This window comes from Amaranthus tricolor, chromosome 2 (genome assembly GCF_026212465.1).
Source record: "Amaranthus tricolor cultivar Red isolate AtriRed21 chromosome 2, ASM2621246v1, whole genome shotgun sequence".
NCBI classification, from domain to species: domain Eukaryota; kingdom Viridiplantae; phylum Streptophyta; class Magnoliopsida; order Caryophyllales; family Amaranthaceae; genus Amaranthus; species Amaranthus tricolor.
In genome coordinates this window covers 31,335,236-31,407,324 of record NC_080048.1, presented here as the reverse complement: position 1 = coordinate 31,407,324, position 72,089 = coordinate 31,335,236, and the positions used below count along the sequence as shown (strand labels likewise).

Below are 72,089 nucleotides of genomic sequence, written 5' to 3'. Positions count from 1 at the left end.
CAACTAAAAAAAGTGTATTGGTCATTAGATACTCCTACACGTTGGGGCTTAACCAACGATTTATTAAGAAAAGCGATTGCTTATCGTCCAGTTATAACACAACTTTACAGTGAGTGTACAAATAGCTATATAACTGATGACACATGAGAACTAGCTATAAGTGTACATAAAATATTAGAAGCGTATGACCACGCAACTAAGATTTTTTCATATGTTTACGAACCAAACGTCCACTTAGTAATAAGTGAGTGTATTACTATTTTTTATCATCTTCTTAAACATTCGCATGATGATACTAACCCATATTTAAAGCCGATTCTTGCAGATATGATGGATAAGTGGAAGACATATTTTACCGATTTTCCTTTTATTTATGAAATTGCAACCATTTTAGACCCATGTTTTAAGACAGAAGTCCTTACTAAAGTAATTGGATTTTACTACCAATCATTAGATCGTCCGCCTAGTGATGTACATAATTATGTTGGAACTTGTAAAAAACTTTTAGCAGAACTTTATGATTATTATGCTAGTGTATATAACCCAAGACGTGATACGTCTAGGCGTGCTAGCGTTTCGGCACGTCCTCTTATTATAATTCCGTAATAGCTAACATAATAAGCCAAGATGATAGTTTTGTAGGATCATCTTCTTCTTCACCCTCCACTTCATATTTAGAATTAGATAGTTATCTTAAACATCACTTTGAAATTGACCAATGTAGCTATAATATTTTAGAGTGGTGGAAAGAAAAATCTATAAAATTTCCCATATTATCGAGAATTGAAAAGGATATCCTTGCAATTCCTGCTTCTACGATTGCGTCGGAGTCTGCTTTTAGTGCAGGTAGTAGAGTTTTAGACGAAAAGATATCTCGTCTTGCTCCACATAGTATTCAAATATGTGTTTGCAAGAAAGATTGGGATCAAGCGGAGATTCGAACACAAGGACTAAGGAATGATGTTGATCAAGGCGATGATGATGATCCATGGATGATGATGGATACATCTGCATCATCGTCAGGAGGAGAGTCAACGGAAGCATCTAACCAACCAGATGATGATGACGAAGACGAATAGGATCAATCGGACAACGATAAATCAACATTCAACAACTACAAATAAAAGGTATGACAAAGAACTACGTGGGCTTTGATTCCTTCGGGATACGTAGGCAGCTTAATATTTCTTTGGGTATTAGGTTCAAGTCCATTTTCTCCCTCTTTTTTTATTAATCATCTTTATCGACATTATCGTTGATTCGTTTCTTATTAATTTATTTTTTTCATTCTTTTTAGTAAATATTTTAATAACAATGACAACTTCACAAGCAATGAATTTCGCTAATAATCAAGTAATCATCAAAGGTACGTCCGCAATATTATAGTATTTTTATATTATATTTAAAGGAAAAATAAAAATGGAATCGATGGTCCGACCCGCCCATCCCGCGAGTTGGAACCGCTGGAACTGCCTCATGAACCGCCAAGGAACCGTTTGGAACCGCCCGGAACCGGAACGTTCGAATCAGGTTCCAAATGGAACCGGAACCGGGTGGAACCGGAACCGGATGGAACCGGCCCAACCCGGACCGTGGCCATCACTAATCATACCCTATATCCCACTCAAAGGCAGGTTCTGGGTGAGGTAAGGTGATAAAAAATCCATACTCGTACTCCCTTTAAAGGAGGACTAGAGGAAAGTGGTCTATTTTACCCCCAAAAGAAAAGAGCCTTGCATTAGATGAAATGAGTAACGACAGACAATGTTATCTAAAGAGAAATAAACTAAAGGTTACATAAAAACATAACTAAATAAAAAATAAATAAAAAGATAAAATTAAAAGATGAGGGGGGAATCAAAGAGCCTATTAGCGGTCTATAACATGCATCTGACGTCTCCAACTATTCCTATCCCTAGTTAGGTCTGTGGAGAGGCGCATCTCACTCAGGTCGTTCTTAATTTGCTCTACCCACATTTTCTTAGGTCTTCCTCGACTTCTCTTACCCTCCACTATGATGCTTTTTATCCTTTTTAATTGTGGAGTCGGCTGTCTTTCTTTGCACATGTCCAAACCATCTTAACCTATTTTCACGCATTTTAGCAGATAATGGGGCAACACCTAGTTTCTCTCTAAACTCCTGGTTCTTGATTCTATCCATTTTTGTGTTACCACACATCTATCTCAGCATACGCATCTCTGCTACTTCCATATTTGTTCATGAATATTCTTAACGGGCCAACACTCTGGTCCCATACAACAATGCTGGCCTAATGGCCACTCTGTAGAATTTACCTTTCAGTCTAACCGGGACTTTTTTTATCACATAACACTCTAGTGGCTGCTCGCCACTAAAGCCAACCCACTTGTATATGATGTGTAACATCTCTTTCAATCTCCCCATTACTCTGGATAATAGACCCTAGATACTTGAACTTATTTGTACTTGTAACCACATCTTCTCCAATGATCACCTCTGGATAATCATGTTGCTCATCACCACTAAAGTTGCATTTCAAATATGCTATTTTTGTACGGCTTATGCGTAACCCTTTACCTTCTAAAACTGCCCTCCATTCTTCTAATTTAGCATTAGCCTCTTCACTAGTTTCTGCGACCAACACTATATCATGCACAAATAACATGCACCATGGCACAGTTTCCTAGATAGACTTTGAGAGCTCATCTAAGATGATTGATGATTGCGAAAAGGATAGGGCTTAGTGTCGATCCTTGATGCAAGCCTACTCCAATTGGGAAAGATTTTGTAATCTCAACGGGTGTCTGTATGTTAGTTGATGATCCATTGTACATATCTCGTATTGCTTCAATATGACTCCGCGAGACTCCCTTAGCCTCTAAACTATCCCAGATGATATATCGTGGTATGCTATCATAAGCCTTCTCCAAATCTATAAACTCCATATATAGGTCCTTTTTCCTTTTCCTATATTTTTCCATCAGTCTTCTTAACACATGTATAACCTCAATGGTTGATCTCCCTAGCATGAAACCAAATTGGTGTTCCCTGATAACCACCTTTTCTCTGATTCTCTTCTCTATCATTCTTTCTCATAATTTCATTGTGTGGTTGAGAATTTTAATCCCTCTATAATTCCCACATACTTGTGCATCACCTTTGTTTTTGTATATTGGGATAAGTGTACTGCTCCTCCATTCTTCGGGCATTCTATGTGTCCTCTAGATAACATTGAAGAGGCTTGTTAGCCCTTGAATGCCTTCGTCTCCTAAAAATCTCCATACCTCAATCGGGATGTTGTCTGGACCGACTGCCTTGGCTTGCCCCATTTCTTTGAGAGCTTTACTAGCTTCATTTGTGGTTATGCCCCTGTTTGACCCATGTTTATGTTGGCTTTGGACGTTGGAAGCATGTCCTCTCACCTCCTTTGGTCCCCTAGTCTCATTTAGCAATTGAGAGAAGAACTTGTACCACTTTGTTTTGATGTCATCTTGTCTCAACAAAACTTTACCATCCTCATCCTCCTTTGGCAGCTTATCGAATGGTGTCAGCCATAGCTTTCCACATATGGTTTTCATCTTCACATTGCCTTAGGTAACCCAACACTTCGATCCTGTTTAAGAATGTGGATGTTGCCTCCCCTTTAAGTTTACCCCATCTAATCCTTCGTTTGCACTCTACCTTTAAATCGACAACTTTCTTCCTCATTTTAAAAACTAGAGCTAATAATCGATATTGGGTTGACATCTTCGTGCCCAAAACCATCTTACAATCCCAACACAAGGACCTATCTCCTGTACGAACTAAGGCATAGTCAATTTTGCTATCACCAAATATTGAGCTAGAGTGAATTGAAGTAGAAGTTCTCCACTCTCGTTTCTCACACCTAGCCTAAAGCCACCATGGACTGACTCATAGCTATCCGCTTCTTTGCCTTTGAAGTCTCCTCCTAGAAAAACTTTTTCATCTCTTGGGATAGTCCCCATAAGGTTACTTAAGCAGTCCCTGAAATCAAGTTTCTCCTGCTCATCTAATCTAACCTATGACCCATAAACACTAATGATAGACGTGACTTCTTCACCTAGTACTATTCTAACTAGCATAATTCTTTTATTGCACCTCTGCACCTCGACTATTTTTTTAAAAAGCTGGATTATTGTGATTATAACTTTTTTGAAATATTTGGAAAAACACAAATTATTGCGAGAGACGGTCTCTTCGAGAGACGAATTAAATATATGGCTAAATAGTCTAATTAATACAAATATATGGCTAAGTAGTCTAATTAATACGAATTATTGGACAATTTTAGCTTGTTTTAGGTGCATATAGATGGTTTAACCTCAAACCATCTAATGGAAGTATTTGTTCAACATAAGACAGTCAAATCAATTCATAAATTTAGCTCGTCAAATCAATCACTTTAATTAGCTGTCAAGTATCAAACTGTAGGCCAAACAGCTCCCAATGTCTTAATATATAACGGTGAGAAGTGAACCAAATATATCATTCAGATGAACTTTTTCGTACTATGATATGCATATTGCCGTTATGATTTTGTTATCCCGTGTTTTGTAGGTGTCATGTGAACCAATCCCTTCCTTTCAGGAATCAGTTCAAGTTTTTGGGAGCATATATCGGGCGCGATTCTATTGATAATCAAACAAACTAAGGTTTAGATTTTTTTCGCCATTAGTAACAACAGACAAACAATCTTTAACAAAGAAAAGTCAAAAAGTTTGCATTACTTTGTTTGCTATCAGTAACAGTGAAAATATGAGACCTGATCAAACGAGGTCAAATCTATATTCACTTAATCCATTTTCTTGTGTTGATGATCCATTTCTCTTCCCTACGGTCAATTTAACATTCTGAAAGCATAATTGTAGATGAAGAATCATACAATTATCCTATAAACTCTGATAAAAGAAAAGCTGAACTTCACAATTGAATAAGAACAGCTGAAAATCTGCAGATAAAAAAGAGCTAGCTAACTAATCATAATCTTAACCCTTATTATTTTGCTTATGAAAAAGTAGCCTTAATTTTAGTTGCTAAGATGATGAAAATGGTTATGGAAAGGTCCAATATGAAGGTTGTGAAGCTGGTGCTGCACCACATAATGCTGGCTATTCTGCTGTCGACTATGCTCGATTCCACTGCTATTTTCTGTCGATGCTTTCGCCATTTCCGACCAAAATCCCGCTTGACTTCGCGTTGCCTCCAACAATGAGTCTCTCAGATACTCCGCTTCTACATTTTCATTTTCCCTCTTCTATCACAAATTTCCAAAGATTGTCAGTTTTCAAACTAAAAACTCAGCCTAAAGCTTAAGCCGATGGTTATAGCCTCGGAATTTATTATAAAAGATACAATATTGGAAAATTTTGGTTTATTGCTTACCTTAACTATGAAAACATAGGAGACTAGACTAATGCAACTAGTCATATTCACATTGATAATCTCCAATCCAAGATAGCTTAAAGCCTCCATTAGTCTTACAAAGCCGCCTCGCTTTTGTTCACCAAATACCTTCACAAAGAAATCATTTCCCTCTAGTTGAGCTACTTCTACTTGCACCTGCATTTTCGGGTCAAGTCATTTTCGGGTTTTGTACATGCCTCTCTAGGATGACAAAGAGATAGTATAATCTTCTGAAGTAGTTACCTCCATTTGTTGTGCTTTATCACTAGTTACCTCCGTTTGATGATCAAATTCTGGCTCGAATCTAGACCCGTGTGGATTTGAGACTTCTTGTAAGAAATTTGGCTGAGGAAGCTGGTGAAGATGATGCTGTCCATAATCAATATTTGTGTCATTGTTGTGATCTTCATCATCCGAATTCCTTGCAAGCTCATTTTGAAGATCCTTTTCTTCCTTTTGTAATTCTTGCACATATTTGATTGCATCTCCTAGTATTGAAGCTCTATCCAACTACACTTTTACAAGGAAATAGTCAGGCATCCTACATCAAGTAATGGGCTGAGCTAGCCCACTTTTCAGCCCAATGAAAACGACCTAAGTCAAGGGGAATCTAGACCCAACCTATTAGTATTGACTGTTTAACATATAACACAGAAAAATGACAGCCGAGTTGATTTTGTATACATGTAAAGATACACTATATTAATATTATGAAGTCGCTTTGACCTAAATTAACCCGACTAACACATGCTTGTTCATACACAAAATTTTACCTTGGAAATTTTAGGGACTATAGAGCGAAGAAGGTAAAGCCTCTCGTTAAGCTTCTTCCTTCTTTTCCTTTCAGCCATGAGATTCTTCGATTGTGGGCCTTTTGTGGGCCTACGACGATGATACTTTGAATCTTCCTCATCATCAAGTGGATCACTATCTGATACAGAGTCAGCCCGGCCCATTTCATGCTTTGGTATTGGGCCTTTCTCATCAATTTGCTGTTCATTTATTGAATGATCCATAACATGATGCATATTATGCATACTATTAGCATTATTCATCAGTTCCTCAAATACATTTTCAGCCTGAAATGAGTCATTTCCTCCCTGGAGAAAATCATTCCTAGTAATTTTGTTGGTCTCAGAAACATAATTAAAATGTTGCATGAAATTCATAGAAGATTGAGATTCATTGCTGTTAATGTTGATAATTTGATCCGTAATTGTGTGATTAGCATTGTTTTGATCAGATAATGTGGGATTAGATTGGAGTTCATTGATCATGTTCATGGAGAAGGTGTGGATCCCATTGCTTGAACTGCTTATTGCTGCTTGCTCCATTAATGTAGTGCATTGAGTTATAACATAGTCTATCACATTTTGATCTTCATTCATCTTCAAAACCCATTATAAAACAAAATCTGATTAAAAATAATGCAGAAAATTCTTAAAATTTAAATTAAAAATATGGGAAATTCAACATGATAACGCTGTGTTTTCGACTTTTCCACTTTATAGACAAATATTTTTTTAATTCATATGGTGACCTCCACCTTTCAACTTTTTCATCTAGTAGACAAAACGTAAAGTTCTTTGTTAAATTAAATACTCATTTCAAACAAATTTTTGAAAAATGTGACATAAGGGGATCGCAACGTTTGTTTTTATGAAAAAAATCGGTCATGGTGGTAATAATAACATAAATTTTTAACAAACATCTTAACATTTTGCCTATCATAAGTGGAAAAGTTAAATATTTAAGATCACCATACAAATCAAAAAAATATTTATTTACCACGTAAAAAGTCAAAAACTTAAGATCACTACTACATAAATTTCTCTAAAAATATTGTTTTTAAGGGGGATAAAAAAGGAATATGAGGATATTATATAGTTGGTTATTATTACTTGTTTAGCAGCAAATAGTTCAGCCATTCCTCCAGCCACTGGGACAAGAACTTTGGTACCAATATTTACCTGTTAGGAGTGGACAAATTTACATTGAAACTTTAGTTTTCTTGTTTAAGTAATTACTAGTGCAATATTTTTACACAAAAATTATTATTAATGTGTGCCGTTTTGTAAGAGGCGTTTAGATCGAAGAAAAATATTATTTGCTAAGATTATTTGATGTTTTAAGAAAACTAATTTTTAAGGGAAATGGAAATGATGTTTAGTTTTATTAGTGAAAAAAACTTTAAATTTAGTAAAGTAAAAATAGAGATGTTGGTAATGGAGAACCGAGAAAATAAGTTTTGCTTTAATTTTTTAGGAAATTGTTTATAAAAAATAAAAAGGATAAAATGATTCTTTTCAACTCTAGTTTTTCATTTTAAATCTCTTGTCGAATAATCAATAAAAAAAGGACAGATAGGGTTGGGTGGGAAATAGTTTACGAAAATGCTTTTCAAATAATATTTTTCCTCAAACCAAACCTCACCTTAGACCGAGTCAGTTTCTTAGTATTGTTGACTCATGATTGCATGAAATAATTTGCATTCTATGATATTGTAATGGATTGTGCTTATTTAGTTATTTAGCCATGTAATTGAGGCATTACTTACTTGATCATTGACATTTAAATCAGAAACATTTGAGAAGTTCAGCCATTTAGGCTGATTTGTTATTAAGATCTCCATGTTAATCCTGTGTTATAACCCAAGTTATTTCATGATATATTAGTATTAATTAGAAGAAAAACACCAAAAAAAAAAAGTTATTGGAAAACAAATTAAAAAGAGAAAGAAAAAAAAATATATTTAAGTACCCATCTAAAGGATAAGAAGAGGGCAATTGAGAAAGTAATTCACAACTCCTTGTTCTTGGGTGTTGAAGCATCATATCCCTACATGGAAATAAGAGCTCTTCACTAATATTATTACCATTTTCTATGCTATTTTCACTTCCAGCACAACAACAGTCCATAAACTCTAGAAACCTGAAAAAAATATAAATTAAATTAAATTATAAGTACAAAAAATAAAATGAGATAGTTATTCTTAGATCAATTATAAGACCTTAACCATCAGGTTGAGTTTTTAATTGAATTGGTTTTTTAACATGGTGTTAGAAGCCAATGTGATGAATCAGCTTAACAAAAAGCTAAAACTAATAATTAAAGCTTCAGAATATAATATATACTTTAGGGTAACATATTTATGTTTGGCCAACTATTTACAAAATAAAATCAAAATAATTATATAATATGGTTGTAAAAATGATCAATTACCTTTGATCTTCACTTAATCTCCAAAGGATACAATAGTCCCATGTCTTGGAGTTTACTAATTGCCTTAGCCTATTCATAGGACTTGACATCATGCTCATGTTCACTTCATCATCAAGACAATGAGTATTAGCTTTCTCCCAACAAGTTTGCTCGATAGGCAGTAGAGAAACGATTAAAATTGTATGAATTGAAAAATGAGAAAAATGTTTGAAAGAAATAAAAAAAAATAAGTTAAATGAGTACATTGAATTAAATAAAAAGTACTATTTTTGTTTCTTTGTAAACTTTTCATTTGATTTTTAAACACTATTCATCATTCACAAACATAGTCAAATGAGATCTTCTTTGATTAGTCCCAAAATAAAATTTATTAATATCTAATTTTTATAATTTCTAATTATACACAATTCGAAATATTTAGTATAGTATTAGGGCATTAAAAAACGTGTCTAATGAGACATTTAAAAACAAACAGTTATTTGACAAGTTTATGACATGAAATAGGAGTTTAAGCCATTAAATATATAAATATTTTGTTCATGATGTCAGACTGTAGCAATCAAATGTCATGTAAAAAGTTTCCAATAGAAGTTCTTGAGCACAAAATTTTCAACCCGAAATCTAAATTATTAAAGGGGAGAAAATTTCGACCAAAAGAAGTTGTAATATATTTTTGAATTTGTATATTAATTAAACATGTAATCTATCAAAATTTCTATAGTTTGAATGTTATATTCGTACTCATTATTGGTTTTGACAGTGGTATTAAATAATCTGAATGGTATTTGAAATTAAGTGTAATTTAGGTAGAAAAATCTCTTTACAAGTTTAATGATTATGCTCATTTTACTTAATTATCTTATTTTCATTACAAAATTCGTTCTATGACATTACCTTTTGAAGATGGGTATTAGGTGGTATTGAAAATTGCAAATAAAAAAACGTTTTTATGATATAAGTTTCATTGTTATGGAATATAATAATACATTTTATGAAAATTTACAAAATAAATCATTCTTATTAACACCATTAAATAATAATTACCAATAACCAAACAGCTCGTAAATACTTCAAGAACTTATAGCTTTGATGACTAAATTCATCTTTGTACTATGCATGGAGGTTTCGAGAGGAGTTGCCACTTTTCTTACTACAAATAGATTAAGTGAACTATAAAGGCCTTGAGAAAAATTTTTTTAATAAGATTTTCTAAGTTATGCACCAGATATATTGGATTAATTTTTTTTATTTTACGATAAAGTTGATGATAAATAACAATAAAATTGGGCAATCTAATTGAGATATTTCCTTGCACTCATGTAAAGGGAAAACAATTATTTTTTTTTTGAAACATCAAGTATTACCCTAAAAATATAATTGATGCAAAAATAATTGTAGAAAAAAATAATTAAAATTAAAAATACTTTTAGAAATATATACCTCTCAAAAAAGGGTGTACCTTTTTGCTCCTTTGATGACTTCGTCCTTGGACAAAATCAAATATGACATATAAAATAAAAGCAAACCAAGAACAAAGTACAAAGCAAATTGTATGAAAGCAAAGATCCATGCAATAAGCTAATAATTAAACTTAAGATGATAGTATTAAAGATGTTTAAGATCAATTTCCTTACATTCGAAATTGATTTAATCTCATTAATCCATTTCTATAATTAATTATATTATTATGCTAAGAAATGGGAAACAAAGAAGAAAAAATGAAGAAATTCCTTCATAAAATTTAATTTAAGAAAGTATATATAGGTAGAAATTAGCAATGAAGGGCGTTTCTGTTAACTTGGTAGGTGAGGTGTAGTGTAGGCGTGAAATAAGGAAGTTCCATAATATAATATATTTGTATTAATTAATTTCAAGGTTGGAAGATTAAATAGATGTAAATGATTTGCAAGAAATAATATAAAGAAGAGAAAATTGATGTTATAATATGAGTGGGATGATTTGCATGAGCAAAGATGGCGCAACTGCCTATGTTTAATTTATTCATTTATTTTTTTTCTTATTTAATATTACTGTGAAATTATCTTATTTCCTTGAAATACTAGGATTATACCCATGTTATGTACGGTTTTCGTTCAAAACTTATATATATATATATATATATATATATATATATATATGTATAATATGTTAATTTTGAAGTTATATTAATATTATTGTGTTCTGGAAAAAATGGGAGGTGTGAAATTGCAAGTTTAATATTTATTTTCAATTTTTATATTATCATATACTAAAATCCAAACATTTTCATTTCTTGAATTACATACTAAGATGACCATGTGTATATTCCCTGCAAAATTACATTACAATTGATGTAAGAAACAAAACATTTAGTAAACCTTGATTAAATTGTAGTAAGTAATGAAGGCTTGAATTGTAGTTTTATGAGATTGGAAAAAAAAAAGATAAACATAGTATTATAGGAATAATTAGTGAGAGTAAAGCTTGTTAATTGGTTGATAAATTTCATAATTCATTTTGTTAAATAACAAAATAATTTACCTCATCATCCATCATGATTATGTGTAACACAGTTCCTTTATCTTGTCCTTTACCCATATCTTCCATTGATTTCCATGTATATATGACTTTAGCCTTAATTTAAAACAAATACTTTGATTCTTTAATAAATTTTGAGTTGTGATTTGAGCAATATTTTAAGTGGTATCTAATATTATCATGTAATGAATGTATAGTTGTTGTGGTATAATTACTCAATTTTGTACCTTATAATAATAATACTAAATGGTAGTATCAATAATACTAAATGTTGGTATGAATAAGAATTATATTGCTATAATAATAATCATCAATATAGTAATATTGCATTGTGAAGAGGAAAAGAATCAAAATTAACGGGAAGGAGTGGGAGGAGTACTTCAAAGGGTAGTTCTAATATTATTGATGTAAATACTAAATGTTGATATGATATACATAAAAAGTAGATGAAGGAGAAGAGTAGTTTAATAATTATAATAATAATAAAATTTAATAAGAAAATGCTAGAATACATAGGGTTGTCCGTTAAGTAGGTTATGGATTGTTATTGTTTGATTAAATGGAGGAGTTGAGTAATTTCAATTTAATTTGAAAATGCAAGAATACATGTAATAAGTAAATAAAAATACATAGAGTTGTACATTAAACATGTGAGAGTTTTTGCGAACTATTTTGCACCATTGACATACTACTGCTGGTTACTTGTCCGAGCCTTGATGGTCACATCCTCAATGTTGAGTGCTTCTTATGTTGATAATTTGGATAAGGAAAATTCCACATGGTAGCATCAAGTTTTCATGAAATACCAGTGGTAGCACTTTTGTAAGATTTTTCCACATGGTAGCATTTAGTTTATGCATTATTTAACTGTCGTAGTATTTTCCGTTAAATTCTTGTTAATTTCCGTTTAATTCATCATTTAAGATTTTTCCACATGGTAGCATCCAGTTTTTGCTCTCAAATGTTTAATTCACCATTTTAATTTTTAATTTACCGATTAATTTATCAACGCCCTTAAATATTGTAACAATTAAATAGATATGTATTAGTGCTTGGAATGCACCTTTTGCACTTATGAAATGCACCTTTTAAACTTATAAAATGCACCTTTTGAACTTTATAATGCTAATAATTTGAATGAAAATAAAATTGTTACAGCATTTAAGGGCGTTGATAAATTAATCGGTAAATTAAAAATTAAAAATTAAAATGGTGAATTAAACATTTGAGAGCAAAAATTGGATGCTCTCATGTGATAAAATCTTACAAAATTTAAGAAATTTAAAATTGAGCCAGTCCATATTACGTTGTCTCACTGTGAGACGGTCTTACTAAAGAATTAATGCTATTATTTAATGTTTTTGGGGATTTAAGGTTGCTTTTGTATTTGGGCTTGGAGTTGGGTTGGTAGGTTCATCATGGTACATATTTGTTTGTTCTATAAAGGTTATGTTTAACTGTTCGCTAGGTTATCAAAACCTTGTCGAGCTACGACTTGTGGAGGATTGTTTGAACGAAAAGATGTCTCGTATCCATAGCATGAACCATGCCTGCTGGGTTTGGGTTAGCTGCTTGAGAAATTTGAGTCTTTGTTGGTGATGCCATGTTTTTTTTGTAAAGATAAGATAAGGAATTTTAATAGTCCTTGTACATATGGCTGCGGATCGAAGACAAGAAAACTAGTTTAAAATACCGTAATCTAATCCTAAATGTCGTACACTGAGAAAATAAATAAAATGTGGTTAGTTGTATAACTAATAGTTAAGAAATGCATATAAAATGACGTAAAATATAATAATAAATTGGTCTAGAATATTTAGAATCACACAATTTTCATATGGATATCAAATATTTTTATTTATAAAAAGTTAGACTCATAGACTGATTATCATGAATCCTTTTAATCTCAAACTTCTGTTCTTTAAATTAATTATTAAGCTAGGACCTTAATTATTCAATCCTCAACGTCAGTTCTTTCGCTCGATTTATTAGGAGTTCAACCTGAATATATACTTTCAACCTAAATTAATAATAGTATCAAACTTCAGTTCTTTTACCAAGTTAATCGAATTATTTAATTTAAAGTTCATTTTGTTTAGTTTTTAATCAAGACTCCTCTATCTTTAGATAATTTACGGAATTTATCAATCTATACTTTGAATTGTGAGCAATCCCTCTATGCTAGATTATAAAACTACTCACTAATCATGGATATAGAAATGAAAATTAACTTTAAAAAGCCTTACGGTTCTAGACATCAATCAAAATAGAAAGACTGAAAAATTTAAAGCAACTAAAAATAACAAAGAAAAATTACTTAGAATAATCCAACCTTTACATAATTTCCAACAATAATCCCACATATTAAATAAGATTTGAGTTATTCTAGACAACCTAAAGTCCAAGATACAAGCTCCATAATCTGAATGGTCCCGAGTTCGTCTATTGTTGTCCAAGATCCAAGTGTAAGAAGAGTCTTGGAGCCTGAAACCATAAAAGAAGACTTGCACATGGGTGATCTCTAAAAAAGTCCTTTTGACTCTCAATCAGTTTTAAAGCCGAAAAGTCCTTTTGACTCTCAATCAGTTTTAAAGTCGGAATGATAAATAAAGAAAAATAAATATGATTAAACTTTTTGGCGTGAGGCCTTTATAGAAAAATAGAGAGAGAAGGTTGTTGAATGATTAAAAAATATTGTGTGAGTCAAATGTCACCTTAAGAAGAGTATTTATAGGGATTTCAAAAAGAAAAATGGAGATTGGTGATGATGACTTGGTAAATTCTGGTTGGTTGAGGGAGAATACGGGCTTTCAAGTGAAGGTGACTAAGTGTCAAATATGGAAATATAGTTAAGGATTATTTCTAAGGTTATGCGATTGACTTTTTGGCTGTTTAGGTTTATTAATTGATTTTTAGTATGAGATATTCTAGCATATAATTAAATTATTATGCGCACCTTTACTATTCGGCTAGTAATTCACAAGACACAACACAACATGCAATTAATGGTTATTCTCATACGAATAGTTTTGTTGAATTAAGGTATGCAATTCAATAAAATCTAAAGCCTTTAGCCACCTTTTCAGTGGTGGTTGTTTAAGACTGTCAATCAATTAGTGGTGGTTGTTTAAGACTGTCAATCGATCGCTAAGGGTGTTAAAAAATCCGACTCGCATCTTAAATGATGGGTTAATTTTAAAAAATATATTTTAAGATCCAGTACCTAACCCACCTTAATTGGGTCGTATATAGACCACAAGATAAATTAATTTGGGTACCCACCAATCCGTTATAATAGAGGAAGTTTTTTAAAAAAATATTTTATTGTACAAAGTTTAGATTTTTTTTTGGTGGGTGAAAAATGATTTATTACACCACCGTTTAACGATGTTTATTACAATAGAATAATGGGAATGTTTGGACAATAGTGCTTTTGAAGGGGTGAGTTACGCACTTTGATTGTAATGTTTATGGTGGTCAAATCAACTAAGACTTTTATTTGTTATTAATAATATGTTAGTTTCATTTTTCAACTTGTTAGCTATCATGTTCTTTATCTTTTAATGTGCTGAAAATGATTAATCTGTCATAATAAAAATAATTCTGCCATATATATAGTCATAAATATAAAAAAAATTACTACAAATAAAATCGGATACTAGTATCTCATTCGGATTTATTCGCATACTCAAATCGAGTCGGAACATGGACTCTTAAAATAGTTATCCGATTAAAACTCCACAAATTTATGCGAGAAAAGGTTTCTTTTAAAGACTATCTCTAATTGGACCGACCTAAAAAGGAAAATATAAAGCAAGTTTTTCGGTGGACATTAAGAATATTGTAAGTAGACATTTAGAGTATTGTAAGTACTTTAATACTTATTTGGTGGCCATTAAGTATGTTGAAATACACGAAGATGGTCGAATGCAACAAGAGGGGGGGTGAATTGTTGTGTATCTAACTTTACTTCGTTTTTCTTCTAATTTGCGGAATTTTAACCAACAAAATAAAGTTTAAACGTAAAAAGCAAAAGATAAAAAGGAGACAAAGATTTTACGTGGAAACCTTCTTGGCCTAATAAGAAGGAAAAACCACGACCCCCCGGGATTTCAAAATTCTCACTATGTTTTAGGCAATCAATTACAATTACATAAAACAAATATGCTTCACTTGAAGCTTCTCTACTCTAGACCTAATTCTCTTTCTCAATTCTCCCTTTCTCTTTCTCTATTCTCACGATTCTCTTTTTTATTCCCTTAGACTTCTCATGAGTCTAATTACAACAAAAACACTCAATTACCCTTACAAGGCCAATTCTTAAGAAGATTAAAATTAAGTAGTTGCTCAAGAAAAATATAATGAATTAATTGGCATTAAAATAACTTTGAATATTTTTCTTAACTGATCTCCCTTAATGGACACTCTTAATGACTACTTCTCTTGAGCGTATCTTCCCTCGTTTATAAAGGGAACAGCCATCAGTGCACTCAACCCACGATTTTCATGTAGTGCACTCACCCCATGACTTCCATTTACTTGCTCCCAAAGAAAATTGGAAAGTTATTGAAAGTAGAGGTGGAAAATGACTACGGTTCTCTTGTACGGTTAATAGTACATGAGTCACTAGGAAGATCCTAATTTATAGGAGACTTGTTCAAAGTAGAGAATAAATCTCTTGGGTGTCCGAATTTATAGGAGACTAATTCAAAGTGAGGAATAAGTCTTCTCCATATTTTTAGGCGTTTAAAAAAAAACTTTTTGCCAATTAATAAATTAATTAAATTAAGCAACTAATTAAACTTTTAACCTTTTACATTAACTAAAAACAGAAAACGTAATTTTCGTAACTTCCAGTCAATGTCTTCTTCAGACCTGTATCGTGGGGAACAGCGCACTGTCTCCATCTACAACTTTCGTCAGGACTTTAACTCTTGGAACAGTAAACTGACTTCTAAAGCAATTGTCCAACTTCTTGGATATTTGAGACATGTACAACTTCCACGAACCAAGTCATAGGCTTCATCAACGATTAACAAAATCGGATATTCATCTACAAAACAATCTCTAAAATATGTTTGTTTATTTAAAAGTGAAGTCATCATCAAAACCTTAAGAGCCAACAAATTCCCCCTTTTTGATGATGACAAACTTTATAAACAAACTTAAGTATACTAGAGTAAAGCAAATATTTGAAGAGCATGTTAGAGATTAAAACAACTCTTCTTAACTTAGTAAATATAATTTACCAAGCATATCATAAACCAACTTACTCTATAAAACATAATATCAAATATGTTTTAAAATTTTCAAAAATAATTAAACTAAGAAGAACTAATATAAAATAGACTAACAAAAAGTATTAAGTATTTTCAAGAGAAACAACTTTAAAACAGTTAAACCAAAACAAACAATTAACCAAAATATCCATAATGTTAAAAACAACACAGATGATAAATTTAGCATAAACATAATTAGCAGCATGATAATTAGCACACAACACATTATAGAATTGAATCAATATGAATCAATTGAGATATGTAACTGTAAATTCACACAGCTCCTCTTAAGTTTGTGCATTCTCTTCCCCCTTTTGTCATCAATCAAAAATAAGATAAGGAATATCAATCCTCAGCACAAAACATATAGAATTGTCAGTGATGAAAGCAAGAAACAATAATAAAAGTAAGTGCCATGAACAATAATCAAACCTGCATATAGTTAGTTGTCACAGACCATTAATAAAAGCAAAGAAAAGTAGCAAATGTTCAACGTAACAACAACAATGTACCCCAGATGGTACAAAGTAAAAAGTGAAATTGTTTGTGAAATGCAACAGTCATTCAAATCTTAAAAAAAATATAGGGAGAGGGTTCAAGGGGCAGTCTCTTCTTCATCCACATATTCGGTCTGCACTTCTACTGTATCCAACTTTGCACCAAGACGATTCTCCATCATGGTAAGTTGATCAACAATTGAAGCGAGTGAGACACGAACTTCATCTTGAAAAGCACTGAATTGAGACTGTAGGTCAATGAGCTTGGAGAGAACAGAATGTGAGGAAGCTGTAGAGATAGGATCAGCACAACCAATACCAGGAGATGATGGAAATGGTGGTGGTGTAAAGTGAATAGGTGATGGAGGTGGTGATGGAGAGTGATTTGGTGGTGGAGTGGTTGGCTTGGGAGAGAGAGGTTCATTTGAAGTAGGCTCAGGAATGGTTTCAGAAGTGATATCATCAACCAATGCAGCCTTTTGTTTTGAAGCAAGCCTCTTACTCTTCCTTTGAACTGCTTTACCCTTCCTTCTTAATGCAATCACAACCTCTTCATCACTGGAATCATGACAGAGATCATGAGGCACTTCTTCTCCTAAAGCTTCTTCCTCTCCTTGTTCCCCCTCTTTTCTTGCCCCCTCTTCCTGTTCCCCTTCTTTTCCTTCTTCAGTGGGAACAGGCCCTTGTTCTTCCTCCTCTACTTCCTCTTCCTTTTCTTTTTCATTTTCTTTTTCGTCTTCATTTTCTTTTTCTATTTTTTCTTCTTTTTCTTTTTCTTCTCCTTTTTCCTTCTTTATTTTTACTTCTTTTTCAATTTCTTCTTCTTCTTCATCTATTTCCTCCTCATCAGAACCTACATCAACTATTTCTTCTGATTCATTTACTAACACCCCTTCATCATTTAGTTTGAGATGCAAATTCTTCAGACATCTTGCACCAATTTTCATATTGAGTCCCATTGGGAACTCCAGCCCATCCAATGGTACCCCAAACTTGCGAAAAATCCATGTTAACAGCCCCCCATAGCCAACAACATTCTTTTTCTCAATGCAGTCAGATAAATGTGATATCATCAAAGATGGAAAATTTATTTTTATTTGATTATCCATGCAATAAATCAAGGTTGCATCATGTAGACTCACCTCACTCCTCTTGGAGTTTCGGGGCAAAATGAATCTTCGTGCAACATTGTAAAGTAATTTATGCATTGGAGACAAGATATTGTGACTGATTTTACCCTTCTTTTGTGCAACCCCTAAAAACTTAAAAATCGTTTTTTCATTTATTCCTGAAAAAACTATCTTTGCACCAACACAATATGTATCAAACTCAACATTTGGAACATTGAACCATTCCCCCAACAATGCGCTATTAAACTCTAATTTTATGTTCCTAACCATACTAGAACACATTCCACAATCATTGGAAAAGTTTGAAATAAACTCTCGCATAATGTTTGGGAAAATGGGATTACAACTAAACTCAGTCATCAAAACCTCCCATTCTTGAAATTTTAAAATAGTATGAAGTTGAGGAAAGTGTGTAGAGTCAAACCAGTACTTATCTACCCCAAATCCGACGGACATTTCCTTTGCAATCTCTTCAGCACTGTTAGGATCAACTTGCTTCAAACGCTTGACCGCTTTGGAGGATGATTCACCTTTTGGTAAGAATATTTTTCGTTTTGTTCCAACATTTTCATTAGTTTCTTGGGATGGTGATGGTGCAGCGTTCAGTAATGGGGGTGGATGAACAATTTTTAAGGGTTTTGGCTGGATGTTTTGGTGGGATGTAGAGGCTTTCTTTCCTGATTTAGAAGATTTCTTGCTTGATTTTGGTGTTTTCATGTTTGAATTTTGAAAGGTTGAGAGAAGAAGAAGAACAGTTTCTTGAGACTGTTTTGAGAAGGGAAGATGATAGTTTGAGTGATTTGATGTGGTAGGGCTTTTTAAAGATGGCTAACGGTTACCTCACGTCCCATCTTATCAATGCCATTCATCATGGCTTTTGATATGGAAGGATTGTGTGGAGTTGGGATTGAATTTTGGATTAAACTGTTTCCCTTAAAATTTTTATTTATTTAAGTTTAAAATGGCTAAACATTTTTCAAACAATATGATAATATAATTTATGATATCAAAATAAAATACGAAATTAAAATAAAGTAATTTAAAAAAATGAATTGTGATATTATGAAATATTATAAAGAAAATAACGAACATATTGCTTTGGTCTGATCAAATTAACAACATGCAAACAAGAGAATATTCATAGTACAAACTTTATTACGTGTTTACCTGATCCATGCAATAATTGATTCTCAATCAAAATATTGAGGTTGATTCCTGACCCTCTTTTTTTTCATGATGCTTCATTGGGAATTTTATGCAACCATCTTTAGTGGAGCTTGATCATACCAAGTTCCAATCTCATCTTTTCATATTGTTCCCTTGGAAGCGGTTTGGTCAGAATGTCTGCAACTTGTTCATTAGTATTGACATGCTTTAATACAATATTTTTATGTTCTACGTTATCCTTAAGGAAATGATGTCTAATATGTATATGTTTAGCTCGTGAATGATGCACTGGATCTTTAGATATACATATGGCACTGGTATTATCACAATAAATAGGAATACATTCAACTTTAATACCAAAATCTCTTAGTTGATGTTTTATCCAAAGCATTTGGGAACAGCAAGCTGCTGCTGCTACGTATTCAGCTTCGGCTGTGGATAATGCAACCGTGTTTTGTTTCTTAGAACTCCATGAAACTAAACATGAGCCAAGAAATTGTACCATACCTGACGTGCTTTTTCTATTAACTAGATCACCTGCATAATCTGCATCACTAAAGCCTTTTAAATCATAAACATCACTTTTAGGATAAAATAGGGACAAGTCGTCTGTTCACTTCAAATATCTTAAAATCCGTTTTACTGCTGTGAGATGTGATTCTTTGGGGTTGGACTGAAATCTAGCACATAAACCAACACTAAATGAAATATCGGGTCTACTTGCAGTTAGATATAATAAGGAACCTATCATGCCTCGATACATTGTTTGATCTATGTTAGTTCCTTTTAGGTCTTCATCTAATCTAACATTTGTAGCCATGGGTGTATGGTTGGTTTTAGCGTTGTTTAGCCCATACTTCTTAAGAAGTTCTTTTATGTATTTTTGTTAATGAATAAAAATACCATTTTCAGTTTGTTTAATTTGCAAACCAAGAAAGAAATTTAATTCTCCCATCATGCTCATTTCAAATTCTGTGCCCATAAGGTTGGCAAATTCTTTACATAACAAATCATTGGTTGCACCGAAAATAATATCATCTACATAAATTTGAACAACTAAAATATCATAACCTTTATTCTTAAAGAATAAGGTTTTATCAATTTTTCCTCTTACAAAGTTATTTTGAATCAAAAACTTTGATAGTCTTTCATACCATTGCCTAGGAGCTTGTTTCAAGCCATAAAGAGCTTTATCACGCTTGTAAACATGATCAGGATAAGAGGTGTTCTCAAAACCAGGGGGTTGTTCAACAAAAACTTCTTCATCGAGAAAACCATTTAAGAAAGCACATTTCACATCCATTTGATATAACTTAAAGTTCATAAAAGCAGCAAAAGAAATTAAAATTCTAATAGCCTCTAACCTTGCAACAGGAGCAAATGTCTCAGTGTAATCAATACCTTCTTGTTGATTGTACCCTTTGACCACGAGTCTTGCCTTGTTTCTTACAATTATTCCATGCTCATCTAGCTTATTCCGAAATACCCATTTCAAACCAATTACCTTCTTGCCTTTTGGTTTGGGTTCTAAGTGCCACACTTTATTTCTTTCAAATTCATTTAATTCGTCTTGCATGGCTACTATCCATTCGGAATCCTTTAGAGCTTCTTCATGATTTTTGGGTTTAAGTGATGATAGGAACGCAAAATGTGCACAAAAGTTTCTCAGTTAGGATCTGGTTTGTGTTCCCTTATTCATATCACTTATAATCAGATCAAGAGGATGATAACTTTGGTATTTCCAAGGTTTAGGCACAAATTCTCTGGAGGGAACAGTAGCATGTTCTGATTCAGCATCTTGATTTGCATTTTGTTCAGCTACTGGATCATCTTGGTCATCTGCGGGAACAGCTGGATTGGGAACAGTCCGCTGGTCCTGTTGTGCTGGCAGTTCCTGGATTTGGTCAGTTTCTCCTGCCTCTTCTTGTATTGGCTGTTCACCTGCTGTTCCTAGATCTTGCATTTTAACTCCTTCATCATCATCTTCTAAATTTGCAAGACCTACTTTAATATTATTTGTTTCCTGTTCACTTGTTGAAAAGTTAGTTTCATCAAAAATTATGTGAATAGATTCCTCTACGCACATTGTTCTCTTATTGTAAACTCTGTAAGCTTTGCTATGTGATGAATAACCAAGAAACACTGCTTCATCACTTCTTTCATCAAATTTACCTATATTTCGTTTTCCATTCACATGAACAAAACATTTGCATCCAAACACACGAAAATAGGAAATATTTGGTTTAACACCTTTAAGCAATTCATAGGGTGTTTTAGAAGTGATTGGTCTTATTAATACACGATTCAAAGTATAGCATGCAGTATTGACGGCCTCGGCCCAAAAATTTCTAGGTAGACCACTAGCAATCAACATAGTCCTAGCCATTTCTTCTAGGGTTCTATTTTTCCTTTCTACCACTCCATTTTGTTGTGGTGTTCTAGGAGCGGAAAAATTGTGATTTATACCATGTTCATTACAATAATTCATAAAGTTTGAATTTTCAAATTCTTTGCCATGATCTGATCTTATGTGAACAATTAGATTATTCGTAGATTTTTGTATTTTGTTAACAAAAGAAACAAACTCATCAAAAGCTTCATCTTTGCTTACTAAAAATTGGGTCCAAATAAATCTACTATAGTCATCAACTATGACAAACACATATCTTTTGCCACTACGGCTTTGTGTTCTCATAGGTCCACATAGATCCATATGAATTAATTCTAATGGTCTAGAGGTAGTCACCAGATACTTTGATTTAAAGGATGACCGCACTTGTTTTCCTTTAGCACAAGGATCACAAATTTCATTTTTGAGGAATTTTATTGCTGGTAATCCTCTTACTAGGTCTTTTGATCTTAAAGTGTTAATCAATGAATAGCTAGCATGACCTAGACGCTTGTGCCGAAGCAGTGGGTCTTCTTCTATAACGCTTAAACACATTAGACTGGTTTTGGGAACAGTGTCCAGGTCCACAACATAAGTGTTCCCTTTTCTGATTCCCTCAAGCACAGGGTCTCCTGTGTTGTTCCTAGAAATTATGCATCGTTCAGAAGTAAACTTAACAGAGTTACCTTTGTCACAAAATTGAGAAATACTTAAAAGATTGTGTTTTAAATTCTCGACTAAAAATACATTGTCAATGGCATGGGAACTTGACCTTCCAACCTTTCCTTTGGCGATTATCTCACCCTTCATATTATCACCGAAGGTTACAGTTCCCCCATCATAAGCTTCAAGTGAGAGAAATTTAGATTTGTCACCCATCATGTGCTTGGAACACCCACTGTCGAGATACCATGAGTTGTTCCCCCTCACTTGAACCTACACAACAAATTAAGAGTTAGGTTTAGGAACCCAGTTATCCTTGGGTTCCTTGTCGATTATACATGAATCATATTTCTTGATCCATAACTGTTCGACATGAATTTTATTTGCTATGATATGCTGTTCCCTTTTTACACATTGATTTTTCAGGTGTCCAGTTCTGCCACAAAAGGAACAGATTTTACTACTAGGGAGATCAACATAGACCTTTTTCTTTTTATCACATTTAACATAACCTAAACCTTCTTTATTTTTCGGTTTAGCATTTAGAATCCATTTGGGAACTTTATTGATTTTTTCTTTTCCTTTTAAATTAAGTTGATCTTTTAGATACTTATTTTCCCTTTGACATGATTCTAATTTTAATTTCATTTCTTGAAATTCCGTGCTAAACACATGAGTGGATTTATCATTTTCATACCATTTTAATTCTGGCAATTTGTTTTGATTCTTTTCAATGTTAAGAATGATGAATTCCTGCTTTATTTTCTCCAATTGCTCTTTTAAAATAACATTCTTATCCAACAATTCAAAAAATCTACTTTGCACATCGATCCTAAAAGTTTTTAAGTATGAGATGTGATCTTTACTTAACTTAAGGTCTTTCTCCATTTGGAGACACTTAGCTGTTTTTTCCTCCAACTTCTCTTGTGTTTCCAAAAATAACTTAATTAATTTATCCTTACTTAAACTGAATAGATGTTTAGGAGTAGAACTAGAAGACATTACCTCTCTTTCCTTAGTCTCTTCATGAGATGCAATGAGACACAGATTTGCAGTTTCTTCCTCTACTGAAACTTCAATTTCAGCTTCGCTTTCAGTGTCACCCCAAGCTGCGATCATTGCTTTACGAAAATCTGTTCTGAAGTTTCCCTTCTTTGGCATTCTTCCAGCTTCCCTTGTCTTCCCTTTGCCCTTCTCATTCTTCCATTGAGGGCAATCCTTGATGAAGTGATCAGTACTTCCACATTTGTGGCATTCAAAATTTGTCTTCAAGTAAGTAGTTCCTCTTTCCTTATTATTTCTTTGGTTTCTATATCTGCTGTTCCTGAAGAATTTTTTGAATTTACGTGCCAACATAGCAGCTTCCTCATCACCAGCTTTTGATTCTTCACTATCATCCGCTGCCAGAGCCAGTCCTTTATTTCGGGAACTATCAGCTGTTCCCAAATGCAGTTCGTGTGTCATGAGTGAACCAGCCAGCTCTTCCAAGTTGAACTTGGTGAAATCTTTGGACTCCTGGATGACTGTGACCTTAGCTCTCCAGCGCTCATCTTGTGGAAGACTTCTCAATATTTTCCTGACTTGTTCATCAACGGGAATGATATTACCAAGAGAGACTAATTCGTTCGTGATATTTGTGAACCTGGTGAACATCTCTTGAATGTTCTCCCTAGGTTCCATAACAAACCTTTCATATCTGGACATCAGTAGATCAATCTTGGAGCGCTTCACTTCACTGGTGCCTTCATAGGTAACTTCCAGCAGGTCCCAAATCTGCTTTGCCGTTTTACAACCCATGATACGATTATGTTCATTTGGCCCGAGACCACAGTGAAGTAGCTTGATCGCAAGAGCGTTCATCTCCATCTTTTGAAAGTCTTCTTTTTCATACTCCGTGATTGGTTTTGGAATTGATTCATTATTGGAGTTGATGGTCGTCACTTCGAAATCTCCTATTTCAATTACTCTCCATACCTGGTAATTTTCGGCCTTTATAAAAATTTCCATCCTATTTTTCCAGTAAATATAGAATTTCCCGTCGAACAAAGGTGGCCTTTGCGTAGAGTACCCTTCTTCCATGCGTTCGTTCATCTTCAACATCTTGCCAGGGAACATGATACTGCTCTCAGGGTTTTCTGATTAAATGAGGAACAGGGCTCTGATACCAATTGTTGAAATACACGAAGATGGTCGAATGCAACAAGAGGGGGGTGAATTGTTGTGTATCTAACTTTACTTCGTTTTTCTTCTAATTTGCGGAATTTTAACAAACAAAATAAAGTTTAAACGTAAAAAGCAAAAGATAAAAAGGAGACAAAGATTTTACGTGGAAACCTTCTTGGCCTAATAAGAAGGAAAAACCACGACCCCCCGGGATTTCAAAATTCTCACTATGTTTTAGGCAATCAATTACAATTACATAAAACAAATATGCTTCACTTGAAGCTTCTCTACTCTAGACCTAATTCTCTTTCTCAATTCTCCCTTTCTCTTTCTCTATTCTCACGATTCTCTTTTTTATTCCCTTAGACTTCTCATGAGTCTAATTACAACAAAAACACTCAATTACCCTTACAAGGCCAATTCTTAAGAAGATTAAAATTAAGTAGTTACTCAAGAAAAATATAATGAATTAATTGGCATTAAAATAACTTTGAATATTTTTCTTAATTGATCTTCCTTAATGGACACTCTTAATGCCTACTTCGCTTGAGCGTATCTTCCCTTGTTTATAAAGGGAACAGCCATCAGTGCACTCAACCCACGATTTCCATGTACTGCACTCACCCCATGACTTCCATTTACTTATTTGCTCCCAAAGAAAATTGAAAAGTTATTGAAAGTAGAGGTGGAAAATGACTACGGTTCTCTTGTACGGTTAATAGTACATGAGTCACTAGGAAGATCCTAATTTATAGAAGACTTGTTCAAAGTAGAGAATAAATCTCTTGGGTGTCCGAATTTATAGGAGACTAATTCAAAGTGAGGAATAAGTCTTCTCCATATTTTTAGGCGTTTAAAAAAAAACTTTTTGCCAATTAATAAATTAATTAAATTAAGCAACTAATTAAACTTTTAACCTTTTACATTAACTAAAAACAGAAAACGTAATTTTCGTAACTTCCAGTCAATGTCTTCTTCAGACATGTATCGTGGGGAACAGTACACTGTCTCCATCTACAACTTTCGTCAGGACTTTAACTCTAGGAACAGTAAACTGACTTCTAAAGCAATTGTCCAACTTCTTGGATATTTGAGACATGTACAACTTCCACGAACCAAGTCATAGGCTTCATTAACGATTAACAAAATCGGATATTCATCTACAAAACAATCTCTAAAATATGTTTGTTTATTTAAAAGTGAAGTCATCATCAAAACCTTAAGAGCCAACAAAGTATATTGTAAGTAGACATTAAAGATATTGTAAATGCACATTAAGGATATGGTAAGTAGACTAGTAGGTTAAGTTTCTTGATAGACATTAAAAATATTATAAGTAAGCTAAATAAACATTAAATATACTATAAATAGACATTAAAATTTAATAAACTGGGCCTAAAACAATCTCTCATTAAAAAAAAAGTATACGATGAAATCGGCCGTTAAAACTCGGTATCCCAAATACGGAGACCCTTATGAACACCCTCTCAAATCATCCTTATTCTAAGGTTCGTTTGGTTTATCCCCAATTCAATTAGGTTTGAAAACGTACTTTTTCAGTTTTCTGTTCCCAAAAGGTCCGAAAAATCTACAACTTCCTGAGTTTCAATAACAAAAAAAAAAAAAAAAGAATACTGGTAAATACTTTTCTCTACTTTCTTGAATTTCCTTTTCCGTGATCTATTTTTGGTGCGACACTCGATTATTTCTTTCTTGTTGTACTAATTAACTGCATATTAGTGATTACTTTTCACTATTTGAAGCTGTATGAACCCTAAATATGTTGAAATTTTGGATTTTTAGGTTTTACAGGAATTCAAAACAATGGGTGGAGAAAGAGGAGTTCATCCAGATTGTAGAAATGCATCAAACCCCTATCATGAGTGCGTTGATTTTTGCTTCAGGGTCATTGCCGAAGCAAAAGCTCGATCTGCCCAAAACAATAAAGGTGATTTTTTTTCTTTGGTTATCATTTTTTTCATGTCATAACCTATTCTAGGTGATGAACTTTAGTTATATTTGATGATAATGAGAAAATTGAATCTCGTTTTGTTCTTTATTATTTTGTTCTTTGTTTTGGTGGATATATGCATTGAGTTTATGCTTAACTCAGATATTAGAGTGTGTTTCTGTGTTTCTTAGAGAAGAGTGCTTGGAGGAGTGTGAGGAGTAGTTTGGATGTTGTTGTCTTAAGACTTCTGTTCTGACGAAGTTGCAGATACAAGCAATGTGCTCGAATGAGCAATTGGTCCATTGATGGGCATTAGCTCATCCTATGTTTTCCTGGGACGAGCATCGTTGTTGCTCAGGTGTGCATAAGTTTAGTTTGAGAGTAGAGAGCTGGTGTGGGCCTTCCTTCGGGCTGGCAAACTGAAGCATATGAGGGAATGACTATGTGCTTATGATTGTTTTGAGATTCTTGTTATGAAAGAGATTAGGGGGATTGAATTTTATGTCATATTGTTGATTAACAATCTAGAAAGTAAAATTGTGTTGTAACTTTGAACATTAAGAAAGTAATTGTGATGTTGGAAACTAGAGATATGTGATTCGTGTTATCATTGATTAGTTAAGTCATACTATCATTTTAATTGAGGCTAAGCAAGCTTAAGAATGTTTTACAAATCTTGGGTTGGTCAACTAAAAATAAAGTTCTTATCTTATGAAAAATGTGTGTGGTGGTACTCTTGAATGGAAACCCATATTGAGTGGATGAAGAAAAGAAGTGTCTTGAAGATTTTAGAAACACGTATTATCTTTATTTAAGATGCTCAATAATCATTATACATTAATAAAAATTTCTAGGTGTATGATTCCAAATTCTAATCTATAGTGGTAGATATGAAGCTTTATTTTTTTAATAGTATATGTGATAAGTAAATTAAGAGTGTGTTTAAATGAACATGAGGCTAATTGAATAAAGAGTTGCTTTGTGGACGTTCATGGGGGATACATTGAGAACGGGAAGTGTAATCCTTTGTTTCTTGTAGTTTCAAGTTTCACTTAGCGTGAACATTTTCTAGTTGTAGATTATAAATGGAAACAAATGATTTTTAATTATCTGAAGTTTATGAAAATTAACCAGGGGACTACTTTGGTAACTTAAACAAACTCTTTCCACTAATTTCTATCTTCACACCTTTCCATTGATCTTAGTTTGTTTTGAGCTTCTCACTTTTGTTGAACTACTCTAGTATTTTACGAGTATGAAAGAGATTTTGTGGATTGAATTTATACCAATTGCTCCAACAATGTAGAATAAAACTCATGAACCATACTATTAAGTTATGGGAAATAGTTTTAAAAATTTGTGTGAGATGTATCAGCATATCAAAGACACCAATTTGAATTTATGTTTGAGGGATCTACTATGACGATAATTCGTGTTACAAGACAGATGATGGAGTACTATAGAGTATAGAGATAGAAAAGAAGACAAGCGTATGTTTTTTATTGACTTGTAAAATATATAACATAAGGTACCTAGAGAACTACTTTGGTGGGCAATAACGAAGAGGGATATTCTCAAGAATTACATTAATATAGTGCATGATATGTATGGATAAGTGAGACAAATGTTAAGACATGTGGAGGGACAACAAAGGATTTTCCAATCACATGTGAAGAGACAAATGTTAGGACATACTAAGTTAGAACGTGGAGATAAGAGTTGAAGTCATGAGAGTTTAAATAAGTTAGAGGAAGACATAGTACATGAAGTGTAACTTGAGCACCAATGATGGAGTGGCCACTTAGGGATTTAAAAAAAAGGGTAAGAAACACAGAACATGACGTGGAGGACCAACATTGAAAAGAATCTGACTTATAGGTGGAGATGATAGAAAATCAAAATGAATGGAGAAGGAGAATCCATGTGGAATTGTGGATGACTACTAAAAATGATATATTGGTTTAGTAGTCTACTTTTAGCCCCAATTTTTTGGGATTAAGGCTTTAATATTATTTTTATTATTAATTAAACATCAAATAATTGTGATGTAAATTTGAACATTAATGAAATAATTTTGATTATCTCCTCTTCACAATCACTCTACTTACGAATATATAATTATTGCCCTTGAAAGATCAATCCCCGCAAGGTGGACTAACTTCTTTATTGATCACAATTGCAAGTTTGCTTTAAGACCATTCAAAACACCCTGTTCTGCACAAGCATTTCGGTGTTGATCATCTATAGAGGTCGTAGACTAATCCCACAAGCCTTTTTAAGTGCACCGTCCTCTTTTGTACATAACTTGAGAACTTTCCAGCCAATAGTATCTTTTCAAAAAAAAAAATGCACTTTAATGGAATACATAGTACTATAAACCATTTACGCTCTATTTGATTGTTGGTACTGAATGGTGGTATTAGGACGCAATCCACAGAGACACACTTACCTATGAAGTTTCTTTAGTTGTATGCATAGTTCATTTTCATGAAATGTACAATATCATTTCTATGGTGATGAAACTCTAATAATAATTTTTTTTTATTGTTCTCTATGTTTATTATTACCTAATGCCACATCTCCAGATGAAAATGAATTGGAAAGAATTTTTGAAGAAATGAGATTACTGAAGTTGAAAACATAACCATTAACTTATCAAGAGATTTTCTTAGCAAAAGTACACTAAATTTTTATTATTATTTCCAACATTTACTACCTACAATCAAATGGTTCATTCAATATTTTTTCTCTCAATATCATTCTTAGTTTTAAAAAAGAGCTTTAAGAAATATCACTTAGTCTGAGCTCAACAATATATACAAGGCGTAAACTACTTGTTTTTTAATGGAAGAATGTGTTTTTTAGTAATTTGTCATATGACACTTGGACAAAATAGTTGTCTTCACTGAAGAGAGAAGGAAATGAAGAAGGCATTACTCTTATTTATGAAGTGAGACAAATCAAGGGGTAAAACAATTATTTGTTTACAGTTTTACAACTTTGTAGAACTCTCTCCCTAGGCCTCCACACGACTGAGTACAACTTGTGTGTTTTTTATTTCTTTTTCGATCCAATTTCTTGTGGACTTTTCATTTTTTATTGTTGTTTTAGATTTTTCATCTTCTTTCTTGTTTTCTTATGATTTCTTTGATTTTCTATGTTCTAGTTTTTCTTCTTTTTTTTTTTCATTTTCGTTTCTTCAATAATTTTCCTTTTGACATTTGTTAGTTTTTTTATTTTCTTTAATTACCTTCTTGTCATATCTCTTATATAGTTTAGGTTTTTTTAACTTCTATTTCATTATTGTTTTTTTTTTTGTTTTCTCTATCTTCTATTTAGAACTATTTGATAAACTGCTATAAAATGTAGATTCAAGTACCTTTTGTGCTATTTTGCATTGTATTAGTCAATTAGCGCAATGATATTGGATGTCTTAGATCTTTAATGCAATTATAATATGAATATCATATTACGTTAAGTATCAATCATCAAATATGTTTAAGATTTGTTTTCTAAGCTTTTGAGCCAAAAGGTGCATTTTACCTACGAAAATCTCGTGCTTTCGCCTTGTGCCTAGGCTCTATGTGCCTTGTCCCCGTTAAAACTAAGATCTCATGTCAACTCAAAGTATCACGTCAACACTACTACATGAGATAGAGTGTTGAGCTTTTTGCAGAGATTACTGTAGAAGATAAGGGTAGCTGAGATACGTATGTTAAGACTGATTAATAGACATACCCAATAGAATATAACTTGAAATGAAGACATAAGAAAGGTCTTAGACTTGCAAATATTGAAAACAAAATGAGCAATATTGCTTATGTTGGTTTGGTTGTGTGAAGCCAAAAAATATATCTTTTAGAGAAATGGGAGGTTAGAACTTTAAGGACCTTAAATGAAGAAGAGGTAGGTTCATACTGACATGAGCAATAGTATAAGAAATTGTTAATAATTATGTAGAGTGATGACCTAGTTACTCTATCCAACGTGTCCATTTTTATATGCCAAGGTGCTGCCTTCAAGCATATCATTCTTGTGCCTTGAATCACTTATTTGTGTTGAAAGTGACTTCTTCATCACTTCCAATTTCGGCCAATTACCTTGATGTCTAAAGCACATTTGACATGCAAAAGATTCTTATCAGCATATAGAAGGCATAGTACAATAATACTGTTTCGGTAATGGTCGTGAAACAAATCTCGCGGTCATTGAACTGGTAATGTTTATTTTACTCATGAACTCACTAGGTTGTACTAACATTAAAGGCTGTAAGGCTGTCTAATTTTTAATTCATTTGCCTTTTTTTGCTAGTATAACTCTCTTAAGTTCACTAGTTTTTGTCCCCTTCCTTTCCCCTCTTTCAAAAAATGCCTTGAGTTGCATCTTGTTGATTGGATGTAGTTACTCTAGCATATTTAGGTTGAAGAAGCTGGGTGGTAAGGTATTGCATCTTTATTGCTCACATTTCTGATTTTGTTATTGGATGGTTATAGAGGTTAGTGGAGTGGATGGGAGTCAAACCAAGGTTGATGCAGCTTCTCCTGATAACATCAAAGATTCAGTCAAGGGTGAATCAGGAAATAGAAAAGATCATGAAGATGCTGATGATCATCCAACTGAAGTTACCTCAGAAGTCGACTTGTCTAATCTTACAGGGAGACAAAGGAAGCTGTTTGAATTAAGACTTAAGATGGTGAGCATGCAGGAATTCTGAAGTTTGAGAGCCTCTTGGCATATGTTGGCTGATACATATCTACTTTTTGATATTTCGGCCATTTGCTTTTATCGTTTCATGCAACTTTATTGCATTTTGTGCAGAATGCGGCCAAAAAAGCCAATCAAACAGCTATGGTGGCAGAGCAAAAAAGAATGGAACCTCCTACTGAATCGAGGGGTGTTTCTAAAGAAAAATGGCTGGAAGAAAGAAAGAAGAAGGTTGGCAGACTTCTTGATGCTAATGGTTTGGACATGACAAAGGCATACATGTTGGATACACAGGAGGCAGCTGAAGCAAAATATAAAAAGTGGGAGAAAGATCCAGCTCCTGCCGGCTGGGATGGTATGTTCTGGGTTACTAATTCATTTGCTTTGATCCCACATTCCCAATGCTGTAACTAAACTACTTCAAAAGTAGAATGGTTGGAAAAATCGGCTTCCTACTGAGTTTGTGTTGTTTTGTAATAATGAGGATTTGATCTTGGGATTAAGTTCAATTTTGGGAATTAAGTTGGTGTTAAATAGAGAAAATAACGACTTTCATTTGTTTTTCCTTTACAAAATCCATTCTTTTATCGCCTATGTAACTAATGGTTAGTAGGCTGTATAATGAGTGGAATCGCATTTACATGGAGACCAAAACATGCTTTCTGTACCAAAATTGTGTTGTGCTAAATTCCTTGCCATTAATATGTGATTTACTGCCAAATGACTGCTTTTGTTTCGCTGTTGTAAGGAACACTAAAGCATATGTATTCATGCAGATTATTAATAAATGGAGTTATTTGTACTGCAGTGTTTCTGTATGAAATATCAAGTTTGTTCACTGCATGAGTGAATTATATGTTTTGTCAATAGCTTACAGATAAACAGTGACCTTCTTAGTTAACTTTACAAATTTATTATATTGCTATTTGGTGTAGGTTAAAAGCCTTCAGCAAATGTTTATGTTGGATTCTTGCAAAGAATTATTCATGTTGGGGACTGGGGAGGTTGTTTCGTGATATTTGCTTATCCTTGACATTACTGTTTCAAGAAAATGCAGTAGTATTAGTTGTGTCTGTTTTTTATTTTATTGAATTTTGTATCATACTTTGTTGAGTTACGGGAACCGTGTCCTGACCATATTTGAGGTTGATTATATTGACTTCTTGGATCAATGCTTTTACAATGGGATTTGAATACTTGTGATGGGATTTTATTTGACTTGGTTTTCTAACTCATGACTTATTGATGCAGTTTTTAATCAAAAAACATTATACAACGCATACAAAAAGCGCACAAAAAATATAGATATTGACCTTGAAGAATACAACAAAATGAAAGAAGAGGACCCTGAGTTCTACCGAGAGGCTTCCAGCCTCCAATATGGGAAGGTATGTATTGTGTACTTTTGTTGGCACAATCATTGTGTTTCTTGATGATCAGAGATTAATGAAGCTGTTGCTTCGTATTCATGATATTTTGTTTCTCTTTTGTTATGCAGGCTCCAAATATTTCTGAAGACAAAATTGATAGAATGATTAAGGAGCTCAAAGATAGAGATGAGAAGCGTAGAGCTTTCAGTCGGAGGAGGAAATTCCGTGAAGAAAAGGATATTGACTCTATCAATGATCGTAACGAGCACTTCAACAAGAAAATTGAACGGGCATTTGGGAAATATACCCTGGAGATCAAGAACAATCTGGAAAGGGGAACTGCTTTGCCCGACTAAGGTAGCACGCAATTTATGTTCAAGAAATCAAATTTTGCGGCTGTTTACTTTTCTATTACTCCTATCATTTTTGGAATTAATATCCACTTGTAGAAAGTGATTTTTTGAGGGTAAATTTTATAGAACAATTGAATATTCAAAAAATTCCTGAACTTTTGTTTGGGAGGACGGACAGTAGAAAAATCAAGATTGATTGGCTGAGATGCACGTCTGTTAGGATCGAGTATACTACAGTTAGTCTTCATATTATTTGCTTGCTTTTTCCAAATAGTGATATCCTATCTGCTACTGGATGAAGTACACAGGACTCTGTGCTAGTGATGATGCACTAATTGGAAATGATCATGTAGACCAAATACCCTAGTTAATTGGCAGTTGTAATTCTAATTTGAAATTGTCATTTTCTATGCTCGAAGTGTTTCGTGGATATCTGATTGAGAAGCAATTTGGTTTAACTTTCTTTATGAATCCTGTTCCTTCAAAACCTTGTAACGAATTTGGATCTAAAACATACAAAAATCAACCGATATAATGTAGAATAAGTTCAGCTATGGGATCCATCATAAAAGTGAAGGAGTTCAATGGTACTAAGATGAGATACGTAAACACAATGCTTCTTTAGTCATTCTAGGAATACAGTTTTAAGAGGGTAACATGTTGAATAAGGTGCAGGACATGTATGTGTGGTGGCTGTCGTTTAGATTTTTTTTTATTGAACTTTCCTTTTAAGGGTTTTGGGTGGAGAAACCCAGTACTTTCCATTATGCAAAATTGATTTTATCCAAAACTTGTAGCCTCAATTATGGAGATGATTATCTCTTTTGTTTGATTCTTCTGATGATTCTCTTGATTGTCAGCAGGTTAATCACCCAATTGCCAGAATCTGGACTATTTGGTTATGGACAAGGGTGTAATGCCGTGTCAGCCTTCTTTTCGGAAGAGTCGCCTTGGTAAGAATCTTCATGAGGGACCAACTTTCTGGAATTGTGGCTGTTCTGTTGTACAGAATTTGTTGGCATGTAAGATTACAAATTCCAATTTGAGCTTCTCAAATCTGTTTGCTTTTGTACTTATTAAAGAGCCCTATTTCCTATTGCTGCGCCCTTAAGAGTTAAGGTTATATCAGCTGTACTATTGTAAGGCACTTCAGTTTTTTTACTAGAGTAAGCTGTTCGTCGAATTAAGGCCTTTTGTGCCTAATATACTTGTATGTTTGTTTATTATCGAAATAGTTAAACCGTTATGGAGAAAATGTTGATAATAAGCTAATCATTCTGTAGGATCAAGTTTGAGCTAGGTTGGGCTTTTTGGTTATAGTTAGTTAATTAGTTCTAATGTCCGTAATTGATTAAGCCTATGGGGATTTAGTTAGTGTCCGTAATTGAAGCAATATGGCAATTATGGCCTATGGGGATTTAGAGCGTTTTCGATGATTAAGCCTTTTATGGAGCAAACATTGTCCTATTTTCGTGGTTGCATACTTTGCTTGTTAAGATCCGTCTTTGCCGTTGATGCAGCTAGATTATGGATGATTGGATGTACTCTAGGGCCAGGCACATAACTCTCCTCTTATGTTTTAAGTGGCTATTTGATGTCTCCATTAGTATATTATGTTAAAGTGCTTTGAGGCCATTTATGGAAAACGGAGAAAGTAATCTGGAGTGAGATGGATGTTACAATGGAAAACCTATCTTATCTTTTGTATTTCTTCCTTTTTTTTTTCTTGATAAAAACATGTTTTTTTGTCTCTAAAAATCATAAGGTACCGGTTACATACTTATAAATTATAATCCCTTTGTCGCTTTAGTTATATGCATTATGTGTCAAATTTGAAAGGATAGAGGAGTCTTTTAAAAAACACAAATTCTTATGAGACGGTTTCTTTGAGAGATTATTTTTAATTGGGCCAGCTCATTATATGTTTTTAAAAATATTCTAAATATGCATTAAGAATGATATAAGCAGACAATTAAGATATTAAAAGTAGGCCTTAAGAATATGATAAGCAAGCATTAAATATAATATAAGTAGGCATCAAGAATACAATAAATAGATATTAATTTTTAATAGGCTGAGCTTGAAATACGTCTCTCAAAGAGACAGTCTTTCAAAAGACTAGCTGAAAAACAAATGGGGGTACAAACTTATGACTATCGCCGGATATCAATTATCTTTTCCCATGTTCATTGTTCTTAAAAACAGTCTTACCCTTGATCTTGCCTTCAAAGCTCTCGTGCCATATAAAAACCAAAGCGTTAGAAATGAATATTCCTCATGAGTCATGATTGTTAGTGTGTTGGTTGTATAGGGAACCGAAATAAAGCCAACCTTGAGGTGCTCACGACCACTTTAACTACTAAAACTATACTTCAAGTTGAAACTGTATGGAACATTCTATCGTATCAGGCTCGATTTGGTGTAATGTCAAGAATGAGAGGAACAAAATTGAATTTAACGTTTACTCTTTCCGTTCTATTAAAATTGCATTATTTTCTTTCAAAGGCTCTTATATAGATTTGCGTAATATTGCAATCTCATTGTGACAATATAGTAATTAACAACATGGATTTTTTTGAATAAGCCAATTCATTTAGTCTAACAAGTAAGTAAAATTATGGAACTTAATTAAGTATGTTGCTCAACATAATAAGTATACTCCAAATATGTTAAAATCATCACAAGTATTAGTCTAACAACTCTAACTTGGAAAAATTAAGTTCATGTTAGAAATCCAAAATTATTATTGATTTTTGGATGAATGCAATATGTTTAGTTGAAGAGTTGGAATTGAGACTTGAAGGGCAAGGACCCGAAGTTAGAACCGCTTCTAAGAACGCGTAGGAGCTTACGGAATAGTTATATAGGCTTGGAGTCGAGGTATGTCACATGGGGTGATTTTTAAAGGATTTAAGAACAAGTTGGGAAAGTTTGTGTATAAACTTTTTTTTTAAAAAAAAAATAAAATTCCCAAAGAGAAGTTCTTAAATCTTGAAAAATGATGTCAAAATGATAAATTTGAGTATGGAATAATTTATTACATGTATTATTATTGTGGGCATCATGCAGATTGATTTTATAAATTATTGTATGTTTAAAGGCATGTTTAACACTACTTTGTAAAAGTTATTGTGATGGAAATGATTATATGAATTTGAAAATATTTGAAATTCATTTTAAAAGAAATTTTCAGTAGCTATATGTTAAGAAAATTTCTTGGATACTTTTTGTTGAGATTATTCGTTAAATTGATATTTTAATGGATTTTAAAGTGTTAAATACTCTTATTATAAAACATGGTATTAGATGAACTCTTCATCATCAAAAACAATAAGATTTGGCCAGAATATATTTAGTTTGGAATTTTTTTTTCTATTATTTTTGAATAATCGTTAAATTGTTTAACGATAAATTGTAAAATGGTAAAATATAAAATAATTACCAAAAAAAGACATATGGACTTGAAATTTTTATCACATACTCATATGGACAGTAGGTAAAATTGGTAAAACTTTGGGAATGTTTCGTTGACATTTAAGGACCTTAATAATTTTTACTCGGTTATTAATAATCGGTAAGTTTGAAAACGGTAAAATATAAAATAAATACTAAATGACGTCTTTTGGACATGAAAATTTTATGAGACACTTATATAAACAGTAGATACATGTTCAAAAATTTATATGGATTTTCGTGACCATATATGGACTTAAATAAATTTTATTCGGTTTATTGGTAAAATAACGATATTAATTATTAAAAATAGCCCACATGATTTTTAAATGGTTATTTAAAATTTTGTACCCCTTAAAATAGCTTTTGAAATATTATATAATTTTTATAATATTTTATTCGGACTCAAATAATTTTAAACCTATTTTATTCTATTTATCGATAAAATATTTGTACAAAATAATAAAACATCATACATGAGTTTTATAAGTTCAAATAGCCTAATAAACATATTATATGACTTCTGGAACTTTGGTATAATTTTATATAATAAATTATTAATTATTTACTAATTTATCAAATTAATAGACAATGTTTATTTATTAAAAAGTGTAATATTGTTAATTAAATTTGGGTAAAAATAGACCTATATAAAAAAATTTATAATTATATTAATAACCTACTGCCGCATAGTATAAATTAAGTTTAAATTAGATGGTTTATAAATTTTACGGATTTAAGACACCATTTAAATAACGGTAAATACCCAAATTGTCGAAAGTAATTGTAAGATCGTTATAAATTCGTTTAACCAATTATAATCTGATGGGACAACCTTAAATTCATTTTAAATAAGGTATTATAATGACTTGATTAATTTGGGCCTTGTTGGAGAATTAATATTTACTTTGTAAATCAATTATCGATTTTATTACCGACAAAACTATCTCGTATTTAAGAAAATAGTGTTTTATGAAATCTTCTGTTGTAATGATTTTATAGACTTATGAATCATATTCTAGTTGTTTTGAATGAATTTCAAAACCCTTTAAAGTTATATTTACTTTAAGAAGGATTGAAACGAAACATTTTAGTGGTTTCCTTAAAAAAACATTGTATTGAACTTTAATTACTTTTTGTTACGATGCATTTCCATACATGCTAGTGATGCCCCAATATAATACAAAGGTTATGTTTAATGATATGATTATGCTAAGCATGTTTTACCCATGTGGGAAATATTATGAGTTGATTTTGCTAAGTCGCAAATAAAGTATGTTTTGCTATGTGCAAATAAAAGATGTTTATCATATTGAAAAAGTGGATACTTTTGACTTTCAAATGCTATTAAAATTACAAGATATATATTATGTACAAAAAAATGTTTTAGCCTAAATGGCGGGTACATATGCCACAGCAAATGTTGTGTGCATGATTAAACGGCTCACCAATGCTGAGCGCGTATTGTTCACAATACCATTGTGTTACACTTGCCGGACATGTCGCGGACGGTAGACCGACTACCAAACGAGTCACAGGATGACTCACAGAGTACCCATGTAAACTTATGATATGAGTTTGAAATTGATTTGGATCCATTGAGATCTTATGATTTATGATGAAAAATGAGAATTTGAAATGACTATAGAGCCATTGAACTGGATTTGAATCATAATATGATTTATCAAATGAAAAAGCATATTTCAAAATGAATTTACTCAAAAAAAAAAGGGTTTCAACTTGTTTGACGGACACCAGTGTGTTTATACTCAGCATTTTTGCTGATACTATGCTTTGTATGTTTTTCCAATGGTTTTGTTTTTAGAGTAAAACCCTATGGCACCTCGACGGAGAATGGATATGCGAGCGGAAGATGAACCTAAGTTGGAGTATGACTCCCCTTTTGTTTAGATCTCGTTATTTTATTTGAGAGACTATTAGTTTAGATTTAGACTAATTTAAGGATGTAATTTGAACTTTGGACTTATTTCGATTTGGTTGTAATTTTCCTATATTTTGGACAGTTAAGACTTCCGTTATATTGCTTGGATATTGGTTTGACCTTTAAGTAACCCTTTAATTGTGTTGGCAAAAGTAAGCTTCCGCTTGATTAATACTAAATTCCAGTTAGTGTTTGCCTTCATAATTCAAGGCGGTTACATATTAGCAACGTTGTTAGAATTTCAATCAAATCCAAAACCACACAATCGATGCAGATTATTGGTAGGATTGTAACTTTGAAATCCGAATTATATTATGAATTTAACACAATTCTACAATCCAACAGTTTGATCCTACAAGGGTAACTTCAACCACAAAAGTTTTTTTTATAATCTAGATTTCATTTACATATAAAAATATGTTAAAAGTATTTGATCAATATAGTTATATAGTTCATATATTTATTTATTTGCAATTTAAAAACGATTATTAAAAGCATTTATTTTCATAACTTAATTTATGAAGTCGGTTAAATTTTTATTTACATTATAAAATTCAAACATGAACAAATATCAAATATTTTCATTAACAATTTACTTATACAATTAACTCAATTATCAATAAAAATAATTAATGTTACCACATACTCATCTGTCCCCTTAAATTTGCTATTAAAAAGATGAGCATAAATATTTAATAGTAGTCCAATTAATGGAGAATAAAACTTATTTTAGAAATTAAAATTTCACAAACTTTCTTTTAAGAATTTTAAACAAAATCATTTTATTAATTTTTCTCAATCTAAACTTATGCCCTTTTAGATTGCCCTAAACTACTTTTCTTTACTTACTAAAACACTTGTTTTTGGAGGTTTTATTAAAACAGAGAATAAAAACTTAATCTATGGCTATTCAGCTCTTTGTGCTTTTATCACAGCTTCCAACAAAATGCTGTAAAATACTTGGAAGTTGGAATATATGGTTGGTATTTGGTAAAAACTAAAGAGAGTACGCTATGAAAGAAGGGTCCCTCTCTTTAAAACCACCTGTGTAACTGAGTTCCACGTAATCTAAGTCATTCTGTGAAGATCAAAATATATTTTCTCCAATTACTTGTAACAGATAATATTTAGGGCCTTACTAAATTTCATTGCGCTTTTTATTTTATCGCCACCTCTCTTCATAATGAAATTACGAGTTTGCCCTTAGAGTTTTTAAAATTATAAAAATGTCATTGTACTTAAAACATGTTTTATAATTGTAAATCACACTTAAGAACACTATTATCACTTAATAACAATATTATCGAAACTTTATATATATTGAATTTTCAGAGACATTCTTGTAGTATATACGAATTCAAATACGGTACTATCTCTCTAAAACTCTCTAAACACACTACGTTCAGTTGAATAAGCTAGAACTGTACATCGAACGACAATGGCATACGAAAACGAGCATGATAACGATTCGGTAAGTAATTAATCGATTCGAAATTTAAAAAAAAAATTAATATTTGAACCAGTCGCACAAAAAGTGCGACTGCCCCTAGGCTGAGTTGCACTTTTTGTGCGACTGGTTCAAATTAATATTTTTTTTTTTTGAATTTCGAACTATTAAATTTATTTCGTGTAATTAATATATTTTTGAAGTAGTTATTTAATAAATGTTATGATAAATTAATTTATTTTAAGGCAAAATGTTAAAAAACTACCTAACATAAACCCCATTTTGCAAATAACTACCTTAAATAAAAAGTTTTGCAAAAAACTACCTTACATAGTCCATTTTTTTGCAAAAGAGTACCTTGTAACGGATTTAGGCGTTTGACCGTCAGATTTAACCTTTGACTAGCACGTGCCAGGCACGTGGTCCCTTTAGTTAACCTAAATCGTCTTCTTTTCAATTCACAGCCTTCCATTCAATTCCATTCTTGCTTTCTCCCATTTGCAGCGAAAAACCCTAATACTTCTTCTCTTGCGTCTTTCTTTCATTGTCGTTGGCATTCGAATCCCTAAAACCTTAAAAGATCATCGTTTTCTTCCAATTAATCAGTTATGTCTTCTTGTTCTTCAAGCGAAAATTCTTCAATTGAAAAATGTGGGTGTGGAGTTCCCTTTGCAAGGAGGGTTTCATGGACGAAGGAAAATCCTGGAAGAAGGTTTAATACTTGCGTTTTTTATGATCCTGATACAAAATCGAGGGGTTGCAAAAAGTTTAAATGGGTTGATGAACCTGAAATGGCTGTTTGGCAAAGAAAACTCACTAACAAGCTTGTGGAGGAAAAGCGACAATTGGCAACCGAAATCAAGATTTTGACATCAAGGATATCTTGCTTGGAACATGAAAAGGAACAAGCTTTTTTCAGAAATTAAAATGATTAAGAAGAAATGGATGAATGAGAGGGAGCATTACAGTCAGATTAGAAGCTTTGTTTTAGGGTTTTTGTTTTGTTTTCTGTTGGCTTTTCTTGTATTAATCAAGGGTGCTAATTGAAGTTTAGCACCTAGTTAAGCATAATTGTAAGATTGATTTGGATATTGTAACATGATGATTCTGAATGAATGAATGAACTTCTTATTTTTTCCATTAAATTTTCTTTGCAGGTATTGTTCTGTGCTTCCTGTGTATGATGTGTTTGGTGTGTATGATTTTGTGTTTGATGTGATGCTGCGTATGTTTGCTGTGTTTGCAATGATGAACTGATTGTTTGCAGTTAGATGGCTCACTTGCATACTCACTTGCATACAGCATACAACAAGTAACACTGATGAACTGATTTGCTGCATACAGTAATCAACACTTGCATACATACAGCAATTTCAGTTCATTGAACTCATTTCCTGCATACTCAAAAGTGTATGAAAATTGAGTGTCAACACTAAACAATACAGATGGTTTCAATATTGATTGTTTGCTGTGTTTGTAACATTGATTTTCAACATTGATTGTTTGCAGTTAGATGGCTCACTTGCATACTCACTTGCATACAGCATACAACAAGTAACACTTATGAACTGATTCATACAACATACTCACTTGCATACAGCATACAGTACATACTAAGGAATTGATTCATACACAAATCTCAGTTCAGTCTGAGTTATTTAATTGAACTGATTCATACTGATTTGCTATTAGTACAACTTCAAACACATAGTACAACTGATCAGTACATGCACATATTGCACATATTGCTGCACACAATGCACAAGATATTGATTCAAACAAATAGTACTACTGATGCAATAACTGACTTGCTGCATACTCAACTTCAATGGGAAAAACTGATTCAAACACAATGCATACATATTGCTGTATTAGTCAAGGCTCACTTGCACACAATGCACAGTACATGCAGAACACAATGCACAGTTCAATTCTTGATTCAAACACATTGCTGCACATATTGCTGTATTAGTCAAGGCTCACTGATCAGGGTACAGCAACATATTGCACAATGCACATTGCTGTGTTAGTCAAACACATTCAAACACATATTGCTGTATTAGTCAAACACATTCAAACACATATTGCTGTATTAGTCAAACACATTCAAACACAACGCACAGTACAGCAACAACCTTAAAACAGTACAGCACACAATGCACAAGATATTGATCAGGGTACAGCAACAATTACTGATTCAATTACTAATTCAAAGCACAACATTCTGAGTTCATTTGCTACACTAGTTCATTTGCTAAACAGGGTACAACAACATTACATTCTTATTTCAACATAGTACATTTGCTAAAATACAGCAACTTTATTCTAAGTCTATATTTGACTATTTTGATCCATTAGACATGAAGCAGATGCAGCATTTTGCGTTTGTTGTTGACCACTGGAGCTAGATTGTTGAGTAGATTATTGAGTAGATTGTTGAGTAGAAGACGATCCCATTTTAGGCCTTCCACCTTTTGACTGGGTCTTTGTTGGTGGTGGTTTAGGTGGATTCTTGCAGCCCTTTTTATAGTGACCTAGGTCACCGCAATTACCACATCTCTGTTGCTTGAATTCTTTAACAGCCTTCTTACCTCCTTTACCTTCACCAACTTCCTTCTTTCTCTTCCTCTTGTTAGGCCTTCCAGGCATCTTTCGATATGGTGGAGGAAGTGGTTTGGCTAAAGTGGTTGTTGGCCATATTTTGTGTCCTGGCATACCATAAAACTTTGGACTATACGTTTTTCGATACGTTTCTATGAGATACGCTTCGTGGACAAAGTCGTTGACATCTAATTTTCTAAGAACAATACAAGCAACGGCATGTTTGCAAGGAATCCCTATTAGGTCCCAACTTCCACAATGGCAAGTTTTGTTGGCCAAGTTTACAACGTAAGAGTCGTCAATATCATCCACCTCAAACTCATACACATCCACTGGGATTACCCTTAAACCGTATATTTCTTTTGCATGTTTTTCAATCATTTTGGTGATAGCTGGCATCAACACACCTTCAAAGTTACTAAGCCCTTCCCTTTTGGCTGCGCTTCGTTGCATTACATATCTCCTAATCCACTCCATTAGAGAAATTATAGGCTTCCCCCTTGCTTCTACTAATACATTGTTGAATGCCTCACAAACATTGTTCAACAACATCCCAGACTTACTCCTACTACAAAAAGCATGCCTAGACCAGTGTTTTGCAGGAATAGCAGCTAGATATTCATATGCGTCAACAGAAATATTCTTTATTACATTCATTTCTCTATCAAAATGATTCTGTAAACACATTGTTACTAATTAGTTTGACATTATGTCAGATATTTATTACATTCTATAAACATAAATGATTCCATACCTTGTTGTAGGCTCTGGCTGCACTCCAAAAGTGTTGTTTGAACAACTCTCCAGGGAACTTGATCTTGAAGTTCGCCCATATATGCCTACAGCAGAACCTAATTTCACATTCAGGAACCACTGAGTTCAAAGCTTCAACCAAACCCTACATTTTCCACAAATTAATATTAGGGTTATAGCATTAGTTACATTTAAAACAAGATATGTGTGAACAAGTAATTACCTTTTGCCTATCGCTCATGAAGGTGAAAGCTTCAACTTCTGCTTGAACCCAACTACTCGATGCAGTTACCGATCTAAGGTCTTCTACCAGAAGATTTAGAAACCAAGTCCAAGTTTCTACATTTTCTGTTTCAACCACAGCCCATGCAATGGGAAAGATATTATTGTTCCCATCTTTACCTACAACAGTCAACAAAACCCCAGGAAATTTGCCCTTCATATGTGCCTCATCAACACCTATAATAGGCCTACAGCCAGCAACAAACCCCTCCTTACACGCTGTCTAGCATATATACATCCTTTGGAACAAAGGTGGGGGTGTGTCTATTCCAATGCATTTAACGATTGCAGTGCTTCCTGGATTAAACCTCCTTATTGCTTCCGCATAATCCCACACCCTGCTATACTCTTCACTAGCATCACCATATATCATTTTCATTGCAATTCTTTTAGCCATATAACACTTAGAATACTTCACTTCACAACCTAACTCTCTATTAACCCGTTTCTTAAACGCCTTTAATTCCCAAGTTGGATTGTCCCTCCAATCATCTATGTATTTTTCAGCTAAATACAAAGCAGTGACTTTCTTATTTTGGTGTTGGTGACCACATGTGTGGTTTGGAAAATAACTCCTTATTTGAATTGTCTCCTCGTCTTTTAGTTTCATGGCATGAACCTTAAAATAACACTTCTTCTCTTTCCCACAAACACAGTTCACAATTCTACCTTTCGATTTCATGCAATCGCATCTGTTGTAGCAATACACACTTATCCTATTTGTACCATTATGCAGGTAATAATAATTGTAACCACATTCAATAGCATGGTACCTTAGTGCTTTTCTAAACACATATGTCGAAGGAAACTTAAGGCCTAAACACAAATTAATCTTACCCTTGAAATCAACCTCAGGGTTGAATGTAGGATAACTGCATATACCTTCCTCATCATCATTCAATGCACTCAAATCATTATCATCAGACTGCGGTTCATCATCATTAAAGTATATGTCTCTGCTGTTTTGTTCATCAACCTCCTTATCTACTATCAACCTAAGTTCCTCATCATCTATAAACACATCATCAAGACCATAAACTACATTTTCAGCAAACAAATCAGAATCATCCTCATATTCATCTTCATTAACACATGTATAATCATCATCACTACTATCCTCAACCTCATCAGCATTACCATCTACATTTGCTAAAACCAACTCAGAACTATCAATCAACACCTCATCTACCGTTACATTACCCACCTCAGTTGACAACTCAGACTGCTTCTTTTTCGAATCATTGGCTTTTTTACGGATTGTCAATTTCTTCATCTTAGCTAATTTTTATATATTGATTTAGCTAATTTTAAGAACCCTAATACAGTATTCAGATACAACAAGAGTCAATTTACAAATTAAAAGATATGAAACAACAAATTCAATACAAAAATCGCACAGCACAGGAAGCAAATCTGAAAAACGAAAAAAAATTTAAATTATAGCTACAGCAATGAGATGAAACATACCGGATTTGCTTAGAGATTTCAATGAGATGAAGTTACGAGGTGGATGGGAGTGAAATATGAAGCTACAACAATGGAAGATTGGCTGGAAATGGCAGGATTGAATACGATTTCGAATGCTCTGAATTGAAAAGAAGACGATTTAGGTTAACTAAAGAGACCACGTGCCTGGCACGTGCTAGTCAAAGGTTAAATCCGACGGTCAAACGCCTAAATCCGTTACAAGGTACTCTTTTGCAAAAAAATGGATTATGTAAGGTAGTTTTTTGCAAAACTTTTTATTTAAGGTAGTTATTTGCAAAATGGGGTTTATGTTAGGTAGTTTTTTTAACATTTTTCCTTATTTTAATTTATTATATTATGATAATGTTATTTTAATAATTAGTGTAATATTGTGTTTAAAATTTTTAAAAAAAATGTTATATTATGATAGTTTCTTCTGATTTCTTATCTTATTTATCATTTTCGTTTTATTTAAATTTTGATTTCATATTTTTCATGTTCTTTGCTTGATTTTTCATATATCGATTTCATTTTGAGGATTTATTAAAGAGAACCTTCAAGTTCATTTGAAAACCTATAAATTACTCATATTTCAATCTGTTCAATCTCCAATTGCATCTTAACACAACTCATCCGTAGAACAATGCATATTTTTAATCAAGAACAAAATACCGCCTGCATATAATATGCAGATCAATTTATTAATTGTGAAAATCAATTTATTTATACTGAAACCAATTTATTTAATAATGATATGGCTATTGTCAGATTGTGCAAATCTTATTATAAGTAATAATGCAAAAATTGAGAAGTTGAGTTCAGTGTTGAAAGCTCCAAAGAATTTAAAATCGGTTTTGCGTGAAGAATTAGGGAAAATTTATGGCATTTTAAGAGCTCAAGGTTTATTCTTGTGTAAGAAGATGAATGAAGATGAAAAAATATGATTTTCTTATGATGATTTTAGATCAAGTGTAAAGCAATTAGTTGTATGAACTTTTATAAGTGTTTGAAAAATATTAATGTATTTGCTCTTGGATTTTTATGAAGTACTTAATTTCATTACACCAAACCCTTTTGTTGTCCTAGAATTAATTCTCTAGTATAAATACCAAACTAAGAAAATTTTATCTCATAAAGTAGTCTACTACTATCAAGTAGTGTGGTAATTATAGTTTTTACTTTCTAATGCTCGTGCTCTTAGAGTATCATGGTTATTCTCCATAACTATGATATTTTTTAAGAATATGAAAAATTATAATAGTATTATGGAAAATTTCATATGATGATCTTGAATTTTTCATTTTTTATAAAGAATTTTTAAAATCCGCATAAAGACATTGAACTTTCAATTTTTTCATGTAGTAGATAAAATATTTAGTTATTGGTTAAATTACTTATTTATTTTAATTGAATTTCGAAATATGTAATTAATAAGGATAATCACTATGTTTATTTTTTGAAAAAAATGTCACTATTTATTTATGTTGGGTAAAAATAGCATAAAGTTATCAAAAAAAAAATTTTTTTTGCCTACCACGTGGAAACATTGGAATGTCAAGGTCACCACATGGATTGAAAAAAAAATATTTATCTACCACGTGAAAAGCCGAAACATCAAGATTAATAGTTATCACATGGAAATCCCCAAAAATTAAATAGAGTTAACTATACTAAAACTTTTAATATGGAAGAACCATCCCTAAACTTTATTTTATTTTTATTTATAACTTTTACTCTCGCGTTTTAGCATATTCACTTAGTCATCAATCGAGAAAAAAGAAAAATAGAATAAATGAGAGAAAACAAAAAAAGTAATGAAATTATAATCTTTATAATGGAAATTTGCTTACACGGTTCTTCAAAATTTTTTGCCGATACTCATTGGTAAAGACAAAAAAGAGACATCTTCAGAAGAAATCTCTATTGACTACATTATGGAACTTACAAATAGCAAATGAAAAAAAAAGAAATGAAATATAAACTTAGTAGCCTTGGGGTTTGCAGGCAATAAAACTGACGCATTGGACTTGGCGCACATTGTCGAACCCGATGATCCTGATGAAGGCGCTAGGGTAAGCCTTCTTGGCCTCCTGTACTTCGTTCACGACCTGGACCGGATCAGTGCATCCGTACATAGGCAACTTCCACATTGTCCAGTAACGACCATCTTGGTATCCAGGTGACCTGTGGTTCTCACGGTATACAAATGCATGCTACAAAACGTATACAAAGATATGTGTTAGTTAATGTACATTTTGATCGTATAGGACAATTTGACTTATATAACACTAAATATATACATGTGCGTGGTATGACCTTCGATGATGATTAGTTAAGTATTACTTGTTAGGATAATAATACTTACTTCCAACTCAAACTCTATGCAGGGAATCCATCCCTTGTTGAGAAGGTATTGAACTTGAGCCAACAATTGCGCCTCAGTAAGAGGTGGAAGGTACGACAAGGTCTCGAACTTCTTCTTGCCAACAGGTGGCCACACCTAAACAAATTGCGCACATACAAATACATCATTAATAGTTCAATTCACATCTTGATAATAATACACATTATGAGGGTGATTTCAGAATACTAGTATAGAATGATCTGCCTAATCCCTATCTTTATATGTCTACATAACCAATTAGAATGTCATTTTTCGGTGTTATATGTTATATAATTCAATATTAATAAAATTTTCAATTAAATAACTAGAATCATGATCCAAACAAGTTCGTGCCTAAATTTCCCTGAAGTGACAATCTTTTTCTATCATTAAATCTCTAAATTTAAATTGGACACTTTCGGCTACCACAAATATAAAGAGGCTCGACCCTAAATTTTCTCATAGTGACAAAAATGATGACCACTACAAAGAGTTTTATCGCCAAAATCATCACCAAAAGCTATTTTGATAGATTTGGCGACAAAAATCTTTTGTTGCTATTTGCTTTAATATTTTAGTGATACATTACCTAGGAAGTGTAACTTGTTTGTACTTTAATTAAAAACTAAGAAAACCACATGTGTGTGAGTTTAATTACAATAACACGCATAACGCAAGTTTTAGAATATAAATGAAAATATACAATGTTGTACCTGCATGCATTGGACTCTTGCACCATTGCTAGGAAGGGAAGAGAAGTCATTGCTAGACCTTTTAGTGATTGGGAAGGATGCAATGGATTTCAACCCATTGAAGGGAGCCACCATGCTAGCTTGGCTAATCGCGGTGGTTGCGACCGCAACGTTAGAAATCATAGAAGAAGCCATTTTCTTTGTTGTTTAGTCTTTGCTCCCTAGTTAAATTATTGTGTTTGTGATTGCCACTTGAGGTGAGAGGCCTAGGCAACTCTTTGGGGTGCTATTTATAGTAACATACCTTCCTCATCTTAATTGAATCAATGGTCATGAAGTTTGGTAAGCTAGAATCAATGGTCATGAATTTTGGTAAGGTATATGGATGGGATTATGGGGAATTTTTGGCCTTTCAATTAAATGTGTGGGCATCACTATTCACTACTTGCCTAAAAGAAAACATGCTTTTTATCTCTTTTGGATTTTCTTTATGTAACATACTTGCATGTGTTGATTCCTTTTGGTCTTTAAAAACAACTCTTTTATTACTTTTATTCAAACCTTCATTACAAATTCAAGTCAAGCTAAATATAATGCTTATAGTTATATTTACAATTCAATTGAAATTTCTAAATAAGTTATAGTGAATTCGAGTTCTGAATCAAAATTTTTGATTTAAATGAATTGATTATAAATAAATTATAGTATCGAAGAATATTATTTTGTACAATAATCTAATAATATGTACTATGTACATGTGACTATCAATCTCAAACACAACTTTCTATTTGATCAAAATGGATTTTATAGTTTTAATATTGCCCTAATAATATTTCTAGAAATATCTAGTCACTAATTAAAAGTATAATGAAGTAACCTAGTGTCATAAGAGGATTAAGACTAGCTCAATGTCTAAGACTAAATTTCTAGTGGAGAAAGACAAAGAAGTTAACTTCAATTTGAGCTATATATATATTGAAACTTTTGAGTTTAAGGACTAAGTTGACAAGCTATAAGAACAAGTATTATTATTATTATTATTATTATTATTATTATTATTATTATTATTATTATTCATTTTAAGGTTTAAAATATAATATTTTGCAAATGATCTTATAATTGTTATGCATGATGTGATGTGAATCTCAAAATAACTTTTCTAACATTAAAATGATATTCAATTTATAAAAGTTTTAATTCAATATTCTTAATCAAAATGTCATAATCTAGCTAAAAAAAACCATTATTCTCTTTCTTTTGCTCCTCCTAAGCTCATCTTATGAGACTCAAAAAATCAAATAAAAGAGACTAAAGTAGAGGGATCTGTCAATACTGCAACAACACTAAGAAGGAGCGAAGTGCTCACCTTCCCATAGCTTTTCCGAAGGATGTCCGACTACTTGGGCAACGTTGGATCCGATTGGGCTAGACCATCTTTCCTGTCCATTACTGTCGCACCATTTGTGAGATAAGGATAAGCCCTTGACCGCCCGATTGCCTGGGCTAACTAAGTCGGGTCGGGCGAGTTTGTTTCGGGAAAATAACATCTTTTTCTTCTTTTTGCTCCAATACTGTGTCCTTTTCTTGTGTTGGATGGAGTAACCTTTAGCCATTTTTTTTGCCCCTTTTTAGTGTTCTGGTACTTCAGGGTTAAGACTGTCTGAGGCTACTTATTTGCATGCATTATTTTCAGATCGTATTTTCGAGTGGGATATTAGGTTGATGGATTAGTGAACCACTAGAATCTTTTAGTGTTCTGGTACTTCAGGGTTAAGACTGTCTGAGGCTACTTATTTGCATGCATTATTTTCAGATCGTATTTTCGAGTGGGATATTAGGTTGATGGATTAGTGAACCACTAGAATCTTTTAGTGTTCTGGTACTTCAGGGTTAAGACTGTCTGAGGCTACTTATTTGCATGCATTATTTTCAGATCGTATTTTCGAGTGGGATATTAGGTTGATGGATTAGTGAACCACTAGAATCGTGGTTAGAAGTGTTTATAAAAAAATACCTTGGGAAGCAAATTTGAACATCCACCCATATTTTGGTTGTCATAAAACTTAATCCTTAATCTAGTTATTATCTTGCAACCAAGTTGTAATATTTATCAACATTTTTAATAGGGCGTATAGTGAGTTTGAAGAATAAGAATCAACAAAGTTTATTAAATTCATGTTCTTACATCTCTGTTTTTTCTAATTTATTTCTAGCTATTTATTGCTTAATGGATGTTGTATTCCAAGTTCCAACTTGTTATGGTGAATTAGATTTTTTACATGCTTTATGCTTGAATCTTGTAGTTGTTATCTTTCTCATCCTTACTTTATTTCTTTCATTAGTTAGACTAATCATATTTGAGTAATTTAATTATGAGTGAGTAATTTAATTATGGGTGATTTATTGTAGTTATGCTTTAAAATGAGATTTAATGGTCCATGATTAGAATGAGACTGATGAGATTGGAGAGGATGTTGAGCTCTCTCTAGAAGGTGACTTACATCTTTCAAACATCCATAATAAAAATAACAATCGACCTACAACTAGATCGCTAGGATAGTGTGAAGTTACCCTTAGCTCCCTGTGGACTGATTTCTTATGAGAAGTATAACGGGATGTTTGGCAATTGATTGTTGGCTGTTACCGGCTGACTTTTTAGTTGGTTTGTTTGACCAGCTGAAAATATTGACTGTTTTTATTGGCTTTTAAACTAGCTGAAAAAGTCAACTGTTTGTGAAGATATTTGGTAATTTTAGTATTGACTGTTGACTGTTTATTAGAGAAAAAGTTGTCAACAAGCCAAAATTCATAAACCAAACACCCCTAAATTTAATTTTGATAGTTGTAATCTAATAACAACATAGGATCATTAATCAATTGGCAATTTAATAACCATCATTAAACATTTAGACAAAAGAAGAAATGATGCTAACTCAATAATTTACTTCACATACTCAAAAATTACAAGACAAATTAAAAATTCAAAAAAATAAAATAAAAAGAGGATAAGACTAAGGGGGAAAGCGTAACTGAATATCTCCTGCATACATAATACTGCACACAAAAAACAAATCAATATTTTTTTCCATGTCTTGTTTTTTTCCTTCTTCAATTCAATTCCTGATTAAAACATTATTTTCCAAAGAAATGTTCTTAATTTGTAGGGTTGCTTCTGAATGATCCCAAGGCCTTAATTGCTGCTGCCCTCAAGATGTACTGGTGATATGCTGCTGCTGCCAATGCTCCCACAAATGGTCCAACCCAGAAAACCCACTGCTCATCACAGATTAATTACATTAATTACTGACTAATTACCAATATTATGTAGTTAATTATTTAATGTTTTGCTATTTACAACCTAAATGACCAGATTATCCCTCTAAAGTATGGATTAAATGGTCAAAGTTTAGTTTAACAAACATATTGGGAGCCAAAATGAAATGTTACTAAAATATTTTATGATTATAAGACCCATAAATTTTAGTTTACCCAAAAGAAGTATTGAGAATAATTCACAAAAAATTGAGTAAAAACTTCAACATAAAGTGACCAAACTACCTTCATTCTCCAAAACTTCCAAAAAAAACAATTATTAAAGGAGACGAAAACGATTAAATTGATCTTAATTACGCCATATCAAAGAATAATCAAGAAGGATAATTGACATAGGTTTTATTCTAAACACCTACAAAAATATTAATTTTCTCTTCTTTTCCTCGATCAATTACAAATTTATGTCCATTATTTCGCTTGGGATAAAGATTTATAGTTTTCTATTTTAGATTGTTATGGACTAAAGTAAAATAGCTCGTTGAATCATATGCACTTCATATATATGTGAAGTTTTGCACGTGACGTTTGCTACTAAGGCTTAATTGGAAATAATATTTTTGTAAGTTGGAGAAATTATCCTGAATAATCAACCTTTACTCGATTTTCATACTATAATCCCAACTATTAATTAATAATCCAACCTTTATTCAAGGTAATTTTTTGTATATCCCACCTTTCAGATTAACAAGAGTAATTTTTTGCGTATATCCCACATTTTCAAAATTCACTCTGATGGGAGCTATTTATTGACAATGGGGTAATGAAATAAAATGAAGACACTGGAGTAATGAAATAAAATGAAGCTAGCATAAAATCATAAAATAAAATCATAAAATAAAATTGAGACGAACCCATGATAAAAAGTCCAAAATACAACTAAAGAAAGAAAAAAAAAAAGACTTACATGGTCATCCCAGGCCTTTTGGTTGTTGTAGATAACAGCAGCACCAAAACTCCTAGCAGGGTTAATACCAGTTCCAGTAATAGGAATAGTAGCCAAATGAACCATAAACACAGCAAATCCAATAGGAAGAGGAGCAAGGATAGGCACGTGAGAGTCACGTGCACTTCTCTTAGGGTCAGTAGCTGAGAAAACAGTGTAAACAAGAACAAAGGTACCAATAATTTCAGCTCCGAGGGCAGTACCCTTATTGTATCCAGCTTGAACTCTGTTGGCTCCTCCACCAAGACTGTTGTAAGGTCCCTTCATAAAGGCCTTTACTAGCCCTACACCACATACTGCTCCTGCACATTGGAACACCATGTAGAAAAATGCCCTTAGTAAGGACACTTTTCTTGCTAGGAACAATCCAAAGGTTACTGCTGGGTTGATGTGTCCACCTGTTCACATAAACCAGAACAAATTTAGTACTAGTTGCAACTTACAAGTACCCAATAGATCCTACTTCTATACCCTTTCAGATCCTCAATACTGACATGGATATAATTAGAGATTGATAATTTTTCATATAATTTCCAAATTAAAGTAGTCATGAAAGAAGCTGAGCCCCTGAATATGTCATATACTCTAACACATTCTCATACAAGTTTGAGATTCAAAATCGTAATATTTTTAACACGCTAACTTCTGATACCATGTTAAAAAATCATCTCAATTAAATATATATACTCTAACAAGTACTTCTATATTAGAGATATTACAATTTTAATTTGGAAATAATAATTTTTTTATGCTTAATAAGAAGATATTAGTGGTGCATTGGATTGTGCGATGTAAGTTATACTCCCCTGTTTATTTTTATTTTTCTCGTTTACTGTTTACGCAGTTTTCAACGCAAATTTTAAAATTATTATATAAATACACATAATTAAAATTATAAAAAATATACATCGTGGATATATATTTTATCTTCTAAATATATCAAAAATATTAATTAAATTTCTCTCTTTTTAAGATGAAATATTAATTAATAAATGGAAAGAATATAAGAGAATAAAGGGAGTAGTTCTTGACCGTCCCATTCTAGCCTTTTTTTTTTTTTTTTACCTCTTATTACTACTTCTATTTATTACTTACATTAGTTTTACTTTTTTATTTTTTACATGACTCTAAAGTTACAAAAGATGAAAAATTATCACAACTAAAAAAATTACTTACATAACTCAATACTTAATTAACAGTCGAACACTAGTCAAGTGAATTTTCATACTTCATTAAAAAAAAATAAAAAAAACTAGTAAAGCTCAAACCTAGATAACTTATACAGAAAAGCAGCTCAATGAGCTGTAAGCACAAACCCATATAATTTATACAGAAAAACACCTAAATAAGCTAAAACCCATATAATTTATACATTAAAACTCCTAAATAAGCTAAAACCCATATAATTTATACATTAAAACACCAAAATAAGCACAAATCCAGATAATTTATACAGAAAAGCACCTAAATAAGCTAAAACCCATATAATTTATACATTAAAACACCTAAATAAGCACAAACCCATATAATTTATACAGAAAAGAACCTAATGAGCTAAAACCCATATGATTTATACAGTAAAAACACCTAAATAAGCTCAACACAAGAAAAAAAAGGTAGAAATTAAGTGTGAAGAAAAAAGGAACTAACCAGAGATACCAGCAGTGCAGTAAACAAGGATAAAAATCATGCCACCAAAAGCCCAAGCAATACCAAGAACACCAACAGTAGCACAAGGATCAGCTTCCTTTTGGTAACCAATAACAGTAGCAACAGTTATGTAAAGGAACAATAATGTTGCAACAAATTCAGCAATACAAGCTCTCCAGAAAGACCATAGTTTTAACTCTCCTGCATCTAACAATGGTGCTGGTGGTGGATCTACATAGTCTTTTCCATGTTGATGAACTTGTCCTTCTTCTGTCACTTCCTTTGACATTCTTTTCTCTCTTGGGTTTTTCTAGAAAGAGGATTTTGTGGGTGTTTTTTTTTTTTGAATTGATATAGTGGAGAAATGAGGTGGTGAGAAGGGTTTTTAAAGAGGAATGGGAAAAAAGAATGAGATGTTGCTAGAAGTATGGATAAGTTTAGGGTATTGTATTTAAGGGAATTATAATTTAATAAAGTATTGTATTCTATAATTATGAGTGGGGTTATATAGAATGATTAACATTCTTCGGTTCTTAATTTTATATTTTTATTTTTTATTTTAAGCATATATTTGTTTCTCTAATAGATCTCTTATTTTATACTTTTTTCGATTTAGAGCAACACTGTCAATTTTTTCGTTCTTCTATTTTTAGTAATGATTTTTAATGCATATAAACACCTTTTTATTGTAGTCGTCTCCATAATTTGCACATGTGAATATATTTTGTGGCCTTTTTTTTTATCGTGGATCTCTTTTTGCTTTAATATTTGTGCAAATACCAAATGAAACATTTGCTTTTTTTTTAGGGGAAAATAAAACATTTACTTTGAAATAAAGAAAGTATCACATTTTTTTGGACATTATTAGCTGTAGATTGTAGTCACCCTAATTTTAAGATTTTAATGTTTATGTTTTCCGCATATATTTACTAAACTTTATTTTATTATTTTTATAATATAATGTTTATGGTCTCCACTTCTTCATACTAACATTAATATTTTAATATTTTTTTATGTTTCTCATATTTTTTTTCTATTAACTATATTTATAGTATATATTGTATATGATCCCAATTTTTCTCCATTTAGTTTATTATTCACTAACATAATATCGTCGTCATCTCAAAGATTCAACTCTTCTTAATTCTCGTAAATATTTCTTGTGTCAACATCAAATAGGACCAAAAGGAGTATTAAAGAGGTATATTGGCTATTTTGCGATTAAATGTTGGGTGGTTTAATTGATTTGTTTAATTAGATGATAGCATTAACTTTTTATTAGCTCTTAAGTAAGATTTTAACTACTTTCTCCGTCCCATTCATTTAGTATCATGTGTTATTTTGGTTAATCATACTTATTTTGCATTATTTTTATTTTTGGACAATGACTTTTCACTTTTTTAATCTCATCATCAATTACATTTTAGTTTTTCTATTTTCATTCGTATAATTTATTCTATGTCTTCTTTTATTACCAAATTTTCGCGGTTCCTCAAAAAATACTCAATTTCTAATCAATAGTAATTTAGATGGACGAAATAGTATTTAATTTGAAATATTGGGTACAAAATAGTTATTATACATGCTAGTCTTTAAGTGTTTAAAGTAAATATCGAACACAGTTTTAAACATCCGACCAGTCAAAATTTTAAAAATAAAAGTAAATTCATTTGCCAAAACCTACCCTTAGATTGTTTTGGCTTTGCTTGTTTGAAAATGACTAAATGAGAGAAGATGAACGTTTATTTAGTCGACTAATATGCACGTAGAAGTCTGTATGTCAATATATAGGAATAATAATGATGCGCAATGTTTTAGATTAACACATTTGTAATTTTGTGATAATGGTTAATTGTTTATCGCAATTAATTATCTCTTTTTATTATTAAGTAGGCTGAAGGAATAAAATGACTAAGTGAGAAGTTCAAGAAAATATCCCAATATCTAATATGAAGAAATAGTATTTATTCTTAATCGTAAATAAGACTCAATTCTTTAATCAACATATAAAATGTCTATGTATAGTAAATAACAATAAAAGAAAAAACCTAAAACAAAACACAGTAATCACAAACTTATACATAATGAGGCCGCTATTTAAAATTGTGAGAGAGGGACTATTATTCAAAATTTAAAAATTAGGAACTCTTTATAGAGTATCAACTAAAATTAAATGTACTTATTGTAAAACACATTTATTCAAATTCAAAAAATGATAATGGTGCATAATTTTGCCTTTAGTAAGTTTTCAGAAGGGTTTACCGTCTATTATTCTTAATCCATTACCGTCTATCATTATCATCATATTCAGTGTATCAATATATCTTGTTCATAGAAAAATCATAAGCAAGATCTGAGGAAGAAAGGACGGTGACAACTCATACCTATAAGGAAGAACGCGACCAAATAGTCTCTCAACTCGAGGAAAAACAAGAAAAGTACCTGCAGTAAAAAAAAACTGTGTGAAGTTGAAGCCACATCTACAAGCTTACATCTGAATAATAATAATAATAATAATAATAATAATAATAATAATAATAATAATAGTAATAATAATAATAATAATAATAATAATAATAATAATATCCATAATAATTACTTGCGTCTCTCACTCATGCTAAATATGTTTAATATAAGGTCATTCCTCTAATTTTTTAATTAAAATTATTTTTTAATCACTTTTCAATATCACAATTTTTTATGTTCAAATAAATAAATCACTTTTATTTCTCATATTTTATTATTATGAGTACTAATTAATAAGCCTAGTTTAATTTAATTAATATCAATTCAGTTATCAAAAATTGATCTTATAATACAAAACAATGTAAACTTCGTTTCTTAGATAGCTATAATCCATTAAGTTAAGAATATGTTCTCAAGGATAACTACCGATTAAATTAAATGCAATAATTAAACTAAAATAAGTTAATACATTTCATAAATACATTTCATAAATTTAGTCTACTCAAGGAGTTTATTAGTGAACATTTCTTCTAGTGGACTAAAAATCAAAGAGGAAAAACTATTCAAAGCAACATTTTATCTTAACTTATTTATCTAATAAATTTTATAAATACATAACTCATCATTAAAATAAAAATCTAAAGGTAAACATGGTGATACGCACTCCGTCTTGTCACACTTTCTTTTTAAGTTTATTTCTACAATGTTGCAAAATTTGTATTTTAAATTACTTGCAACATTAGAAATGTCGTATTATTTATTCATCACCCTTTAATTGTAATTAGTTTTTAATCTATAAGTTAAAATACAGTCATGTGAAATCTAGTTTGATTCATTTTAATATTAAATTAATTATACATGATTAGAGATATTGAAAATTAAATTAGTGCATTAAATTGCGCAAAAAGTCAAATATTATAAATATTTTGTAGAGAGTAAATTTTTAGAGAAAAATGTCAATAAGTACCTAATAAATTTTATTTCCGAAAAAGTACCTAATAAAAAAAATTTTGTCAAAAAATACCTAACAAAATTTTTTCTTTTCCATTGAGTACCAATTAACGTTTTCCTTCAATTGATTGTCAAATATGACGGTTGACCGGTCAAAGTCAACAATTTTTCTTCCTCATCTTCAATTTTTTTTAATTCAATTTTCTCTCTTTTTTTTCTTCTACTTTTTACTCAAAATCGAAATTAAATTGGAAAAGAAATTAAAGATGAGGAAGAAGAATTTTTGATTTTGACCAGTCAACCGTTATATTTAACGGTCAACTGACAGAAAACGTTACTTGGTACTCTTTAGAAAAAGGAAAAAATTTTATTAGATACTTTTTGGCAAAACATTTTTTACTTGGTATTTTTTAGACAAAAAAATATTTTTATTAAGTATTTTTGTCAATTTTCCTAAATTTTTACAAACTTCTTAATTCTTGTGATTAAAAAAACCTTAAAAAATGTTTAAGGGGAAACTAAAAAGAGAATTGCATAGAAAAGTGGGACCAAACAGACAACGAAACCATGTGAGGAGTGAGGAGTAATGATAGTGGGTGGGTATCTAATTTGATTGGATCATCACAATGCAAATTTTGAGTGGTGAAGATGGAGTTAGGTGTGGGGTTGGAGAATAGCCTGTCATCCAGCCAATTACACTCCACATCGTCCCCTCCCCCAACGGCTACTCCCTCTATCTTGTCACTTTCTATGTTTTCCATTATTTTTCATCCTCACATGAATTTCACTTTCATTTTTTAGTTCTTCTTCCCTCCTTTTGCTCTTCCCTTTTCTAGCTACATTTTGGAACATACAAAGGTGTGCTCCATGTGCTAGTACAATTTACATGTATATTTTGCCAATATAGATTATGTGAATCTTCATACTCCATCCTATTCTTTTAATTAATCTCATTTGACTTTTCACTAATTTTTAAATGGATTAAATGGAACCACTTAAAAAGAAGAGAAAAAGGAGTAATAAGTAAATTGTTAATTATATTAAGGTAATATGAGTAATGATAATAACGTATAATATACATACTATAAATAAAAATTGGACTACTAAGGTGACTTAACCCTATTTGAAAATAGAACTAATAGGAGAATCGGAGGGAGTATAAAATAGGGCAAATTGTAAAAAATAAACTTACTTTTGCTCGATCCAATGAAAATAAACTCAATTATTGTTTATTTTTAAATAAAATCACTTATTATACAATCTAATAAAAAGAATATAAAATACCACATGGCATCTCTTAGTGATTTGCCATATAGAATATTGTTTACCAAAGCTAACATAACTTATTTCTTTAATATATGAGTAATATATCAGATATATTTTGTTAAATTTTCTTAAAATATTATATTTTTAAATTTGGATGCTACATAAGATTTCCAATTAAAATTTCTTAGAATATATATTTTTTTTATGCTGTACTATTTGCTAATTGATAAAGTTTTTCATTAAAATTTTAATTTCTAAACTATTTCATCATGAAAAAAAATCATTATGATAATGTTGTTGGAAGATTAACCAGATTTGCCTTAAAAAGTATGAGAATTTTAATTAATTATCAACCAGATTTTTATTCATTAAAAGCACTATATATTCTAAAATTCTCTGTCTAAACTATAAGAATCATTATAATTTTATACAGATAACATATAATTGCATCTCTATTTAAAATTTAAAGTTATATATAGTTTTTATACTAAAAACTGTGTATTGCATGAGTTTCCATATTAGTTTGGTATAATTTTGAAAATAAACTCAACTATTATTTATTTTTTATTCTTGACTTACAAAGAAGCTTTGAAGATTGTTATAAAAAATAGGTCGATTTATCTTTAACAAATACGTCTAATAAGCGAGTTTATTCAAAAATAAATAATAAATTGATTTATTTTGGGCGGATCTAGCAAAGATTGGTTTACTTATTAACCATTTACCCTATAAAATATATGCAATTTGATTGTTTTTATATAGAAACATAGAATTAGAAATATATTGAGTTTATATAATGGGACATAATTTTAGAAACTTCTTATTAAGATCTTTCTTTAAGAAATCTGGTGAAACTGTGAGTCGAAATTCACATAGAGTTTTGAATTCAATAATTTCAATGTAGGACACCTTTCTTAAGCGGCAAACTAGATTGGAAGAAGTTTCATAAGAAATTAGCAACAATAGTCATTTCTTTCCAGAATTGTGTAGGTGCTATTGATGGAACTCATATCCATGTTAAAATTCTTAGAATCCAGTCTCGTAGATTTAGAGGAAGAAAAGGCTTTACATCATATAATGTTTTAGGGGCTTGCACTTTTGATCTCAAATTTACATATGCTTTGGTTGGTTAGGAGGGATCTACTTTAGATGTAAGGGTTCTAAATACTGCATTAAATAGAAAAGATAGATTCATAATTTCTCGAGGAAAGTACCTTTTAGGAGATGTTGGATATGCATTAAATGCGAGTCTACTTACCCCTTATAAAGGTGTAGGATATCATCTCAAAGAGTACTGGATTCGTGGTCCCCAGACCATGCAAGAATTGTTTAACCTTCGCTATGCTTCACTAAGAAATGCAATTGAAAGGACTTTTGGAGTACTAAAGAAACGCTTCGCAATTATTGCTGTGAATGAGCCTCAATATTCGCTTAGGGCGCTATATAAGATCATATTAGCATGTATCATTCTTCTCAACTATCTCATGGGAGTTGATCCGGACCTAAATATTATTGATGAAGTGGATATGGAGTTACTTAATTTGGTAATTAAGGAAAATGAGACACTTTCAAGAGACAACGATTCTAAGAAAATGCGAAATATAAACGACATTTACAAAATGTATGGAAAAATTAGGAAGTATGTGAGTTTCTCATATTTTATATTATTCTTGTTTAATTTATATGTTCATTTGCTTTGTTTTGTTAATTTAATGTACATGATTCTTCTAACATTTTAATGATGGAAAACTGATTTTGTATAGTCTCCTTTGCTAATTGTTTCTTTGCGTCTTTTTGTGAACTGAAAAAGATTGATTGCATTTGCTACTAACTACTAAGCTTTTTATATTGATATGAATTCTTTGCTTTTTTTTTTTTTTTTTTTTTTTTCCAGAGTAGATGGAGAAAAGTAAAATTGAAGGCTCTTCATCAAGCTCTGTCCTGCGGACAATAGAAATGGATAAGGTTTTTATTAAAGTATATTTACCAACGAGGAGATGTGTGGAAATCGAGTTGATGGACAATTCATTTTGAGCGCATATGACAACATGCTCAAAGCTTGTTCTGAAAAACTGAAATTTCCGTTTAACAATGAATCATTTAAAGAATCGTCTCAGGACATTAAAAAATAATTTTAGTGAAGTTAAAGATTTTTTTAAAGCTAGGTTGAGGTTGGAATGAAAAGACAACAATGTTTAAAAACAATGATGAGATGTGGAAACAATTAATTGATATGAACATGTAAAAGGTATACATATTCGGGTGATATTTCTGTAAATAATATGAATTTTTTCCTAGGTACACTTTATAAGGTAGTATGCATACTTTTTACCACAATATGTATATCTAAGTCTGGTTTTAAGTTTTCGCCACTTTAATGGTTTTTACTTGATCCTGCCCATATATATATAGGAGATGGATCCATTGAGGAAGGGATGAAAATGAGAGGGTAAGAAGGACTTTACACCCTTAATTTCACTAAAATAAAAAAAAAATTATGGTCACAATTGAGCCAAAAAGTCATAATTGTAAAAGTAACCATGTTACACAGAAAGGTAACTATGAAATAATTTTTAAAATGTTCTTAATTTATAACATAGTATTCTTTTTTTATATATAGTAACCAAACAAAATCAAACAAAAATGCTTTTCACCCTTCTCATTTTAAAATCCTTCTTATTTATCATATATATATTTATCCTATATATATATATATATATATATATATATATATATATATATATATATATATATATATATATATAAAAGTTTGTATTATATACCAAAAAGGATAAATAGTACAAAAGGTAGATCGGATATAATGTCCCAACTAGCGCAAAAGGCTTTGACATGTACAAGCCATCCCAAAACAACCAGGATCGTCTCGAAGGGATTATGGGAATTGTAGAAATAATAAAATGAAGCCCTTCACCCTCTATTTATTGAATTTCTAAAACTATCGATTTTGTTAAATTCATAGTGTTCTTTAGAAAAAATTTCTAATTATTTATTAAATTAGTTTTGTAAAATTAAATTATAAGATAGCAATGTTAAATTAAATGGTTGACAAAAAAATAGCACACCGAATTTTGTTAAAAAGATAGCATCAAAGTTGATAAAAAATTAGAGACGACTTGTTTGTGTTTATATGATAAATGAACAATATACTTCGTAAAATTTAATTCAAAATATAATCTCATATCATATTGACGAAAATATTGAATTTAAATTTGTATTTTTAGGGTACGACTTAATATAAAGTAGAAAAATTTTCGATGATGGAAATTTTTTTTAACAATCTAGCTATTTCAATTAGTGCTCTATGAGTGATGATTAATTATAACTAATTAATAATGATTAAGAACTACTATCTTAATATCTTTGATATCTCTAATTGTTCATAATTAAAAATTTTAAATAGTTAATAATATGAATTAAAGAGTAGTGAGTGGATATTATCCAAATAAGGCCATATAATCCAAATAGGAGGAAATATAATCTATCTCAAAAATTAAACAAAACAAAACTAAAAAAATAGGGCAATTAAATTAATTTATTAGTGCTATCTATGAGCTATAAATAATTTTGAGTTAAAGTATTTAATAATGACTAAGAGTTATCGTTTTTTCCAACATTCTAATCACTTCAATTAGTGTTATTATTGAGCTATAATTAATTAAAAATTATTTTATATAGTTATTTAGAACTGTAATTATAACTTATAAGTGAAACTATTTAATAAAGCCTAACAAGTAGCGACTACAGTTTAGTTGAACACACAACAAAAAAAAAAAAAAAAAAAAAAAAAAAAAAAAAAAACGCAAAACAAAATGTACAAGTCCACAACACAAGTATCGACCTCGGACATGGCGTATGATTGTTGTTGTTTAGTGTCATTAAAAAATACCATTAATTTATATTTTTAGTGTAGTAATTGTTGTTTTTTATTTTAAGTTTCAATATAAAGTGATTTAGTGACACTTTATTTGATTTTTAGAGACATATATAATTGTTACTATATGGTCTATAGTGGCATTAATGAGAAATATCACTAGTTTCTTTATCGCGAAAAACTTCAGGGGTCGCTTGGATTGAGTATAAATATTTAAGGGGGTAAAAAAGCCAAACTAGTGAAATAAAGGTAAGTGGAGGTGCAAATAAAATAATTAAAATACGTGTGAAAGATGAATAAAAAAGAATGATGACTCATTTGGAGTAAAGTATTTCCCTACCCTTCCTTAGGGTGAATTTATACCCCCAATATGAGGGAAATAATTGTTGTTTTATCCATTTTCATTAAATTCTAACCAATTCTTGCATCTTTCTAATAATTAAATTCCTTTAAACTTCTATCTAATTAACTTTGTTTTCCTATTTTGACTATTATTTACCCTTTAAATATTTATACTCAATCCAAGCGACGCCTTAATTTTTATTATGTTACTAAAGAGTCTAATAAATGTCACTAAGTCCACAATATATATTTACTATTAGAAATTTAAATTAAATGTCACTAAATATATCTCATTAAAAACAAATTAAAAATAAATTATGTTGTAGTGTTAAATTATCGTATATGTTAAATAACACATGATCACCATCAAATATTTTCTTTTTTTGAATTTAGAGGTCATAATTAGTTTTATTTTTTTATTATGTCAAAGATTTTATGAATACATTAAAACTAAGTAGACATCTTAAATGCTTAGGAAGCCATTTAATATGTCTCGCTCCAGACCTCAAAAATGTCTAATAGACATTGCAAATACGTTCTCTCATATGATGTACTCATTTTATATTTATGAGGTTTCAGATAGCAAATATCAGGTGTGTGAAAATGCACATTGACGCCCAATTGAGATACATACAAGGAAGTACACCTCCGATTTTCAAAAAAATAATTAAAAGTCATTTTCTCATTAAAAACCATAACAGCATGAAAGATCAATTGCTAAATGACTACCTTTTCATTCATATAGATAGTGATATTATTTTATAAGTGACTAATAAAACTATTGAAAAAAAATTCAAATTTTAGAACTCCAAGACAATAATTTTATGATTTACATGGTTTTCCTTTCAATAAAATATGGGTGGTAACTTGTACAATATTTTTTAAAACTTTTGCGATTGTTTATTTGTCCTTGCATGTCAATCATTAAATTTTGGCTAGGAATTGAAAGGGGCAATGATTTGATGCCTTTACATTTTAGTTATAAAATGAAGCATAAAACAACATTTCTTATATAATTTTTTTAAAGTTGTATTTACTAGTGGAAAAATGCATATATGTTGTGATTTAATGACCATTATATGCTACGATTTTAATTTCAAGCACTTTTGCTAGCAGCAAATGTCCCCTTAACAAGTGTTGGGGTTCAAAACGCAACATATAACACCACTATATGCTGCAGTTCTAGGGGAACCGCAGGATATAGTCCCCCCGCCTTTTTTTTTTTTATAAAAGAAAGAAGACTATATGTTGTGGTTCCCCTAAAACCGCATCATATAGCCCATATTTTTTTTGGTTTTTTTTTATTAAAATAATCCAATGCATAATAATCACCACCAATATACACAATCGAAGAAGAATTTTAATAAACAAATATATAATAGAGTAGATACACAAGATATATACTTATTTTGCTTTGCAGATAATATGTTGACCCTAATAATAATATGTTAATAGGCTATAATATTTCATTTGCCTTTCTCTTTTCTAGGAGGACTTTTTTTGAATGCAACATTTATTTCCATGTACAGATAAATAGGGTTGGTGTATGAAATTCATAATCTTGCAAATGACGCCATTTTATACACCTTCATTTTGCTGCTCACCTTATTTGAATAGCTTTAAGCCTTTGAATTCCCCATTTCTTATTTATTTTTGGTTGACCTCTTTACTTCGCAATAGAAGACAACTATTTTTGCAATAAGCCACTTACTCGATAAAATTATTTATCAACCTCATTTAGTATATATTTTAGTATATAAAATGATGACTAATTTATCTTAATTGATTCATTACAATGCAATTTATTAATATCAACTTTTTATAATTTTTAATTATGCACAACAAAATGCATTTCGACATCGATTAATATATTTGAAAATATGCTCAAACCAAGTGAGACAAAGACAGTAAAGTCATCATATCATATCATACAATATGCTAAAGAAAGGTCCCTTAATTTTAAATGACACTTTTTCAATCACTAAGTACTTGGAGAAATATAATTAACTTAAGTTATTGATATACTTTAATGAATTTTCGCATAGTAATATTTTTAAATATAAAGAAGAATTTCAAATGTAGCAAAATTATCAAATTACAATTTTATCTCATTTGCCTTTCTTTTTACTAGGAGGACTTTTCTTTTGAACGCAATATTTATTTCCGAGTACTGATAAATAGGAATGATATGAAATTCATAATTTTGCAAATTACGATATTTTATACACCTTCACTTTGCTGCTTACCTTATTTGAATATCTTTAAGCCTTGAGTTACCCATTTCATTTTTAATAATAATATGTTTATTTATTTCTGTTTGACCTCTTTTATCTTTGCTTCACAATAGAAGACAACTATTTTTGCAATTAGCCCCTTACTCGATAAAGTTATTTATCAACCTCATTTAGTAAACATTTTAGTACATAGAATGATGACTAATAATATAATATACAGTATAAATAAAGAGGCATACTCAATTTAGAGCTAGAAAATGTTACACTAATTTGTATTGATATATAGAAGATAAATCTTAAATAGAAAATTTATTTTCAATCTTACTAAAATCACATATAAGATTTCAATGCATATAAAGGGAAGAAAATTTGTTTTCAATCTAACTAAAATCACATATAATATTCCAAAGCATATAAAGGTATAAATCTCCTTAATCTTAAATAGGAAAAATTAATAGTAAACTTATTGCAATTGTATGCATTAATATATAGTAATCTTGTCATGAAAGTTACAATAAAGTTATAAGAAAGTGTATGTGAGAAGCTAATTTGAGGGAGAAAATTTTTTACCAGAGAATGACACATGTCACTAGATGGTCTTTACTTTAGTATATAGAATGATGATAACATATCTTGAGGCTTCAACCATCAGCTTAAGCTTTTGGTTGAGTTGGTTCCTTAATATAGTATCAGAAGCTAGTGAAACAAGAGGTCACGAGTTTGAATCTAAACCACCCGTCATTTAAAGTTGAATATTCAGCGCCAGGAATGAAGAGGGCTTGTGTCGCATCCACACTTCAAGCCCAAAGGGCTCTCGTGTGAGAGGGCGTGTTAGAGTATATAACATATCCCGGGGCCTCAACCATCAGCTTAAGCTTTTGATTGAGTTGGTTTCTTGACACAACTTATTCTTTGATTGAATTAATACACTAAATAGATTCCCGTGTAAAACACGAATGCTATAAATATTTACTGATATGAATAATAATATTATTTTATAAAATTAATTCATTTACAACATAAACTTAATTAATAAATATTTATATGTTATGACATCATTATCAAAGTGAATAAATAATTTACTATACAACAATATTAAAACATATACTTATAATAATTATTGATAATTGAGTCAAACAAAATTTACAAAGTCTTCAACTATATTAGATAGGAGTGAGGATTTAGTTGAAAGAATAACAAAATTTATTAGCTTATTCATTATATCATGATGATTAATTATCTAAGTTAAAATAAAGATTTACATGTATATAATTTTTTTTAGTTTATATAAGGAAATATAGTATTTAAAATTTCAATAGATCATCAAATATAGTTATAGTCAATCAACAAATATTACTTGTTTTGATGAGTTGATTATTTTCCTAAATATCAAGTCAAATATCAAGAGTTTACCTGCCAAAATAGAAAAATGGCGGAAAAGTTTTTTAATGATAGTGTGACACGTATTTCAAGTTATTTCTTGATTAGTATATTTTGTTGATGATTATTGATTTGACAAGATTTTAAGATATTAGCATTTATCATTTTATAACCCTTTTATTATATTGTATGACATGACACGATAAGAATCAAATTCATAGCATTAACTTTAATACAATATCAACTAAGTATTGACGAACTTATTCTTTGATTAAATAGATATAGTTGTATATTATATCATTAATAATAAGACCAGATTTAAACCGGTGACATTAACGTTAATCAAAAGAATCATACTACTAAATGTAGCTACCTTAATTATAATCATTAATGAACATTCCAATGAATAAGAAAAAATTTCGTTGGTTATTGCTTGATTGACACTTTCTGTCTTTAAAAATCTATATATTTTGCCTTTAATTGAGTATTTTATTTTCATATTCAAAGTAACCCTCTTTTATTGTAAAAGCGACTTATTTATCTAATTAAGTCACCCTCGAACATTTGGTGTACAATAACATTTTTTTACACCTAATGCATACTCTTTATAACAAAAAACTATACTTTTGAAGCTAAGTTTATTGTTCATTGACAAAATGCAACTATATTTATGCCCAATTCTCATTAACTCAACTTACAGCCGGTTTCTTAAAATATGAAGCCAACTTTTTTATATTCTCTTTAAGTTGTATTAAAAGTATTATTTAGCCTGTATATGTAATGCATCTCTCCGAGAAATAGTTTCTCACAATAATTTGTGTTGAACTTATTTAAAACACTAATTCTAAAAGAAACGGTCTTATGATGAGACCATTTTTATTGGAATGATCGATGGTATACTTACTGTTTTAAAGTGATCACTTATAATTTTAATTAAGTGTTTTGCTTACAATCTTAAAGTTACAAATTTAACTTTAAAATGATAACATAGCAAAAATGAACGAAACTAAATTAATTGAACCAATAGGATTTGAATTGAATTAAGCAAATAGTCTAAGCTAAATTGAATTGAATTTTAATCTAAGCTAAATTAAATTGAGTATATTTGAACAGAATTTAACCGAGAACAAGGATACTTCTTTATATTAAAATTGAATTAATTAAGTATAATATTGAAAATAATTTCAACTTTAAAGAATCACTAAATGTGGATGGTCTAAATCTTAACCAAACAAGTGAAGACAAAGGCTTAGTAAAGAATCTGGCAACATTCTTTTATGTTTAAAAGTTTATGTTAGGGAGAATCATTACATTAAATGCATGATGTGTATGGTTAGTGATTACGTTTCTTTTCTAAATACTCTCACCATCCACTATCATCTTCTCGTTTATATTTTTTACACTATTTAATTTTATTTTTAATTTATATATAAAATATAGTTAAATGAAATCTTATTTAATTCATTTCAATTTAATTGTATTAATATTATAATTATGTTGGATTAAAAATATTAGCAATTAAGATAATACAGTGTAAAAAAGAATAAGAATTTGATAGTGGGATGGATGGAGTGGTATTTTAGGTGTTTATTTGGATTATATTATCTGATTAATTTCGGGTCAGGTGTTTCAGAACGATTTAAATTCAAGTTTAGTGTCCATATTGATTTTCACATAATTATAAATTTATTTTTTAGTCGAATCAAATTAAATTCGGTTATAAAATTGGGTGAATATCGATTATCAGATTTGTTTTGACATGACGTATTTATAGTTTATTAATAATAATATTGTATTTACTTTTTGTCACTTTCCCACTTTCTTTTATCTACATTTAGTTACCTTTTTGGCTTTTGTAACTTTGTTGGATGCTAATTATATATTCATTTCTTTACCTTTCTTTTTCTCATTTAGGCTTTAAAAATATCACTCTAGAAAACAAACAAGAGTTTCTTCATTTGTAGAAGTGGCTTAAAAAATAATATAACAAGATTGTAATAAACAAAAAGATATGGCGTGCACCACCAAGATACTGCCAATCTTCTAAGTTTATGACAAAATTATTAAATAAGAGACATTCAAGAAGGTATAATTGACCATTGTTATGCCCAAAACTACTAATTCACGCCATTCTATGAAAGTAGTTAATTAACTATTCCATGTTGGTGTAATTTCCATACTAAATAAATACTTTCTTCTATGCTTAGGGAATTACTCGAAAATCAATTTGGATTATTAATTGGTTAAATGGAAATTTCGGGAATTTATTTTTATATGTGTGCTGAATCAACTTGATTATCATTGCTCTATGTACTTTCTCGTATTTCTACTATTTGTTTCATTTGGGATTAAAAACCATTAATCAATTATTTTTTATTTATTTTCCATTTGTATTTTATTTTAATCAATAATTTTTGTTAAAATTATTTTTATTCTATAATTACTAACTAAAAATAATATTTTTTACAAATAACTAATTAACTAGGAATTCAAATGTTTAAGATGTATAAGTAAGAAACTCTTAGTCTATTGATGTAAGAACTTCAAGATTACAAAAGAAATAAAGATTTGTGGTACATCTGAATCCCAGCTACAGTGCTACAATATGCTATAAACCATCCCTGTAAACCATACCAAAATCCCATTAGTTCCTTTTAAGCACCTGATAATACGAAGGGCTGCATTCATATGATTTTCTTGAGGATTATGCATGAATTGACTTATAACACCAACTACATAACAAATTTCTGGTCTGGTTGAGCCAGGGAGATACGTATTCCAACCAACTAGTCATTAATATTTCCGTTTGTCTGCTAGCTGTGCTCATTCAGTCATATGTGGAGCATAATTTACTTAAATTGGTGTATTAGCTGACTTGCAATTAATCATCTTAGTTTTTGCTAATTAATAAGTTAAGCACATATTTTCTTTGATAATACTTAGACTTGAACACCTGAATTCCTTCCAAGATCTTTCATTTCAAATTCTCTGAACAATTTTCCTTTTAAATCTTTTATATTTTCAGTATTACTTCCAATAATTAACATAGTACTACATAAATTATGAGATATGTCAGCAATCCTCCTCTTGAGGCATAGTGTCTGATTACAATTAGTTTGGTGATACCCATACTTTTCATCACTTTTGCGAACTTACGGAATCAAGCTCTAGGAGACTATTTAAGACCATATAAAGCTTTCCTTGACCTATATTCCTTACTCTTCTTGAATTATTTGTCGAAACTTGGTGGTGCTTCCATGCATGTTAATCTCTTCTTGCAATTCTCCTTCTAGAAAAGCATTTTAGTGGTATTCCTTAAGTGATTCGAGAGGGAAGCTTACATTGCACCTACTTTGTATTCTCCAACTATAGTTGGGGAGCATTATAGGAGCCATTTCTTTCGATACTTAAAGAATACTATCATCAATATCAATTATAGTGTCTGTTTCAAGGACTTACCTCAAGAGCTTTGGTAGGGAGAATCTCTAGAGTGTTACCTTCTAGGTTGGGATGCCAATGTATAGAAGCAGACACAAACGGCTTTGCCACTAGCTCGTTTAGCGTAATGGATTCAGGTTCTACCAAATTTTGACTTAAATAACAACTTACTAAGTCTATTTAATTCTCTCCTAACCACAAGGGTGAGTTTTAAAAAAGAATTAAGTTTCTTGAAAGTCATAGACCATGGTGATATACATAGGGTCAAAACACCGATATCTCATTTTCCAATCCCATATCCCATTAAAACACACTTCACAGCACATAGATCAAGTTTCTTTTTTTTTTTTTTTTTTTTTTTTATTTTTTTAATTTTTTGGTATATGAACAAAAATCGTACACCCAAAGACTCTATATGATTGGCTAGGGTATCAGTTAGAGTATTGAACTTATGTTTTCTTGTGGAAAGACGGTTAGCCAGTAATGCTGTGGTGGCAACAACTTGAAGTAGGTACTTCGGACTTAATAATGATTGCACGAGTAATTTCAAGGAGGTTTTGGTTCTTTCTCGCTCACTGTAATTTCATTTTGTTATGGTGTTTTTGAATAAGTGGTTTGATGTATAAGGCCGTGGGTGTTAAAGTATGCTTTCATATAATTATTCCCGTATTCCCCCTTTATCAGATTTAAGGATATTTATTAATTTGTTATAAGCCAAGGGGTGTATAACACCAGGTTTACTCCGATGATGGTCCGCTACCCGTAATGGTCCGATCCGCTAATGACTAGGTATGTTAATCTTGACTTATTGGTGTTTGAATTCAAGTTATGTGTAATTTGTGTTTCTGAATTTCTCGTTTAAATTGATACAAAAATTTGTGAAATCAATGTATGACTTATTGGAGTTTAACTGTTTTAACATTTGCAAAAGCTAGTCAATTGAAATGGTTAGTTCAATTTGATTTTTTTGGTTTGTTTTTCTCCATTATTATAAGTAAGAACAATGGTAAATGATGAACCTATATGAACGATTTCTACTTGGTGTTTTATCTCTAATTCTAAATTAACGTTAGGGTTACATGGATGTTTATTAGATATAGTAACAAAACTACAATATATACAAAAATAAGCCGTAAAACTTTGTATTCAATTTTGTGTCTATATTTATAATATTTGCCACACTTGATACATGGGCAATAAAAACCAACTCTCCCCGTCCTAACTTGATGTTTACCGTCAATACTACAAAATTCTAATACGCCATCAATAAATTCTGACGATTCAATGCTTCCATACATCCAAGAACGATCTTTTGTCATCCTAAGTGTAATTAATTAATTCAAAACAAAATTAATACACATTACATACATAAGTATATATATACTTAACCCAAGTTAACCCAAATTTACTCTATTATTCAAATTATGTATATTTTAATTAATTAATAAAGTACATACATAATTAAATCATTGTGATTATTCATACATAAGTAAACTACATACATAATTAATTAGACTACATGCATACATAAGTAAACTACATACATAATTAATTAACAAACTACATGCACAAGTAAATAAAACACATGCATCAAAAAAATTAACAACTAATTATAACAACAACTTGAAAAAATGTAAAACTTAAAAATTAAACAATTTAAAGAACTTAAATTAAGAACTTGAAGAACTTAAAAAAAATGTAAAACTTAAAAAATAATCAACAAACTAATTATAATATCAAATATATAAACACATAAAAATATCAAATAAAATCAAAATGAAAATTATAACTTGAATTTTCGTGGATTTTGGATTGTGTAACCTATACAATGAAAAAAAATCACAATTAGTATAAAAAAAACTAAGCCCTAAAACACAATGAAGCTTGAACAACTTAAAATAAACTTAAAAAAATTTTACCTTGAAGAAGAATAAGACCTAAACCCAAATTTCGTGGGTTTGAGAACTTGAAGAAGTCAACAATGAGAAATTTTTCGTGGGTTGATAAGAACAACGAAGAACGAAGAAGATGATCAAGAATGTATGCGAAGAACGATGAAGAAGCAGCAGATTTTTTTGTGGGTTTAAGCAAAAGATGATGAATGATGATGAAGAACGATAAGAAACAAGAAGCAGTAGAGGGTTTTTCGTGAGTTTAGGAGAATATAACAGTGAACAAGAAGCAATACAGTAGAGGGTTTTTCGTGGGTTTAAGCTAATACGTATTCAAGAAGACTATAGAGGCGCGTTTTTTAAAAAAATAAATAAATAAAACACACCTTATATGTTGCGGTTCACTGTACTTTTCTGAGAACCGCAACATATAAGGTATTCTTTTTTATTTAAAAAATTAAAAAATACCTTAT

The 72,089-nt window shown here is 31.1% G+C and overlaps 4 protein-coding genes across 7 annotated transcripts; 1 reads left to right on the top strand and 3 right to left on the bottom strand.

Annotated features, from left to right (window-relative positions):
• Nucleotides 1–4,727: 4,727 nt before the first annotated feature.
• LOC130806284 (transcription factor ABORTED MICROSPORES) lies at nucleotides 4,728–10,246 on the bottom strand. Of its 3 annotated transcripts, none has more exons than XM_057671294.1 (9): nucleotides 10,067–10,246; nucleotides 8,627–8,729; nucleotides 8,165–8,335; nucleotides 7,962–8,043; nucleotides 7,306–7,374; nucleotides 6,178–6,792; nucleotides 5,648–5,914; nucleotides 5,384–5,560; nucleotides 4,728–5,255 (listed from the first exon to the last, which is right to left on the bottom strand). In XM_057671294.1, the coding sequence occupies exons 1-9, from the start codon at nucleotides 10,194–10,196 to the stop codon at nucleotides 5,028–5,030; spliced, it is 1,842 nt and encodes a 613-aa protein (XP_057527277.1). In that variant the 5' UTR covers nucleotides 10,197–10,246; the 3' UTR covers nucleotides 4,728–5,027. The 3 variants fall into 3 exon arrangements, with proteins under 3 accessions (XP_057527277.1, XP_057527278.1, XP_057527279.1); XM_057671295.1 differs by having other exon boundaries at nucleotides 4,728–5,252; XM_057671296.1 differs by having other exon boundaries at nucleotides 10,086–10,165.
• A 15,634-nt stretch (nucleotides 10,247–25,880) lies between these two features.
• Nucleotides 25,881–34,064, top strand: LOC130806271 (uncharacterized). 2 transcript variants are annotated; one of them, XM_057671283.1, is made up of 7 exons: nucleotides 25,881–26,068; nucleotides 26,235–26,379; nucleotides 30,876–31,075; nucleotides 31,201–31,441; nucleotides 32,338–32,474; nucleotides 32,585–32,813; nucleotides 33,670–34,064. In XM_057671283.1, the coding sequence occupies exons 2-6, from the start codon at nucleotides 26,256–26,258 to the stop codon at nucleotides 32,810–32,812; spliced, it is 930 nt and encodes a 309-aa protein (XP_057527266.1). In that variant the 5' UTR covers nucleotides 25,881–26,068; nucleotides 26,235–26,255; the 3' UTR covers nucleotide 32,813; nucleotides 33,670–34,064. The 2 variants fall into 2 exon arrangements, with proteins under 2 accessions (XP_057527266.1, XP_057527265.1); XM_057671282.1 differs by having other exon boundaries at nucleotides 25,882–26,068; nucleotides 33,673–34,064.
• A 12,502-nt stretch (nucleotides 34,065–46,566) lies between these two features.
• LOC130806805 (ribulose bisphosphate carboxylase small subunit, chloroplastic 1-like) lies at nucleotides 46,567–48,270 on the bottom strand. The gene is made up of 3 exons (XM_057672007.1): nucleotides 47,851–48,270; nucleotides 47,120–47,254; nucleotides 46,567–46,967 (listed from the first exon to the last, which is right to left on the bottom strand). The coding sequence occupies exons 1-3, from the start codon at nucleotides 48,022–48,024 to the stop codon at nucleotides 46,737–46,739; spliced, it is 540 nt and encodes a 179-aa protein (XP_057527990.1). The 5' UTR covers nucleotides 48,025–48,270; the 3' UTR covers nucleotides 46,567–46,736.
• Nucleotides 48,271–50,752: 2,482 nt separating this feature from the next.
• Nucleotides 50,753–54,305, bottom strand: LOC130805137 (aquaporin PIP-type). The gene is made up of 3 exons (XM_057669795.1): nucleotides 53,756–54,305; nucleotides 52,067–52,503; nucleotides 50,753–51,102 (listed from the first exon to the last, which is right to left on the bottom strand). The coding sequence occupies exons 1-3, from the start codon at nucleotides 54,042–54,044 to the stop codon at nucleotides 50,983–50,985; spliced, it is 846 nt and encodes a 281-aa protein (XP_057525778.1). The 5' UTR covers nucleotides 54,045–54,305; the 3' UTR covers nucleotides 50,753–50,982.
• Between the last annotated feature and the right edge of the window lie 17,784 nt (nucleotides 54,306–72,089).

Bases quoted from the DNA above. Each gene is read 5' to 3' on its own strand.
- LOC130806284 (XM_057671294.1), bottom strand. From the start codon at position 10,196: ATGGATCTTTGCTTTCATACAATTTGCTTTGTACTTTGTTCTTGGTTT. The intron at 8,730-10,066 runs GTATATATTTCT...TTGATGATGAAG, and splicing joins GGTACACCCTTTTTTGAGAG to TGAACATGAGCATGATGTCA. The intron at 5,915-6,177 runs GTAAAATTTTGT...GTAAAAGTGTAG, and splicing joins TAGTCCCTAAAATTTCCAAG to TTGGATAGAGCTTCAATACT.
- LOC130806271 (XM_057671283.1), top strand. From the start codon at position 26,256: ATGGGTGGAGAAAGAGGAGTTCATCCAGATTGTAGAAATGCATCAAAC. The intron at 31,442-32,337 runs GTATGTTCTGGG...TTATTGATGCAG, and splicing joins AGCTCCTGCCGGCTGGGATG to TTTTTAATCAAAAAACATTA. The intron at 32,475-32,584 runs GTATGTATTGTG...TTTGTTATGCAG, and splicing joins CCAGCCTCCAATATGGGAAG to GCTCCAAATATTTCTGAAGA.
- LOC130806805 (XM_057672007.1), bottom strand. From the start codon at position 48,024: ATGGCTTCTTCTATGATTTCTAACGTTGCGGTCGCAACCACCGCGATT. The intron at 47,255-47,850 runs GTACAACATTGT...CAATTTGTTTAG, and splicing joins CAAGAGTCCAATGCATGCAG to GTGTGGCCACCTGTTGGCAA. The intron at 46,968-47,119 runs GTAAGTATTATT...TACGTTTTGTAG, and splicing joins GCATAGAGTTTGAGTTGGAA to CATGCATTTGTATACCGTGA.
- LOC130805137 (XM_057669795.1), bottom strand. From the start codon at position 54,044: ATGTCAAAGGAAGTGACAGAAGAAGGACAAGTTCATCAACATGGAAAA. The intron at 52,504-53,755 runs GTTAGTTCCTTT...TTATGTGAACAG, and splicing joins CTGCACTGCTGGTATCTCTG to GTGGACACATCAACCCAGCA. The intron at 51,103-52,066 runs GTAAGTCTTTTT...TGTGATGAGCAG, and splicing joins AAAAGGCCTGGGATGACCAT to TGGGTTTTCTGGGTTGGACC.